Source organism: Psammomys obesus, unplaced genomic scaffold (genome assembly GCF_907164565.1).
Source record: "Psammomys obesus unplaced genomic scaffold, mPsaObe1.curated_primary_1811, whole genome shotgun sequence".
In the NCBI taxonomy this organism is placed as follows: Eukaryota; Metazoa; Chordata; class Mammalia; order Rodentia; family Muridae; genus Psammomys; species Psammomys obesus.
In genome coordinates, this window is record NW_026585698.1 from 10,802,488 (window position 1) to 10,874,576 (window position 72,089).

The window sequence follows — 72,089 nt, forward strand, 5'->3', positions numbered from 1 at the left end:
GGGACCTGTGGGTATAGTTTCTGGTGTTGCTAGGAGACACACTCTTATAGCAAACTCCCAGATCCTCTGGCTCTTATAGTCTTGCCATGCCCACTTCCTCACTTATCCCTGAGCCTTAGGTGTGGGAGTGTTTTGTAAATGTGTCCATTGGAACTGTGATTCACAACTCTGCCTTAGGGTTGTGTAGGCACTAGTTTTTAAACTCTACTTGATTTGGGGTTCCTAAAGCCTCTACTTCCCTTCCAACACCCCCAACCCTATGTAGGAGAGAAAGAAGGTTAGAAGGGGATGTAGACCTCTTTTATTTGGAGGGGGGTTCTTCTTCATTTTATTTAAAAAAAAATTTATTCACTTTATCTCCTTGTTGTAATCCCATTCCTCCTCCCCTTCCGGGCCTTCGCTCCCTAATCCCTCACCTTTTCCTCAGAAGAGGGGATCTCCTTTTCCCATCCAGCCCATGTCCTCTTCCCAGCCTGGCAAGGCAGTCCTAAAGGAAAGTGACCAAAAAGCTGGCAAGTAAGTCCATGTCTGATGCAGTCCCCACTTCCCTTGCTAGAGGACCCACATGAGGCCTAAGCTGCCCATTTGCTACATCTTTATAGGTAGTGACTGAAGAGAGGGAACAAGGTAGGAGGAGGAGGAGGCACAGAGAGTTAAGTGGGTAGAGAACAGACCTGGAGAGAGCAAGGGCGAGAGGACAGAGGACTGTGTAGAAAAGAGAAACTGAGGGTGGGGGCATCTCTGTGACAAGCTGGAGGCCTAAGTCGGGGTAGGCTCCTGGGAGGATATGAGGGGGACTCAAGCAGAGACTCCCGGTGGCAGAGGCCACAGAGATGGAAGAGGACAGCCTCTAACTAGACTAGTCTCCTAGCAGAGGGAAGAAAACACCAACCCACCCACAAAAACTTGGACCCAAAATTCATCTTGCCTACAAGATGTGCAGGGGTAAGGGGGGATAGAGCACTGGATTGAGGAAATGCCCAACCAAACACCCACCCTATCGGAGAGTGCCCACCCCTGACACTATGAACTATGCTCTGCTAAACTTGCAAACAGGATTCTGACAGAGTTGTCCTCTGAGAGGTGTTACCTAGCAGTACCTCAAAACAGATGCGAAGAGTCACAATCAAACATTGGGTGATGTGGAGAGAGTCTTGTGGGAAAGTGGGAGGGAAGAGAAAAGGACCTGGAGGTGACAGTTGCTCCACGAGAACAACAGAACCACCTAACCAGGGCACCAAGAGGCTTGCTGAGACTGAAGCATCAACCAAGGACCATGCGCGGCCCGGACCTCGGATGTAGACCTCGTTAGACTTTGTTCAGGCTAGCCATCAGGTTCTTTGGTAAAATACCAATTTCAGTCGTCAGGGTATCTGGCAGCCCAGCAACCGCAAAGGGCAAAAGGCAGCAGCAGAACAAACGTGCAGCCTCCTCCTCTGTCTGTTCTATTACCTCCTCTCTCTGGAGTCTCATATTTATACGCCCCCAGAATCTTCAGAATTCCACTAACTTGAGCTGGCAAAGACCACAGCCCTCCCTGAGCCTCACAAGGCAATTATCAGCTGTAGACCAACTAAAGGCAGTCCCACATCTGACACTTGGGAGTAAAACAAAAAACCTGCTTACAGACATAACTGAAGATTTAAAGAAACCAAAACTTCCATTACAGGATTGGTTATGGTTTTCTGCAGTAGGCTCTTATTGTAAGCGAAGTGTCCTTTTGATGATAGTTGAGGACCACCCTATTGATTTTTAAGGAGGCCTTTTTGATCCTTTGAAATTGGACTAATTTTGTAGTTTTATAAAAGCATTAATCAATACTCTAGAGGTTTTTTTTTTTTTAATTTGTGCATTGCCTAAGGGATCATCATCATCGTGAAGACAGGTTGGAAGCAGGCCCTACTGAGTGCACAGGCATCATAGCAGGGAAAGCACAGCAGTGACACAAAATTGCCTTTGGAAGAAGGTCCTAGCTTACGGCATTGCTGCCATATTTATTAAATTCAGTGCAAATTGAAGCCATTGGTTTCCAGGCATCACAACCTCCTTCCTCTCATCTCTGTGTACATGTGTGGGAGGCGACACTTCAAGAAACCTCAGAATCACCTGTTTCTATCTCTCCTCTTCCAGCCTTGTCTTCTCAAGTCTGTTGAACTCCTTCCCCTGTCTCATTACTACCTCAGTCCGCTTCTTCAACTCTCATGTTGGTGACTTGAGGAGTCTTCTGATACCTTAACCAGATGGATCTTTCTAATAAAATGCAAACACTGATCTTTACCACCTTGCTGAAAAGCATATATTACAGCTTCCTGCCCACTCACGTTTAAGTCCAAACTCCTGTTTATGTTCAGACACCACAGCTTAAGCTAGTTCTTGCATTTCTTCTCATATAAATACTTGACCTAGTCTGTCCTCCTCCTTTTCTATGAAGCCAGGCCACGATCTTTCAGATTCTGGAGTTCTTGCATTCACTTTGCCAACCCTTATCTCTTGCATTTATGTTATTAACCATTAAGTGATATCACTCCCAGGTCAAGGTCAGGCCCTCCTCTTGTATGTATTTGCCCTCTGTTCTAACTCAACATTCCATTTTAATTGCAAACTCTTTGTATCTCATTGCACTGTAAGATCATTACAGCTGAGGCCACATTTATCTTAATTAGTATGACACATGCTAGGCACTTAAACATTTAAACCAACAATCAGATAAAGGATTGGATAGAATCCGTAGATGCTGGTATGCTGGGATGTTTCATTTTATGCCTTGGAAGTTACATACTGTTCATAGTACTCAAATGTTTACTAATCATTTTAAAGCATTATGTTATCCTTCTCAGGTTGCCATATATAATAAAATGTCAGGGATCCATTGGGTGTCATACAGTACACATGTATTTTTCTGACAGCTCTGGGGGCTGGAAAATCAAATTCAAGATGCCAGCAAATTTCAGTTCTTGGTGTGTTTTATGTGGTATTGAACAGATTTCAACTCAAAATTGTCTCAAGTGATGCACAAAGACATTGTCCAAGATAAAGTGGTTCAATTCTTCATGAAGATACAATGATTAGGATTAGCTTCACCTGGTATGGTTATTAGTTGTTTGTTTTATTTACTCTGTGCATGAACACTGCCCCAATACAATTATTAAATATGAGAAACTAACGGGAAGAACATAACAGATAACAGAACACCTGGAGCATCTGTTTAGTTTATTTCAGAACAAAGTTTGTGGACATGCTTCCTTGGAGACCAAACAAACAGATTTCATTCTTCTCCTTGGGCATCTCTTACAAATAATAAACTACTGAGTGTTAGAGGGTGTTTCTTCAGGTTGACTTGAGACTCAGAGCACAATCTCATCTTGCTTCCAGATTGGTTCTTTAGTTGCCAGTGAGTAAGCTTTCTTTCCTATTTTTTTTTTCTATATTGAGACTTTAGATGCAGTAAGTAGTCAAATGAAGACTCTCCATAGCATCTGGGCAATGGTGGATTATGCCTGTAACCCAGCACTTGGGAGGCAGAGGCAGGCATATCTCTGTGGGTTCGAGGCCAGCCTGGTCTACAAACTGAGCTCTAGGACAGCCAAGACTACATAAAGAAACCATGTCTTGAAAAAACAAACAAATAAAAAAATAAAAAACAAACTGCCTCCTCAAAAAAACAAAAAACAAAAACAAAAAAATGAAAGAAAAAGACTCCATGGCTCCATGAAACCTTACTTGTTTACAGTTCCATAAGTTCATTCTTAGCTGTTAAAATACAAAGAAGTATTTTAAAATTTCATCTTTGATAGAGGTTTTTATTTTCCCAAAGTATATATGACGATAAAAATATTTGCTTTTAGTTATTTTCATAATTAATTTCTAACAAAATCTCAGGTTCCTTCGAAAGGAGGGCTCTGCTCCTAGCAGAGAGCTATGTTTGCCTCAGGTAGGCAGTAGCACTCAGAATCATTAGTTCATGAGAAGTGGCTTTGAAAAGCTGAGTGTTGATTTTTCACTCTCAGTTCTGTAGCTTTATCCTCCCCTGGACAGCTGCCATCTTCATAAAACCAGATCTGTCTGTTTCCACCTGATCATTCCAAGGTGGTTTTGTTGAGTGTTGACATTCACTCAGAGAAAGTTGGGGCCGGGAGGATCATGGAACTTCCTCAAGACTGTTCGGCCCCTTCTCCCAGTCAAGTTGTATAGAAGTCTGTGCTAATTACATAATGCCTTGTCATCTTGGGAAGGAGTAGAGTATATAGGCTGGGGAAGAGTAGGAGGAGGGAGAAGGGAGCTCTCTCTATATGGTTATGGGAGAGCCACCTTCCATGCTGGGTGGGGCTCTGCCCATTCCCCTGCCTGTGAGTCATCCTTCACCCATCCCGTTAAGGAACCCCAATAAATTCTAATGACAAATCTGTTTCTAACTATAATGAGATACTTAATGCAGCTTCTTTGCTTTGTCACCCATGCTTGGGTGGGCTTTCTGATGATGTAACTGTTTTTGTTTTTTGAACTAGGGTCTCTTTAGCACAGGCTGGCCTCAAGCTCACTATATATCATGGCTGTTCTTGAACTCCCGATCCTCTAATATATACTTCCAGAGTGCTGGGATGTGCCACCCTATACTTCATATTTATTTATTTATAATTTTAACCTAAATTGTTAATTTCAGTTCAGATGTCATGAGTAACTTCTATGCCATTAACAATTCTTTGGAAATATAATTTTGCCACTTGATTTCCTTTTGTGCATGGAAAGACAGATTTTTTTGAATCTAACTTTCTGCGATAATAAATATAATAGTGAAATAAATATCCATGTATGTAAAGGCTTCTCCCTAAACTGTGTTATATCCTCAGTGCAGAGCCTTATGTGTGCAATGACTAGGTTATAGGAATGCAATAAATAGAAGTTGTCATTTGAAGTGGGTTTAAAAGATGAGGTCATACCTCTGCCTGAGGAGGGAGCAGCCTTGCCAGGATACAGAGGAGGACAAAGCAGCCAGTTCTGATGAGACCTGATAAGCTAGGGTCAGACGGAAGGGGAGGAGAACCTCCCCCATCAGTGAACTTGGATAGGGGCATGGGAGGAGATGAGGGAGGTAAGGTGGGGTTGGGAGGGAATAAAGGAGAGGGCTACAGCTGGGATAGAAAGCAAATAAACTGTAATTAATATAAAAATATATTAAATAAATAAAAATAAAAGACAAAAATAATAATAAAACCATAAAAAAGCTGAGGTCACAAAGCAATTGGCACTAAGTATAAAAAGCTAAACATTAATTGGTCCAAAGCTGTATAGGAAGTGACTTTAGGGTTACTGATTGCACCTTAGATTTATCTTGTCTTAAATAAAGCCATGATGCTTCTTCTTCTACTTTTCCATTTCTTTCTCCCTGTCTTCCCTCTCCCTTTTGTTACCTTTTGTAAGCAGGGAGTTGTGTGTGCACACACACACAAACACACATGGTATCTAATAATAATAGGCACTCAAAGAGTTTAGGACATACCAAAGTATGTCCTAAAACTAGAAATCATGGCCCCATCTCTATCCTATTGCCACAGATTAATTGTTAAACATATCTAGATAATTGGATTACTTGGTTTGTTGGTGTTTAACTTCTTCAGTTCTTTATATATTCTAGATATTAGCCCTCTGTCACATGAAGGGTTGGTGAAGATCTTTTCCCAGTCTGTAGGCTGTCGTTTTGTTCTAATGACAGTGTCCTTTGCTTTCCATAAGCTTTTCAGTTTCATGAGGTCCATTTATTAATTGTTGATCTTAGAGCCTGGGATGTTGTTCTGTTCAGGAAGTTGTCCCCTGTGCCAAGGAGATCAAGGCTCTTCCCCACTTTTTCTTCTAATGGATTTAGTGGGTCTGGTTTTATGTAGAGGTCTTTGATCCACTTGGACTTTAACTTTGTGCAGGGTGTTAAATATGGGTCTGTTTTCATTTTTCTACATGTAGATATCCAGTTAGACCAGCAAACCAAGTAATCCAAGTACAGAGCTAAACAAAGAATTCTCAACAGAGGAATGTCAAATGGCAGAGAAACACTTAAAGAAATGCTCAACATCCTTAGTCATGGAGAAATGCAAATCAAAACGACCCTGAGATTTCACCTCACACAATCAAAATGGCTAAGATAAAAAACTCAAGGCATGATTCATGCTGGAGAGATTGTGGAGAAAGGGGAACCTTCCTCCATTGCTGGTGGGACTGTAACTTTGTACAACCATCCTGGAAATCAGTCTGGCACTTCCTCAGACAATTAGGAATAGTGCTACCTCAAGATCCAGCTATACCACTCCTAGGCAGATACCCAAAAGATGCCCAACCATTCAATCAAGACATTTGCCCATGTTCAGTGCAGCTTTATTTGTAAGAGTCAGAATCTGGAAACAACCTTGATGTCCTTCAACGGAGGAATGGATACAGAAATTGTGGTACATTTACACAATGGAAAACTACTCAGCAATTAAAAACAAGGAAATCATAAAATTTGCAGGCAAATAGTGGGAAATAGAAAAGATCTTCCTGAGAGAGGTAACCCAGAAGCAGAAAGACACAAATGATAGATATTCACTTATAAGAGGACTACTAAAATCAATAGCCCTAAGGAAGCTAAATAACAAAGAGGACCCTAGGGATGCTTAATCCTCATTCAGAATGGCAAACAGGATTGACATCAGAAGTAGGAGAAGACAAGGAACAGGACAGAAGCTGTCCACTGGGGGCCTCTGAAAGACTCTACCCACCAGGGTATGGAAGGAGATACTGAAACTCATAGCCAAACTTTGGGCAGAGTGTTGGAATTTTTATGGAAGAAGAGGGAGATAGAAAGACCTGGAGAGAACAGGACTCCACAAGGAGAACAACAGGGCCAACATACCTGGGACCAGGGTGATCTGCAGAGACCGATACTCCAACTAAGGACCATGTATGGAAAGGACCTAGACCCCCTAATTCAAAGGAAGCCCATTGGCTGCTCAGTTTCCAAGTGATTCCCTAGTAAGGGGTACAGGAGCTGTCTCTGTCATGAACTCAGTAGCAGGCTCTCTGATCACCCCCCTGGTGGGAAGAGCCTTGCAAGGCCACAGAGGAAGATGATGCAGCCAGCCTTGATGAGACCTGATAAGCTAGGGTCAGATAAAAGGGGAGGAGGTCCTCCCCTATCAGGGGACTAGGGAAAGGGCATAAATGGAGAAGAGGGAGGTTGCATGGGACTGGAAGGAGCCAAGGAGGTGGTTGCAGTGGATAAAAAGTGAAAAAATTGTAATAAATAAATATATAAATAAAATTAAAAAAGAAAAGAATAAAGCAAATGTTGCATTTAGAAAAAAAAACATATCTAGATAAACAATTGGCAACAAAATGAGGAGAAATGGGAATACTATGTGGTGGAATTAAAATACTGCCTTAAAAATAATAGATTGCTTTAACTAGAGAGGTGAGCCAATGGATTGTAAGAAAGTGAGACTTAAAAAAGAGAGAAAGAACCCGACAGTTATCTTGTATGAAGGACAAACTGTCAGAGAAAAGATGTCTCACTTGAGCATCTAAGCCAGGGGCCCATGTTTGCTCTGTCCTCCACACCTGCCTCTGCCTCTGTGCTGGGTGGATATGAACAGAAAGGACACCTTTGATGGACCAGTCCTTGCAGCCCTGTTGAATTGCAACTGTGCTCAATTCACTGAACACTGAAAATCCCATCTTTTGAGATGATGGAGTTTTGGAACCAGAGGGCTTTCATTATTCTTCTCCTCAGCCTGTCAGACAGCCCCGCTGACAATTAAATCATTTGCCACAAGGCAGCTTTGTTATATCAAATCATGAGTCAGTATGTTCATCCTTCCTTCAACTCTCTTTTCTGACAATCTACTTAATAGGAAAAGAGAATGTGATGTCTACTAAAAAAATTACTCTGAAGTTTTATTTTTCTCTTTCATTACTTATTTGAGAATTTTGTACAATACATATTGATCATATTCAGCCCTTACCCATTCTTCTTAGATCTTTTCCTTTCCCTACTGTACCAATCACTTGGAATGTAAAAAATCAATGCATTTTTGGTTGTATGTTTTAGTTATAGCACATTAGATATAATTATTATCTGGTTATTGGTTTTATTTGTTAATTAAGCATGACATAAAGAGATATGATTGTGTATGGAGACGACAGGGATGGGCTTGCCATGGCTAATCTTGGTTGTAGACTTGAGTACATCTAAATTAACTAGAGCCCAGGTAGGTGAACACATTTAGGAGAGACTATTCCTGATTGGATCGTTTGAGGTCAGAAGACCCACTCCAAAACGGGCCATATCTCTAGATTGCAACCTATGTATTATATATGTATTATATATATATTATATATACACACAGACAACAGACATTTTTGTAGTTGTAGAGAACCCTGACTCACCCAACTTGATGTCCTCTTTTCAACATTTTTTTAAAAAAATACATCAAATACAGTAGATATTGCCCAGATTCTTGCATGTGTGGCCTCCCCATGGAATACACTCCACCAACCTGTGGCTGTGCCTTTAAAAGAAAACTGACTCTCATTCCAGAAGCTAGCCACTGTCAGTAGCTCTTTAGCTAGGAGTGGGACTCTGTGCTAACGTGCAGTCTCTATGCTGTAATGTTTTCCTGGCTTGAGCCTCTGCAGTTCTTGTGAATGCTGTCTCAACAGCTATGAATTCATATTCAAGTCCTGCCATGTCCAGAAAATACCGTTTCCTTGTAGTCACCCACTGACTCTGGCTTTCTGTAACCTTTCCTTCCCATCTTCTACTGAGCCTTGGGTGTATGTCTGTGATATAGGTGTGCCATTTAGGGCAGAAAATCTTGTAGACTCTTATTCTTTGAACCTTTACCAGGTGTGAGCTTGGGTGTTAATTGACATCTACTGAGATAAAAGTTTTTTTTTTCTTTTCCCCTATTTAAAATTTATTTTTTAAATTTATTTTTAAATTAATTACATTTTATTCACTTTGTATCCCAGCTGTAGCCCCTTCCCTTGTCCCCTCCCAATTCCATCCTCCCTCCCTCCCTCATCGCCTCCCATGCCTCTCCCCAAGTCCACCGATAGGAGAGGTCCTCCTCCCCTTCCCTCTGACCCTAGGCTATCAGGTCTCATCAGGACTGGCTGCATTATCTTCCTCTGTGGTCTGGTAATGCTGCTTCCCCTCTGGGGTAGGTGACCAAAGAGACAGCCAGTGAGGTCATGTCAGAGACGGAAGTCCCTGTTTCCATTACTAGTGAACCCACTTGGACACTGAGCTGCCATGGGCAGGAGGGCATGCAGGGGTTCTATTTTATCTCCATTCATGGCCCTTGGTTGGAGTATCAGTCTCAGAAAAGATTCCTGTGCCCAGATCTATCTATCTATCTATCTATCTATCTATCTATCTATCTATCTATCTATCTATCTATCTATCTATCTATCACAATTTATTCACTTTGTATCCCACCTGTAGCCCTTTCACTTGTCTCCCCAACCTCTTCTCCCATGCCCCTCCTCCTTCAATCCACTGATAGGGGAGGTCCTCTTCCCCTTTCATCTGACCCTAGTCTATCAGGTCTCGTCAGGACTGGCTGCATTGTCTTCCTCTGTGGCCTGGTAAGGCTGCACCCCCTCAGGGGGAGGTGATCAAAGAGCCAACCACTGAGTTCATGTCAGAGACAGCACCTGTTCCCCTTAGTAGGGAACCCCACTTGGAGACTGAGCTGCCATGGCCTACATTTGTGTGGGGGTTCTAGGTTATCTCCATAAATGTTCCACGGATGGAACATCAGTCTAAGAAAAGACCCCTGTCCCCACTCTTTTGGTTCTGTTGCTCTCCTTGTGGAGCTCCTGTTCCCTCCAGGTCTTTCATTTTCATGATAGCCAGAGTCTAGAGGCAACCCAGGAATGGATACAGAAATTATGGTTCATTTTATACAATGGAATACTACTTAGCAATTAAAGGCAAGGAGATCATGAAATTTGCAGGCAAATGGAGCTGGAGGAGATCATCCTGAGTAAGGTATCCCAGAAACAGAGAAACACACATGGTATGTACTCACTTATAAGTGGCTATTAGACATATAATATAGGACAAACATACTAAAATCTGTACACCTGGAGAAGCTAGGCAGGAAGCAGGGCCCTGGGTAAGATGATCAGTCCTCACTCAGAAAGGCAAACAGGATGGACATTGGAAGAGGGAGAAAACAGGGAACAGGACAGGAGCCACCACAGAAGGCCTCTGAAAGACTCTACCCAGCAGTGTGTCAAAGTAGATGCTGAGACTCATTGCCAAACTTTGGGCAGAGTGCAGGGAGTCTTATGAAATAGTTTCTTTTTTATTAATTAATTTGATTTACATCTCAGTCATAGGCCCCTCCTTCCTCTCCTCTGAGTCCCACCCTCCCTCTTATATCCCCACTTCCCTGTTTTTCAGAATAGTGGAGTCCCCCTACCCAGACACCCCAGCTCACTTGTTTACATGAGGACTGAGTTCCTCTTTCTTCCCTGTGGCCTTGTAGAGGAGTCCCATCAGGGGGAAGTGATCAGAAAGCAGGCAACATAGTCTATGTCAGAGATATCTCCTACTTCTGTAACTAGTGGGTCTACATGAAATCTAAGATGCCCTTTGGACTTATCTTCTTGAGGTCTTTGCATTGTTGTATGTCTATCCTAAAATCTGTGTATCAGTGAGTATATATCATGTATGTTTTTCTGGGTCTGTGTTACCTTACTCAGGATGATCTTTTCTAATTCCATCAATTTGTCTGCAAATTTTATCATTTCCTTGTTTTTAATGGCTGAGTAGTATTCTATTTTTTAAATGTACCACAGTTTCTTTATCATTTTTTTGGTTGAGGGACATCTAAGTTGTTTCCAGTTTCTGGCTATTACAAATAAAGCTGTTATGAACATGGTTGAGCAAATGTCCTTGTTGTATGATTGAGCATCTTTTGGGTGTATGTATGCTCAGGAATGGTATAGCTGGGTCTTGAATGGCTATTTCCAGTTTTCAGAGAAAGCACCAGATTGGTTTCCAAAGTAGTTGTACAAGTATTCACTTTCACCAGCAGTGGAGAAGTGTTCCTCTTTCTCCACCTCTTCACCAGCATGTGGTGTCACTTGAGTTTTTGATCTTGGCCATTCTGACAGTTGTAAATGGGGTGTCAGAGTCATTTTGATTTACATTTCTCTGATGTCTAAGGACTTTCAACATTTCTTTTCATGATTCTCTAACATTCAAGATTCCTCTATTGACAATTCTGTGTTTAGCTCTGTACTCTATTTTTAAAATTGGCTTATTTGGTTTGATGATGTTTAATTTCCTGAGTTCTTTATATGTTCTGGATGTTTGCTCTTTATCAGAAGTAGAGTTGGTGAAGATCTTTCTCCAATCTGTAGACTGCCATTTCGTTCTATTGATAGTGTCCTTTGCTTTATAGACATTTTTCAGTTTCAAGAGGTTCTTTTCAAGAGATTCTATTTATTAATTGTAGATCTTAGGGCCTGAGCTGTTAGTGTTCTGTTCAGGAAGTTGTTTCCTGTGCCAATGAGTTCAAAGCTCTTGCCCACTTTTTCTCCCAGTAGATTTAGTTCATCTGGTTTTTTTTTTTTTTGTTTGTTTTTTTTTTTAGTTTCTTCTTGAAGGTACTTTTTTAAATTTTTTATTAATTACAGTTTATTCCTTTCTATCCCCCCATAAACCCCTCCCTCTGCCCCTCCCAGCCCCACCCTCCCTCCCCCTTCTTCTCGCCTGCCCCTCCCCAAGTCCACTGATAGGGGAGGTCCTCCTCTCCTTCCTTCTGATCTTAGTCTATCAGATCCCACCAGGAATGGCTGCATTGTCATCTTCTGTGGCCTGAAGGGCTGCTCTCCCCTCGGGGGAGGTGATCAAAGAGCAGGCCAATCAGATTATGTCAGAGGCAGTCCCTCTTCCCATTACTATGGAACCCACTTGTATACTATGCTGTCATGGACTACATCTGTGCAGGGGTTCTGGGTTATCTCCATGCATGTTCCTTGGTTGGAATATGAGTCCCTGGGGAGACCCCTGTGTTCAAATTTTCTGGTTCTATTGCTCTCCTTGTGTATCTGGTTTTATGTTGAGGTATTTGATCCACTTGAACTTTAGTTCTGTGTATGGTGATAAATATAAATAGAAAAATATTACATTTTTCTACATGTATACATTCAGTTAGACCAGCAACATTTGTTGAAGATGCTGTCTTTTTTTCACATTGAATGGTTTTGGCCCCATTTGTCAAAAAGCAGGTGTGCATAGGTGTGTGGGTTTATTTCTGGGTCATTAATTCAAATCCATTCATAAACCACCTGATATCTAAACCACAGAATGACTCAAAAAAAAGAAAGAAAATTTCAGACCAATCTCCTTTATGAAAAGTGATGCAAAAATACTCAATCAGATACTTGCAAGCCGAATTGAAGAACACATCAAACACATCATCCAGCATGATCAAGTAAGCTTCATCCCAGGGATGCAGGGATGGTTCAACATAAAAATCCATCAATATAATCCACCATATGAACAAACTGAATGAAAAAAAAAAACACATGATCGTCCTCTTAGATGCAGAAAGGCCTTTAAAAAATCCAACACCCTTTCACAATAAAGTCTTGGAGAGTTTTGCGATACAAGGCCCAACTCTAAACATAATAATGGCTATATATAGCGAGCAGATAGCCAGTATCAAACTAAATGGAGAGAAACTCAAATCAATCCCTCTAAAACCAGTAACAAGACGAGGTTGTCCACTTTCTCCATATATTTTTAATATAGTACTAGAATTTCTAGCTAGAACAGTAGGACAACTAACTGAGATCAAAGAGATACAAATTGGAAAGGAAGAAGTTAAAGTATTGCTATTTGCAGATGATATGATAGTATATATAAACTACTCCAAAAATTTCACCAGAGAGCTCCTGCAGCTGATAAACTCCTTCAGCAAAGTGGTTGCTGTAGATGTAGACTGGGGGAGGGTTATGGGAGGGTAGGACTGGGAAGGGATAAGGGAGGGACTACAGCTGGGATACAAAGTGAATAAATTGTAATAGAAATATAAATAAACAGAAAGATTAGTTTGAAAAAAGTCAGTAGCCCTCCTGTATGCAAATATCAAACAGCCTGAGAAAGAAATTAGTGAAACCACACCGTTCACAATAGCCACAAATAATATAAAGTACCTAGGAGTGACTCTAACCAAGAAAGTCCAAGACCTGTATGACAAGAACTTCAAGTCTCTGAAGGAAGAAGATACCAGAAGATGGAAAGATCTTTTGTGCTCACTGATAGGAAAGATTAACATAGTAAAAATGGCCATTTTGCCAAAGGCAATCTATAGATTAATTGCAATCCCCATCAAAATACCAACACATTTTTTTTTCACAGACCTAAAAGAACAATTCTTTTAATATGGAAAATCAAAAAACCCAGAATAGCTAAAGCAATCCTATTACAATATTAGAACTTCTGGATGTATTTCCATACCTGACATCAAGCTATACTATAGAGCAATACTAGTAAAAACTGCATGGTATTGACATAGAAATAGTCTGGGTGATTAATAAAATAATTTCTGTGATGAAGGTTGAGAGATGCACTGATCTATGAGTATAAGGATAAGTCATTAGACAACAGTTTAATATGTTCATTTAATAAGGCAATAGTAGTAGGCTCTTCCCTAGGGCCTATGACCTGGCTAGCCACAGGTTTCTGGTCTGGATAGTGGTGTCAGATGTGGCTTGCAACTTGTAAAAAAAAAATAACACGTTTATTAATTTCACAAATAAATGGATGGATCTGTAAACAATTATGAGTGAGATAGCCCAGACCTGGAAGGACAAACTTTGCATTTTTTTTTTAATGTGTGAACATTAGCTTTGAATCTGCATGTTCTTTTTGGAGTATCCACAGAGATCAGGAAATACTAAGGAGCCATAGGATTCGGGGGAAGAGGGATAGAGCATAGTCGTATGAAATGAAAGGTAAGAGGGGAATAAAGGTCCAGGAAGGATTTAATAGGAAGTGATATGAGAAGGCATACTGGATGGGAAAATACAAGAAGTGATAATTAACACAAAAGACATTTACAAAGAGCAATGGGGAAGCCTATTACTATAGTCTGTGGTTTTAATCAAGACTTCCACCTTACTGTTTGGTAGGAAGTAAGTATAATCTGTGGCCCCATTTAATAATAGACTTGTAGGTCCAGATGGGCTTTTGCATTTCAGAATCTCCACGAAAGGCAGAAGCGAGGTGACTTATCTCAGGACAAATAGCTAATTTGTGGTAAAGTCAGAATCTCTCCTTTCCCACAGTCTAGTGTCACCGTGTCCTTCCATAATGACATCTATTTAGTACACCTACTGAGAAGAGCCCAGCCACTGTAGCAGCAAAATCCAGCCCATCTATGTGATAGCAGGGACAGCCAGGCGATACTGACCAGGACTGAACAGCGCAGGCCAGCACTCAACCCGGGTACCTCATTTCCAATAATCAATGGGAAAGAAATGGAAGCAACTTTTCTATCATGAGCACCTGCATTTTCTATCTCTGACGGTGTGTGTTTTCTATATGTCTTAGGAGATCTATGCCCAGATTACATAATCATGCTCTCGCTTTCCTTTAAAAATCTCATTTTACCTAAAATGTGTTGCTTGAGACTCAGCGTCTCCGCTCTGCCTTCCTATGTCATAATCTCTCATTACCAAGGAAGACCCACAGGCCCAGTTTTCTTACCACTTATGGGGTTTGGGGGCTCCAGTTACTCTACATTCTCATGCCAAAGAGAGACCAAATTAGAAGACTATACTGAATTTCAAAAAAAAAAAAAAAAAAGCCATATCCATTTGAGCACTGTTCTTTTTCTGTCTTTTTCTGGATCAAATCCATTTCCTTCATCTATTCCCTGCAGCTTACAGCAAATAGTCATTGCCTCCCTTTCAATGTAATAATGGGGCTGGGGTGTGCACAGCAGTTCTGGCCTGAAAACTCTGAGCAAGAATTCAACAGTTTCTCCCATCTTTTCAGTTTCTTAAGTTATCTAAGTTCAAAGCTGTGTTAAATGTATTTTATGCATTGAATAGCCCTCAAATGCTTTTTATAACTTGTGCTTTTAAGTGAAGGTTTGAAGTGTTCTGTCAGGGAGGTTTGAGCTGAGCCATATTTTTCCGTTACAGATGATATGTTTTTATTTTTTTGCATGATTAAGTTATCTATTGTGACAAGCCTTAAAACCTCTCTCTCTCTCTCTCTCTCTTTTTTAAGAAAGTTAAACACTTGGCAAAATATGGTAAGAGTGTCAAGACTAATGAAGTTAGGACTTAATTTAGCAAATGAGCACTGTATTCATTAGACGTACAGTGATGTGTGAACTATGGAAACAAGCTCCTTAGCAGCTCTCACAGAATGACTTTGGGGGTAAGTGTTTTCATGTAAACTAGAAGTTGTGTAAATCTGAGCTGTTGAACCCATATGATGTATACCATATCTTCTCTTTCACTGAGGGACTGAGTTATCCCACTCACCCTTCATTTTATTTTTTCTTTCTTAATTAAATTTTTTATTTTTTATATTAATTACAGTTTATTCACTTTGTATCTCAGCTGTAGCCCCCTCTTTCATTCCCTCCCAATCCCACCCTCCCTCTTTTTTTCCCATGCCCCTCTCCATGTCCACTGATAGGGGAGGTCCTCCTACCTTTTCATCTGACCCTCACCTCTCAGGACTCATCAGGATTGGCTGCATTGTCCTCCTCTGTTCATCCTTCGTTTCCTACTGAAGCATGTTCAGCTTCTGAATCTTTGCTTTGCCTCCACATACTCACAGCTGCAATGTGAGTCTCAACTTCTGTTCTCTGCCTGTCATGATGCAGAGTAGACTTTTCTGTGTACTTCTAGTATTCAGATATCAAAGTTACCATGCCATTATTACCCTCCACCGACCCTTCAGTGGTCGGTGCTAGGATATATATCAAACAAATAAGCTTGATACCATTTGCCCCAACCCTTGTGTACCATAAATAGAGCAACCATGTAACGTACTCCCTCTTCTGTTCTTAATGCCAGCATCAATGGTTACCATGCAGTGAAAGTTCACATCCCACACCCGGAATATATGTCATACCATGTCTATCATTAAACATATTATCTTCACATGCATTCGTATATGTGTAGTTACAAACGTGTTTCTTGGAACTAACATTGACAAAATAGCAACTTTATGAAAATAAATCCATTGACTTCTAACTAAATTTATGATATTTGTTTAAATATTATCTGCCTGCATCTATCTATCTATCTATCTATCTATCTATCTATCTATCTATCTATCTATCTATCTATCTATCATCTCTCTCTCTCTCTCTCTCTCTCTCTCTCTCTCTCTCTCTGTGTATGTGTGTGGTCTGACTTTCTGTCTCTCTGAATGCACCTTTGGGGCTCTGGATATTAAACCAGAAGTTAGGTCTCAGGCCAGGTGGTAAGTAAATTTACCCATTAAGCCATCTTGCTAACTTCTTAAATAATCATTTTTCTAAAGGAAGTTGTCATGTTAGGCTGAAAATGTGTCAACCTTTTAATACAAAAAATAAATTGAATTTAAACCCTGTTATGCTGTTCATGTGTTACCTCAGATGTCTATAATTCTATGGCTTCTTACAAGGAGAGCTACAGAAACTAGGAGGACTATTGTAACTATGGTTCAAAGGAGATGGAATGCACTCAAAGACCACATACCTACCAAGACATTGCTACACCTCTGTGCTAGCATTTTTTATTTTTCATTGATTTACCATTTTAATTAATTAATTAATTAATCAATCAATCACAGTTTATTCACATTGTATCCCAGCTGTGGCCCCCTCCTTCATCTACTCCTAGTCCCACCCACCCTCTCTCTTCTTCCCCCATGCCCCTCCCCTATTCCATTGATAGGGAAGGACCTCCTTCTCTTCTTTCTGACCCTAGCCTATCAGGTCTCATAAGGGTTGGCTGCATAATCTTCCTCTGTGGTCTGGCAAGTCTCAATGCCCCAGGGGGAGTTGATCAAAGAGCCTGCCACTGAGTTCATGTCAGAGGTAGCCCCTGCTCCTCTTACTAGGGAACCCACTTGAAAACTGAGCAGCCTAAGGGCTTCCTCTGAGCAGAGGGCCTAGGTCCTCTCCATGCATAGTCCTCCGTTGGAGTATTGGTCTCTGCAGGCTCCCCTGGGCCCAGATTTTTTGGCTCTATTGCTCTCCTTATGGAGTTCCTGTTCCCTCCAGGTTTTTCTATCTCCCTCTTCTTCTGTAGGTTTCCTGTACTCTGCCCAAAGTTTAGCTATGAGTCTCAGTATCTCCTTCGATACCCTGATGGGTAGAGTTTTTCAGAGGCCCCCTGTGGAAGGCTCCTGACCTGTTCCTTGTCTTCTCCTACTTCCAATGTCAATCCTGCTTACTGTTCTGAATGAGGATTAAGTGTTTCTCTGTCATAGATATTCCTCTGTTGAGAATTCTCTGTTTAGCCCTGTACCCCATTTTTTAATTGGGTTACTTGATTTGTGGGTGTTTAACTTTGAGAGTTCTTTATGTTTTCTGGATATTAGGCCTCTGTAAGATGTAGGGGTTGTGAAGACCTTTTCACAGTCTGTAGGCTGTCATTTTGTTCTGATGACAGTGTCCTTTGCTATGCAAAAGCTTTTAAGTTTCATGAAGTCCCATTTATTAATTGTTGATCTTAGAGCCTGTGTTGTTGGTGTTCTGGCGAGGAAGTTGTCTCCTGTGCCAATGAGTTCATGGCTCTTCTCCACTTTTTATTCTAACAGAGTTAGTGTGTCCAATTTTATGTTGAGGTCTTTGATCCACTTGGACTTTACTTTTATGCAGGGCAATAAATATAGTCTATTGGCTTTTTTTGTACATGTAGATATCCAGTTAGACCAAAAATGTTTCTTGTTTTGTATCATTCATTTACTATTTATAGATTTCTGCCTGCATGTGTGCCTGCACGCCAGAAAAGGACACCAGACCTCACTATAGAGGTTGTGAGCCACCCTGTTATTTCTGGGAATTGAACTCAGAACTTCTGGAAGATCAGCCAGTGCTCTTAACCCCTGAGCCATCTCTCCAGCTTGTGTGAGCATTCTTTAAGGTGGTATTGACCTTTGTTTTACATTTAACTGGTATACAGATTAATTTACTATTTCCACAAAAAAAATATCAATTAGTAGAAATCTGGGAGTGTAGATGATCACCAGTTGTGACCAAAGGTCAAACTACACATGTCTAGTATCTATTAATTAGAATTCTGCTCATAGAATTAGAAACACCAGCTCATAGATCTGTTTTTTTTTAAATCTTATCTCAGTAACTTATTCAGTAAAAATGATTCCTGAACCTTGTCTAGAGCTAAGTTGCATGTGGATGTCACAGCCATACTCTGAGACATGCTTCCTTCCCTACACCAACAAGTTTTCACTGGAGTGAAGGAAAACATTGTCAGGTTGTCAGGGGCAAGGTCTTTTCAGATGGTGTCATGTGCTGTGACAGTCACATGGAAGGCAGTGTGAAAGTATGTGAAATGCTGGCGTTTCTTGCTATACCAGGAAAGTCACCTTTAGCAGTAAAGAGCCATCATGGGACATGGACCAGACAAAATCGAAGTTCTCCTTAGATATATGGATGACTGAGCAGAGCCAATTGTTTATACATCATAGCCTAGAAGAGCACGGTCAGATCAGGCATGTGGCTAGAAACTCTGTAAAATGTGGGTTTGTGTTGTAAGCCAAGAGTAACAAAAAGCCATTGGAGGACTTTTGGTGTGTTCTATTGCTTGTCCTGTTGAACTGGAAATGTCTACTTTTTCATACTTGGGTCTCAGACATTGACCTAGATTAACCATAATCTTCAAAAACCAAAATACGACCATTGGTGCAAAAGTGACATGAATTTTATGGGTAGTAACCCAGCTCTAGATGACTGGATTTTAAGACTCATCCCACAAGAGGAAACTTGTGTCTGGTATTATAAACCCTGCTAACGACCTGTGACTGGAGAGAGATCATTGCCCTTAGGGAGACCTTACTTCTATTATTTTGCTAAATGGAGATAGTATCTATCTTCCTTCTAAATACTTCTTCTTATTATCCATATATTAGTGTCACTTTCAGTTCTCATACAAGAAGCTTCTTTCTTCTTCTTCTTCTTCTTCTTCTTCTTCTTCTTCTTCTTCTTCTTCTTCTTCTTCTTCTTCTTCTTCTTCAATAGTTAGAGGCTAATATAGAGACTCACAACTGGTCGAAGAGCAGAAAAGAGGTGATTGTGGGGTGCTGAGCTCTAAATGGGCCAGCTACTGACATAGGAAATGAGGAGTGCTGTTCAGTGCTATCACACTCATGAACTCTATGGAAGTGGTGGCTGCTTGTATAAAACCTGCATAAGATCAGGCCAGCCAACACTCCAGCATGAACAGTGGAGTTGCTCACAAGGATCTGACCAAAACTGACGATCTATTGGCAGTTGATGGATGCTAGGAGAACAGGAGCCAGTTTTCTCAGGTGTGGATGATTCTGATAGATTGCCAGGACTCTAGAGTATTTCAAGATCCAGGCAACATTCAATGCCCTTCAACCCAAGACTATCATGGGCAGGCCTGTGGATGGATGAACAAGTCATACTGACTGTTCATTGAAGTCAGAGTTGGAAGATGTTCACTCTGAGGACCCTAAAGGTATCAGCAAAGAAGATCACAAACATCTTATGTAAATGTGGTCCTTGTTTGGATAATTTGAAAGGAGAGTCTATTGAAGCAGAGTTGGTGTAGCTGGAAGGTAGAAACAATTTTGTGACTGGATATCTCAATAAAACTTAAATATACATGGCTCACAATAAAATTAGTAAATGTTAGTTACTAATTTACTGAGACAGTAGAATTTGTAGGTATTATAGTCTGTGTAATATATTTAAACTCATTTTTTAATTATAGGAAAAGGGAGGAATGTTAGCATATATGTAGCCTGCCTTTAGGTTTCTTAGCAACCAGTGACATAATCAGCTGCTGCCCACCAGAGGCCCAGAATAAAAGACCTCCCTTCCCTCTCCCCTTTCTTGCCTTCTCTGTTTTGCTTTCTCTTCCCCTCTCTGAGACACCTCACCCCATCCCCCTTTCTCTCTTCTCCTAAGCTCTTCCACTGTCTCTCTCTCTATGCTTTTGTCTCACCACCCCTGTACAATAAATCTCTTCATTGCAGATCTGCTGAGTGCGAATGACATTTTTAAATATATCATTACAGTTTGCAGGAAGTAGCATTTTGGTGATTTTGCAATGCTATGGTTTAGCTCTAAAAACAAGTTTCATTGGCCTTAAGGAACAGCTGTGCACATTAGATTAGGGAAACCCTTCTCTTTTTCAAAATAATCAGACAAGCATCTGAAAACCAATGAAGACTTAGAAAGAAAATTGAACGAGCTATTGTTTTATGTGTTATAGACTGACATTGAAGAGTTTAAGTTAGCCTGGGTATAGTTACCCTGAGTATAAACTCAATTTTGAAATAAAGAGCCATCTTGACTTGGAGCTGAATTCAGGTACGAGGAAATATCACAAAATGTACGTCTGGCAGAAAACAAAGTTAACTCTCCTAGCAACAGCCTCCAGGAAATATCACAGAATAAATACTTCATAGAAAATAGAGACAATCTCCCTGGCAATAATCAATGAGAATCGGTTGAGGACTGGGTGGGAAAATTCTCCCCAAAATTTCAGATATAGTTTAGAAAACTAGCCATTGTGATTATATGCTTTACCAATTGTGATTATATGCTTTAGCCATTCTGATTGTTTGCCTCAGTAAAGGTCACTCCGCCCTGCTAAACTTCACCCAATTTTGTAATGCCAAGTCTTGTGCCCCCCATGCTTGCTGCCATGGAAACCCCCTGCTCAGAGACTTTCCATTTAAAAATCCTGTTCATTCAGAGCTCGGGGTTCCACTTATCTACTGCCGTGTCAGTGAGACTTGGGTCCCGAGTTCGATGGCTCTCTTAATAAAGCTCTCTTGCTATTGCATTGAGTCGTCTCTTGGTGGTCTTTGAGGGTCCCGTGAACCTGGCATTACAACATTTTTTTTCTGAGTATCTGCCAGTCTGACTCTGACAAGATTACCTATTGCCTAATACCATTTTTGAAAATACTGGGTTAGGAAACCGTAGACAGAAAAAGAGATGCTTGGCTTCCAGGGAGTTGAATGAGATGAGCAGTTGCTATGTGTCATGGGAAAAATTGGGAAGGGCGACAGGTCTTAGGTGGTTGATATGTGACTTTGAATATTTGTTAAAACTAACAAACCTGTCCAGGACAAACTATGAGTTTCACTAATTGGAAAAAGAGTGGAAGATAAAGCTAAGATATATGTGTAGAGGAAAGGCAAGGGAGAGGTCAGACTGTGACAAATGGACCTAATTTCACTATAGATTACTTGCATAGACTCATTTAAACAAACAGGAAGAAACTGACTGAACTGACTTTGGAGAGCAATGGACATTACAAGGCCAAAGACAGGAAAATGTATGTAATCGATGAACTATAGTTTTCAGCTTTATTTTTCTCGGGACTATAGATTAGGGAATATAAACGTTGTTTTCTACGTGCGGGTTGAAAAATAAATAAATATAGATGACAATAAGGACATTTTTACTGCCAAAGAAAGAAGTTACAGAAAGAGAACTAGACTGGACTTACAGAGATCCATATAATTCTTTTGAAGAAATCACAGGTAGTCAATAAAGAGGTATATAAAAACAGCATGGAAATAATTGTACATGTGTATTGATGTACCAACTTGGATGCACACATACATTTCTAGGTTACGTCTTCTGAGACAGGCTTAAACCAGTGACTCTCCTAAAGCAATATACATGCTAGATCCCAGAGTTTATTCTCTAATTTCCCTTTTTAATTTTATTTATTTATTCCCTTTACATTCTGGTGGTAGCCCCCTCCTCTTTTTCTAGTTCTCCTTCCACCTCTTCCCCCATTCCCTTTCCCTTTATTCTCAGAGAAGGGGAGCTTGCCTCCCCATTCCTCAGGGCTCTTGATGTACCACCCTGACATCATATTGCCAAGGCTAGACAAGGTAGTCCAGCTAGGGGAAAGGGAGCCAAAAGCAGGCAACACAGTCAGAGACAGCCCTGAAATAAAGAAAGCAGGAATATTTGGTGGACTAACCCATAGCTGGCATTGACAAAAAACAAGCATATCCTCGGAGCATCTTATAATACCAGAACATAAGGAAGTGCTTCAAACATGTAGACCTTTCTAAAGGGTAAAGTAGCCAACCTGAGTTTCCAGCAAGTCACAACTGAGGGGACTTTAGCAATAAAGCAACTAGAGTATTATAAATCAAAAATAAAATGAATGTACATAAGATCATAGTAATGTGAATGACTCAATATGTTGGAGAAATTAAAAACATAATCTTTCAATGAAACTCCAACTGTTCTACATATAAGTAGTGAGTAATACAAGAACACCCTTAAGTACTTTACATTGCCACAGGCATAATCTATAAAGAGATAAAAGTGGAAGACACAGGCTATAGGAAGAGTCTCATATTTATTTCCCTGAAATATTTAGTAATTAAAAGAGAAAAAGCAGAGTTCAGGCCAATGCCACCTTGACTAAATGCCGCAAGTCAGCATCCCCAATAATGACAATGTGAATCAGTGTGAGCATGCCTCCTGATAAGAGTCTGTTAGAAAAGGGATATCTTTTCCACTATCACACAATTTCATAAGAAATGGTCAGAAGTAATTAGATAAACTTCAAATTAAAAAAATGCATTCAAAGTAGTGAAAGACTCTACCAACTGAGCTACACCCCCAGATACCAAGATATTTTCTTAAAATTTGTTGATTATCTTATATTGCTGCAATTCTTTTGCTAATCTGGAGTCTCCTGTTTTACTGTTACTCCAGTGTAGTGTTTGAGGACTTATCTCTTTACTGAGGTGTGAAAATCAGAGTCACTGTCTCTGGAGACCCACTGATGAGCCAGTAGCTTGGCTGCTTTAGGAGGAAGGAAGCAGCAGCAGCAACAGCAGCAGAAATGGCAGCTAATACTTGAGAGCTTCCTTATATACTGGAAATTTTTATGCTTCCTCTCACTTAGTTCTTTGAATAAATATATGAAGTATGGTTAAGTTTCTCCCTTCATGAGATGGGAAACTAAACATGAGAACATTTTAATTACTTGTCTGAGATAACCTATATACAAACTGTTTGCTTTCATCTGTTTGCTTCATGGTTGCGAAGCATGATGGCTACGTCCCTGGTGGCAATGAAGAAAGCCGCAGACTTCCTTTTGTCAGAATTTATGAAGTGCTTTTGGTCTGTATATTTTCCAAAGTTTGTAGTTTAGCAGATTATCTGTATCATTCATCTGTTTTGTCTCCTGTTCCTACTATTGCCAGCCATTGCTCTTTGGCACTTTTGTAACACATACTAAGTAAAGATGCTTAGAGTCTTTATAAGATCTTGCAAAACAGTGTCTTTGCTTCACATTATATGATATTGTGTACACACACTATTGAATTAGATAATGAGATTTAGTCATCCAATTCTGAGAACAAGAATTGCTAAAGCACAGAATTTTCTGAGGGAAAGCATTGAAAACAGTTCTGTAATTGATCTTTGAAGAGTCACATGTGGTCTTTTGCCTTTTCTATGTAAAATTCAGTGTAAATGATATAAAATTGTCCTGAAATAAGCTTCTTTCACTAAGCTTATATTTTTATATGGATTTCTTAAAAATTTTTAGCACTTGTCTGTTGGGTCCTTTCTGTGGCTTTCTAAGCAGGTTGATGGGAAATGATACATCTGGACTTGCTCTGTGTCTTTATCGCCAAGACTTGTTCACATGAAAACTTGCCTAAGAGTACAGATTTTCATATTGATTATTTTACAGTTTATTTCTCTCAAAGGTTTTGTTTTGTTTTGTTTGCCTTTATTAAATATGTATGTCACCTGGCTATTTTAACTTGGGATATTACTTTTAATCATCAACTGTCTCTCAAATACACAAGGTTCCCTTGCTTTGTAAAATGTTTGCTGAAGCTTCTGAGAGCAGCTTTTCTTTTCAGTTCAGTCAGTGGTTCACATTAGGACATGTCTCCAAACTCTATTGGCTGAGGTAAAAATGTAGGGCCTATTTTTGATAATTAAGTGACTGTTTATATTCAATAACTATCACCTGTGTCTGAATACTTCACAACATGTAAGTGTGCTACTTGACTGTGTCCTTTGGTGCACATTTAGATTATTCTAGACTGGTAAGATACAGCAATGGGAGCTGAAGTTAATTCAAAGTAATTGTGTTTGTTACACACTATGTAATAGTATGTATTATATTATGTAATATATTATATCCAAGGCAATATATTTATGAATTAATGAAGTTATAGTTTCAGCACAAACTGGAACTTGAGATTCTCAATTTATTTCTACTTATAACACTATCATAGCTTTCAGAATATGTAAAAAAAAAAAAACTACAGAAAGTGCACACATGTAGCTTTAGCCCAGTAATACAAACATGTAGATTTAGCAGTAGGAAAACAAATTTAGAGACAGATTTTCTGCATCAAGATAGTACTCTTGATGACACCTGATAAGCTAGGGTCAGATGGGAGGGGAGGAGAACCTCCCTTATCAGTGGACTTGGAGAGGGGAATGGAAGGAGATGAGGGAGGGAGGGTGGGATAGGGAGAGAATGAAGGAGGGGGCTACAACTGGTATACAAAATGAATAACTTAATTAATATATAAAATTAACAACAATATCTAATTAATATATAATGTATAAATATAATATTTAAATTTTTGAATAACAATATCTAATTAATATATAAAAATAAAAAATTAATTTGAAAGAAGATAGTACTCATCTGCTTCAAAGGAATGTGAGTGTTCTTAATGTCATAGACGTCCACAACTTAAGCAATTAAATGACAAATATTGTTTATATTTTACCACTAAGAAAATAAAAAGACAGCTTCATGTTATTGCTAATTATTTCTTCCTTTTTGGAAATGTTTGCCCCAATGAACTAATCAGTATAAAGTTCCTGGGAGTTCTTGGGTGATACGTGGCATATGGCTCCATGGGAAATGACAATATTTCAATTTTGGAAGCAATTCAAAGAATGTTCATTCTTTCAATTATGATCAAATACTTATCAATGCTCAAATATTAAAGAATTATACAAGGCATGTGATTGTTTTTTCATCATTTTAAATATTTATTCACAATCATTGCACTCAAGCTTGAATTTAAATATAATCTAGAAGGTATGCCTTTTTGATTAACTTTAAAATTTACTTTAAAAAAGATAGATTTTCATGAAAGAAGTAGGAGATAATAAGACCTGGGAAGGACAGAAGCTCCACAAGGAGAGCAACAGAACCAAAAAATCTGGACAGAGGGGCCTTTTCTGAGACTGATACTCCAACCAAGGACCATTGATGGAGATAACCTAGAACCCCTGCACAGATGTTGCCCACGACAGTTCAGTGTCTTAGTGGGTTCCATAGTAATCGGAACAAGGACTGTCTCTGACATAACTGATCGGCCTGCTCTTTGATCACCTCCCCCTGAGAGGGGAGCAACCTTACCAGGCCACAGAGAAAGACAGTGCAGCTATTCCTGATGAGACCTGATAGACTAGGATCAGAAGGAAGGAGAGGAAGACTCCCCTATCAGTGGACTTGGGGAAGGGCATGTGTGGAGAAGAGGGAGGGAGGGTGGGATTTGGAGGGGAGGAAGGAGGAAGCCACAGGGGGATACAAAGTGAATACAGTGTAATTAATAAAAATTAAAATAAAAAACATGCAAAAATGATTTATTGCATTTTCATTGTGTGTGTGTGCATGTGCATTGATATCTGCATCAAAGTCAGAGAAGAACATTGGAACCCTTGCAACTGGAGTTACTTGTGAGTTGGCTGACATGGATGATAGGAATTGAATTTCGGTCCCCCACAAAGGCATAAATTGCAGTTAATTGCAAGCCATTTCTCTAGACATTAGTCTCTTTTATATGGTATTTGATAGGATCTAAAGAAATTATGGACTTATCGTAAGATCAAAATAATTGCTGGCAAATCACCAAGACTCCTGACTCACAAAGGGTGTTATTTTAATATTGTATCTCACTTTCTAGCTATATGGCTATGTGAGACAACAGGGGTACTTTCTCATTTGTGAAAGAGTCCTAATAGCCCCTTGTTGTATAGTATACTGTGCTCCATTAGAGTGAGCACAGTATACCAGGTCTCAGCTTTTCCGTGCATGTGTCTGTGTGTTTATCTTTGCTTCTCTCCCTCTTCACCCTAGTCAAGTTTCCCAGACCAAGCCATGTTGGATGCTGTGAGTACTGAAAAAAACGACAATGAAAACCAAACAAGCAAACAAACAAACAAAACACTATTGCAGTAAGGAGAGAAGGTTGCCTCTGTGCTCATGTGCCAAAGAAGGAAGTTTGATATGTGGGTGATCATGGGTCAACTGTGCTTATTAACTGTTGTTACCCAAAAAGAAATTAAAACTTCCCATTTGCTCATGATTGGAGGTACATGATCAATTTAGAGCAATGTCCCACCGAAGTTAAATTTCTAGTCTCCCAAACATTATGAGATGGAGGAACCATCTTTCATGATAATTATTTTAAATAACCACTCCTATTTCATGAAAATATAGACATTCGCTATATCTTAAGCTAGCAAGAACCTTTAATGTGATTATGCATCTCATAGAATCTCATGAAGAGTAGTAGTGCCTGAACCCCCTCAAGTCAATGTATATAAGAGTTTCTAACACCATGTAGCATGTATTTAACTATAAATTCATGCATAACCCCATGTCCTTTAAAGCACACATTGTTGTTTATAACATAACAGAGTGAATTGCTGTATACACAGTAATATTATCTTTTTAGGGAAGATGGCCTAATGGGCATTCACAAAACTGATACAATTATTTCATTCAGGTACTCTCGATCTGCAGTTGATTACATCAGTGGATGGGGAATTTCTTGACATGGGGGGGCACCAATGTCTTTCAAAGGGGCAGAGAAAGAGTATTCAGTGACATGATTCTTACAGAAAATTCCACTGAAGTAATTAAGCCAATAGCACCATGCCTGACTCCACTGTGGGTCTGCTGAGACACTCCCTAGCCTTCTATTCCCAATGGCCTCATGTGCCTTGGCAACACATTTGGGATTTCTATGACCCTGACTCTGGTCCAGATGTCTTAACCAAAATAATTAAATGTTTATACAAACTAAGCATAAGCTAAAATAATCTAAAAAGGTATAAATCAAAATTATCGTGTTAAGTCTGATTACCAAAAACAAATGTTGCAAGGTTACTCTGACTCTCATGTAACATTGCTGTAATTGTTTTTGCCTTAAAAAACAAAACAAAACAAAACAAAACATGTGTGTGAGTGTGTCTGTGTGTGCACATGTACACAAACATACATGATGACCAGAGGCTGACATCAGATGTTTCCTTCAGCTGCTGTCTATCTGTTTTTGAGACAGGATCTCTCACTGGCCCAATGCTCTTGGATTTGGGTAGAATGAGTGGCCATAGAGCTCCAAGAATCCACCTGTCTCCACCTACTCAGTGCTCAGATTACACGCTTATACTACTATGGCTGGCTTTTCTTTCATGGGTTGTAGCTTAGGTATTTATGCTGGCATGGCAGTCACTTTCCCACTGAACCATGTCCCCAGCCACTGAGTAGAATTCCTTATTATGGTTTTCCTTAGCCATTATGTGTCCCTGGTATTTTGTATCCATTTCCAGCCTTTCTATTGCTGCTGGTTTGGAACTGCAGGCTGAGTCCAGTTTGGCTTCTCACATCTCTGCTTTGGCTGGCCCCATAGTCTCTGGCTCAGATTCTCCATTCTGCCCTCTCAGAAATTGTTCTTCTATTGTTTAGTGTTTAGTACTGCATCTGTCTTCCTGAGTGTTGTGATCTTCCATACTGTGCATCCCAAGGAAAGGAGTTTATACAGATAACCCTCAATGGATTTATTTATTGTCATTTTTCTGCTTACTTTTTCTCTTCCAGGAACTCACGTGCTGACAGTGGGATGAAGCTGTATGACTCCCTTTATCTTTGAATCGTTCCAAGTAACTGACAGCATACACTGCAAGCAGCACCCACAGAAACATTTATGATTTTCTTAAATTGAATTGAATCACATAATTTGTGCATACTGGCATGGGGCAGAATAACGGAGGTATTGTAGAATTACAGTAATTATTGTGATTGAATTTTATAATTGTTTCCCAGTCTCATTTACAAGGATTAACAGATGGGCACCTAGGAAAAGCAATGGGCTAATTATCAAGAAATGATTTCAATTGCCGTTACACGCAGTCACCAGCCCACTGTGAGAGTAATAATAATCAAATGTCTTCTGTGTTTTGCATAGAGTCAGCGAAATGATTGTTTAATATAATGGAGAGATGATAATAACTTTATTTTTTTTTTGCTATTTCTTCTCCTTATGATGTCTTTAAGTGTATCACTATCAATTAGAAGACCATTTCATATATAGGAATGTTTTTCATACCTGCAACTTCTTTCAAAACATTTAATCTGAACATTTTATCAAAGAGAGAATACACTTATACATATGCATGTACACATTTGTGGGACAAAGTGAAAGAAAATTGCTTGCTCAAGTTCAGCTTTTGATTTTAAGACTTGTCTTAGTCACTGTTCTATTTTCTATTACTATGAAGAGATACCCTGACCAATTTTTTTTAAAGAGAACATTTAATTGAGGGCTTGTTTAAAGTTTCAGAGTCTTAGTCTATTATCATGTTGAGTAGCATGGTGTTAGGCAAGTGTGTTGCTGGAGAAGTACCTGATAATTGCATCCTGATCCATAAACAGAGAGATGTGGGGAGGGAGAGAGAAAAGAAGGAGGGGTAGAGGGAAGGAGAGAAAAGGAGAAAGAGAGCTAGAGAGAGGGAGAGAAACTGAGCCTAGTTTGGGTTTTGAAACCACAAAGCCCACCCACAGTGACATACTTCCTCTAAAAAGGCCATAGCTCCTGATCCTTCTCAAATAATAACATTTTCTAATGATTAAGCATTCAAGTACATGAGCTTGAGGGGGCCATTCTTACAAAAGTTCCCATAGTCTATCACAGATTCAACACTGTTTAAAAGCCCAAAGTTCTATATTATATATCCAATATCCACTTATGAGTGAGTATATACCCTGTGTGTCTTTCTGCTTCTGGGATGCCTCACTTAGGATGATCTTTTCCAGTTCCCACCATTTGCCTGCAAATTTCATGATTTCCTTGTTTTTAATTGCTGAGTAATATTCCATTGTGTTGGTATACCACAATTTCTGTATCCATTCCTCAACTGAGAGGCATCTGGGTTGTTTCCAGCTTCTGACTATTAGAAATAAAGCTGCTACAAACATGATTGAACAAATGTCCTTGTTGTATACTTGAGCCTCTTTTGGATATATGCCTAGGAGTGGTATAGCTGGATCTTGAGGAAGCGCTATTCCTAATTGTCGGAGAAAGCTCCAGAAAATCTGGGCACACAAGTCTTTTCTGAGACTGATATTCCAACCATGGACCATTCATGGAAATAACCTAGAACCCCTGCACAGATGTAGCCCATGGCAGTTCAGTGTCCAAGTGGGTTCCATAGTAATGGGAACAGGACTGTCTCTGAGATGAACTGATTGGCCTGTTCTTTGATCACCTCCCCCTGAGGGGGGAGCAGCCTTATCAGGCCACAGAGGAAGACAATGCAGCCAGTCCTGATGAGACCTGATAGATTAGGATCAGAAGGAAGGAGAGGAGGACCTCCCCTATCAGTGGACTTGGGGAGGGACATGGGTGGAGAAGGGGAGGATGGAGGGACCTACAGGGGGAGGGATACAAAGTGAATAAACTGTAATTAATAAAAATAAAAATAAATAATAAATAAAAAATAATAAAAAAAGAAAAAGAAAAAAAGTTCAAAGTTCAAAATTTCTTCTGAGACTCATGGAAATCTCTTAGCTGTAACCCTACACTGGTCATCTTCCATAACTAGGCAATGCCTCAAGTGGAGGTATTGGGACACTAATCAGCCACAGAACTTTGGCCTACAGTTTGTTCTGCCTCAGAGTGTTCTGGACCCGGAGCCCAGCAGAATTTTCATCAAAGAGACAGGAAAGATTTCATATAGCAACTGATGGGAGCAAATGAGGAATCCCACACCCACACATCACATAGAGTTCAGGGAGTCCTGTGGAGGAGCGGAAGGAAGCATCAGAGAAACCATAGGGGCCAGGGCGACACCACAGGAACACAGACCACAGAATCAAATGACTGGGACTCATGGGGACATACAGAGATAAGGGAGCCTATAATGGTTTGACCTCTGCATACGTGTCTGCATATGTGTTATGGCTGAGTAGCTTTACATTTGCTTAGGTTTCTGTTGTTGACGGTTGTCTTCATTACTTAAGCATTCTTTAAACATTTTTTCTTCAGGTAGAGGTTTAGGTGGGTGGGAATTTGTCCTAGGGTCATGATTCACTTTGTTCCACCTATCATCAAGCTTTTCCTTGAACATGTTTACTTCCTTGAACATAAGACTCAACTCCAACAAAACATCTCCTTGTGCCCCTTTTCTCCTCAAACTGTACATTGAATTTTCTTGTCCCGTTTGCTTCTTTTCATTATGGATCTGCATAACAGTGATTACTAATAACCACATGAAAGGGTCAATACTAGGCTTCTTGAAATCTCCTTTGCTAACACCATTAATCCCAAACTGTTTAATCCAAAACTCAGATTTTTAAGACAGAGGTAAAAAGTAGTCACTTTCTTTGCCAAAATATAAAAAAAGGTCTCTAGGCCATTCAATTACTAATATTCTTCCCATCTGAAACTGCTTGAGCAGTGAGGCCCCTACAGTTCAGCTTACCCTCAGCAACACTGTCTTCCGTCCTCCTAGGAGAAATTGCCCTACTTAATTTCTGCTTAAAATGTCTAACTTTTTTTTTCTAGTCCAAAGTCTGTAAGCCTTCCATAGTCCTTGAACAAACACCTGGTCAAGCCTCTCAGCAATACCCCAGTTTCTTGTACCAAGTCGTTTTATTCACTGTTCTATATCTGTGAAGAGATACTACGACCAAGGCAATTATTTTTTATTAATTACAGTTTATTCACTTTGTATCCCAACTGTAGCCCCTTCCCTCATTCCCTTTGAATCCCACCCTAGCCTATCAGGTCTCATCAGGAGTAGCTGCATTGTCTCCCTCTGTGGGCTGTTAAAGTTGCACCCCCCTAAAGAAATAATTTAATTGGGGGCTTGTTTACAGTTTCAGATTCTTAGTCCACTATCATCATGGTAGGGAACATGGTGGCAGGCAGTTAAGGTGTGGGAGAAGTAGCTGAGGGCTATATCCTGATATGGAGAGAGAGAGAGAGAGAGAGAGAGAGAGAGAGAGAGAGAGAGAGAGCACAGAGGCCAGAAGAGGGAAATGAAGGCCCTGGAGCCAGTCTGAGTTACAGGCAGTTGTGAGTTTCTGATGTGGGTGTTGGGAAGTGAACTTGGATCCTCAAGAAGAGGACTAAACAGTTTTAGCCACTGCTTCCTCTCTCCAGCCAGTGAACTGCTGAAGGTTTCTTTGCTCCAGCCAGTCTCCTGTCTTACAAGTATACTGTTATCTAATAAACCATCTCTGCTTCCACTTCTCTGTCTAATTTCTTGTTCCAGCCACAGAAGCTAGAGCCTCTCCTGAGGGGCCCACTAAACCCTGACAAGCCACATCAATACTCTAGCTATAAAAATACCTTAAAGTGCACTTATTCCTTGGTCATATATGCCTAGGAATGAAATGTAGTACGTTCTACAGCATTTTAATGCATACATTTAGGTTAAATACAGAGCTTAAAAATCATACTATTAGTGCCTCTTGTAGCACCACACGCAACCACCCCATTTCTGCAGATGAAGGATATTTGAGGGCCAATTTTGTTACTTTATGATTTTGTGGTGATGGAGGAGTAAGCCGACTGGAAAAAAATCAGAAAACACCTCTTTTTTTTTTTTTTTTGTTGCTCTTTTTCTCATCACTATTCCCTACTAGAGAGTGTTGTAGGGCATTTATGTAAACTGATGATGTGTTTAGCTTTGCCAAGGAGACCAAGGAGTTATTTTTCTCTTGGCTGACCACACAAAACTCATGTCTTATGCTCCATTGTCAATCTGTTCAAATGACAGAATTAGTTAATAATTTCCCTCCTTCAGTATGCTGTCTGGGAGAGATGTTTTCCTGAAAAACAAAAACAAACAAACAAAAAACCCCCCGTTCTTTACGTTGGAATTATTTTATTAAGTACACATAAAAACATATACAGTAATATATGGAAGAGCAGGCTCAGGCTTTTTGAAAACGTGTCTTAGAAGACTAAAGTAATACAGTTCTCACTTTTGAAAAATCTAGCTTAACTGATTTTCAGGTATACTTAGCTCCCTCTCTCCCTCTCTCTCTTTTACTATCTCCCTCTCTCTCTAAGCTTGGTCTTTTTAGAATACATGCTAACCCAAATTATTGTTTCTTGTCATGAATTGGCTGTTTTTCTTTTCTTTTTTTAATTAAATTTTTATTTTTTATTTTTGTTCTCTCTTTTTTTTAAGTGTTTGAATTTTTTTATTAATTACACTTTGTTCACTTTGTATTCCCCCATAAGGCCCTCCCTCCTCCCCTCCCGGTCCCACCCTCTCTCCCCCTTCTTCATGCATGCCTTCCCCAAGTCCACTGATAGGGGAGGTCCTCCTCTCCTTCCTTCTGATCTTAGTCTATGAGATCACATCAGGAGTGGCTGCATTGTCATATTCTGTGGCCTGGTAAGGCTGCTCCCCCCTCAGGGGGAGGTGATCAAAGAGCAGGCCAATCAGATTATGTCAGAGACAGTCCCTGTTCCCATTACTATGTAACCCACTTGGACACTAAACTGCCATGGGCTATATCTGTGCAGGGGTTCTAGGTTATCTCCATGCCTGGTACTTGGTTGGAGTATGAGTCTCTGGGAAGACCCCTGTGTTCAAATTTCTGGTTCGTTGCTCTCCTTGTGGAGTTTCTGTCCTCTCCAGATCTTACTATTTCCCACTTCTTTCGTAAGATTCCATGCACACTGCCCAACAGTTGGCCACAAGTCTCAGCATCTGTTTTGATAGTCTGCAGGGCAGAGCCTTTCAGAGGCCCTCTGTGGCAAGTTTTTAGCTTGTTTCCTGTTTTCTTCTTCTTCTGATGTCCTTCCTCTTTGCCTTTTGGGATGGGGATTGAGTATTTTAGTCAGAGTCTTCTCTCTTGATTAGTTTCTTTAGATATATAGATTTTAGTTGGTTTATCCTATATCTCAGGTCTATATGAGTGAGTACATACTGTGTGTCTTTCTCCTTCTGGAAAAGCTGACTCAGGATGATCCTTTCCAGATCCCACCATTTACCTGCAAATTTTATCATTTCCTTGTTTTTCATTGCTGAGTAATATTCCATTGTGTAGATGTACCACAATTTCTGCATCCATTCTTCAGTTGAGGGGCATCTAGCCTGTTTCCAACTCCTAGCTATTACAAGAAAAGCTGCTATAAACATGGTTGAGCAAATGTCCTTATTGTGTACTTGAGCCTCTTTTGGATATATGCCTAGGAGTGGCATGGCTGGATCTTGAGGAAGCACTATTCCTAGTTGTCTGAGAAAGCACCAGATTGCTTTCCAGAGTGGTTATACAAGTTTACATTCCCACCAGCAGTGGAGGAGGGTTCCCCTTTCTCCACAACCTCTCCAGCATGTGTTGTCCCTTGAGTTTTTCATCTTGGCCATTCTGATGGGTGTAAGGTGAAATCTCAGGGTTGTTTTGATTTGCATTTCCCTAATGGCTAATGAGGTTGAGCATTTCTTTAAGTGTTTCTCTGCCATTCGATGTTCCTCTTTCGAGAATTCTCTGTTTAGCTCTGTTCCCCATTTTTTAATTGGATTATTTGGTTTGCTGCTTTCAGCTTCTTTAGTTCTTTATATATACTGGATATGAGTCCTCTGTCAGATAAAGGGTTAGTGAAGATTCTTTCCCAATCTGTAGGCAGTCGTTTTGTTTTGATGACGGTGTCCTTTGCTTTACAGAAGCTTTTCAGTTTCATGAGGTCCCATTTATTGATTGTTGCTCTTAGAGCCTGTGCTGTTGGTGTTCTGTTCAGGAAGTTGTCTCCTGTACCAATGAGTTCTAGGGTCTTTGCCACTTTTTTCTTCTAACCAATTTAATGTGTCTGGTTTTATGTTGAGGTCTTTGATCCACTTGGACTTTAGTTTTGTGCAGGATGATAAATATGGGTCTATTTGCATTTTTCTACATGTAGACATCCAGTTAGACCAGCATCATTTGTTGAAGATGCTATCTTTTTTCCATTGTATGGTTTTGGCATCTTTGTCAAAAATCAGGTGTTCATAAGTTTGTGGGATTATTTCTGGGTCTTCTGTTTGATTCCATTGATTCGCCGTTCTCTTTTGATGCCAGTACCATGCAGTTTTTATTACTGTTGCTCTATAGTACAGCTTAAGATCAGGGATGGAGATACCTCCAGAAGATCTTTTATTTTAGAGGACTGTTTTAGCAATTCTGGGTTTCTTGTTATTCCCTATGAAGTTGAGAATTTTTCTTTCCAGGTCTGTAAAGAATTTTGTTGGCAATTTGATGGGAATTGCATTAAATCTGTAGATTGCTTTTGGTAAGATGGCCATTTTTACTATGTTAATACTGCCAAGCCATGAGCATGGGAGATCTTTCCATCTTCTGATATCTTCTTCTAATTCTTTCTTCTGAGACTGGAAATTTTTTTTCATACAAGTCTTTGACTTGCTTGGTTAGGTTCACACCAAGGTACTTTATGTCCTTTGTGGCTATTGTGAAGGGTGTTGTTTCCCTAATTTCTTTCTCAGTCCTTTTGTCTTTTGTATGCAGGAGGGCTACTGATTTTTTTGAGTTAATTTTGTATCTGGCCACTTTGATGAAGGTGTTAATCAGCTGTAGGAGTTCCCTGGTAGAGATTTTGGGATTACTCAGGTATACTATAATATCATCTGCAAATAGTGATAATTTGACTTCTTCCTTTTCAATTTGTATCCTCTTGATCTCCTTCAACTCTCTTATTGCTCTAGCAAGGACTTCCAGAACTATGTTTAAGAGATATGGAGAGAGTGGGTAGTCTTGCCCTATCCCTGATTTCAGTGGGATTTTTTTAAGTTTCTCTCCGTTTAGTTTGATCTTGGCTATAGGTTTGTTGTATATTGCCTTTACTATGTTTAGATATGTGCCTTGTATCCCTGATCTCTCCAAGACTTTAAACATGAATGAATGTTGGATTTTGCCAAATGCTTTTTCAGCATCTAAGGAGATTATCATGTGTTTTTTTTCTTTCAGTTTGTTAATATGGTGGATCACATTGATGTATTTCCTTATATTGAACCACCCCTGCATACCTGGGATGAAGCCTACTTGGTCATAGTGGATGATAATTTTGATGTGATCTTGTATTTGATTTGCAAGTATTTTGTTGAGTATTTTTGCATCAATGTTCATGAGGGAGATTGGCCTGAAATTCTCTTTCTTTGTTAGGTCTTTGTGAGATTTAGGTACCAAAGTGACTGTGGCTTCATAGAATGAGTTTGGTAGTGTTCCTTCTGTTTCTATTTTGTGGAATAGTTTGAAGAGAATTGGAGTTAGCACTTCTTTGAAGGTCTGGTAGAATTCTGCGCTGAAGCCATCTGGTCCTGGGCTTTTTTTGGATGGGAGACTTTCGACGACTGCTTCTATTTCCTTGGTGGATATAGGATTATTTAATTGATTTACCTTGTCTTGATTCAGTTTTGGTAAGTGGAATTGATCAAGAAAATTGTCCACTTCATTTAGATTATCGAATCTTTTGGCATATAGACTTTTGAAGTAAAATGATTGTTTGGATTTCCTCAGTGTCTGTTGTTATGTCCCCCTTTTCATTTCTGATTTTGTTGATTTGGATGGTATCTCTCTGCCCTTTAGTTAGCTTGGCTAAGGGTTTGTCTATCCTGTTGATTTTTCTCAAAGAACCAGCTTTTGGTTTCATTGATTCTTTGAATCGTTTTATTTATTTCTAATTGATTGATTTCAGCCCTGAGTTTGATTATTTCCAGCCATCTACTCCTTTTTGGTGTGTCTGCTTCTTCTTTTTCTAGGGTTTTCAGGTGAGCCATTAAGTTGCTTGAATGAGCTGTCTCGAATTTCTTCTTGAAGGCACTTAGTGCTATGAACTTTCCTCTTAGCACTGCTTTCATTGTGTCCCACAAGTTTGGGTATGTTGTGCCTTCATTTTAATCAAATTCTAGGAAGACTTTAATTTCTTTCTTTATTTCTTCTCTGACCCAGCTGTCATTTAGTAGCAAGTTGTTCAGTTTCCATGTGTGTGTAGGCCTTTTGCTATTTTTGTCATTGAGGTCCAGCTTTAGTCCATGGTGATCACAGAGGCTACAAGATATTGTTTCAATCTTCTTGTATGTGTTGAGTCTTGCTTTGTGACCAAGTATATGGTCTATTTTGGAGAAGGTTCCATGAGCTGCTGAGAAGAAGGTAAATTTTTGTGTTTGGGTATAAGATTCTGTAAATGTCTGTTAAGTCCATTTGATCCATGACCTCTGTTAGAGACATTGTTTCTTTGTTTAATTTCTGTTTTGTTGACCTGTCTTTTGTTGAGAGTGGGGTGTTGAAGTCTCCCACTATTAATGTGTGGGGATCTATATGTGGTTTAAGTTTTATCAATGTTTCTTTTACAAATGTGGGTGCCCTTGTATTTGGGGCAGAGATGTTCAGGATTGTGATGTCTTCCTGGTGGAATTTTCCTTTGATGATTATGAAATGTCCTTCCCCGCCTCTTTTGATTAATTTTGGTTGAAAGTCTATTTTATCAGATATTAGAATGGCTACTCCTGTTTGCTTCTTGGGTCCATTTGCTTGGAAAGCCATCTTCCAACCCTTTGTCCTCAGGTAATGTCTATCTTTGTGACTTAGGTGTGTTTCTTGTATGCAACAGATTGCTGGATCTTGTTTACACATCCATTCTGTTAGTCCATGTCTTTTCATTGGAGAATTGAGTCCATTGATGTTTAGAGAGATTAATGACCAGTGGCTGTTAGATCCTTTGTTTTTGATGTTGGCTGTGGTCATAAGGTTGTGTGCTTGGTTGCTTTTTGTTTTACTGTAGTGAGGTTATTTCCTGTGTTTTCTTGAAAGTAGCTAGTTTTCTTGAGTTGTATTTTCCCTTCTAGTGTCCTCTTTAATGCTGGATTTGTGTGTAGGTAACGTTGAAACTTGTTTTTCATTGAATATCTTGTTTTCTTTGTCTATTAGGATTGAGAGTTTTGCTGGGTATAGTTGCCTGGGGTGACATCTGTGTTCTTTTAGGGTCTGCATGATATCGGTCCAGGCCCTTCTGGCTTTCATATTCTCTGTTGAAAAGTCAGGTGTGATTCTAATGGGTTTGCCATTATATGTTACTTGGCCTTTTTCCCGTGCAGATTTTAGTATATTTTCTTTGTTCTGTATACTTACTGTTTGATTATTACATAGCGGGAGAATTTTATTTTCTGGTCTAATTTATTGGGTGTTCTGTCGGCCTCTTGTATTCTTATTGGCCTTCTTCAATGATTTTGTTGAAAATATTTTCTGGGCTTTGGAGCAGGGAATCTTCTTTTTCCTCTATTCCTATTATTCTTAGGATTAGTCTTTTTATGTTTTCTTGAATTTCTTGTATGGTCTGTGTCAGGAATTTTTTTGATTTAACATTTTCTTTGACAGATACATCTATTTCTTCCATTGTATCTTCCACACCTGAGATTCTTTCTTCCATCTCTTGTAGTCTATTAGTTATACTTACCTCTGTGGTTCCTGTTTTCTTCCCTAAGTTCTTTTTCTCCACAATTTCCTCCATTTGTATTTTCTTTAATTTTTCTAATTCTATCTTCAGGTCTTGAGCCATTTTGTTGGTTTCCTTCACCTGTCTTACTGCATTTTCATGTTTTTCCTTCAATTCCTTCAGCTGTTTGTCTGGACAATCCTCTGTTTTTTTTTTTTTTTTTTATTTCTTTCAGTGATTTAAGTATTTTCTCTCTAAAGTCCACAAACTGTTTGGCTGCAACTTCCTGTATTTTCGTGGATGGCCATAATTTGTTTTTCTTTATCTTCTTCTATTTCTTTATGGATTGCCATAATCTGTTTGTTTTTATCTTTCTCTATTTCTTTACAGATGACCATAATCTGTTTGAGTTTATCTTCCTCTAGTCTTTATGCATTTGTTTCCTCTGTTATCCTCTTCATGAGCATAGATGTTAGGTCATCTTCTTGAGTTTCAATTTTGCTGGTGTGTCCAGGGCTACTTGCCCCTGGATAACTGGGTTCTGGAGATGCCATATTGCTCTGTCTTTTCTTGGTTGAGCTTTTACACCGGCCTCTACACATTGGGTTATCTTAGATGTTTGGAGTTAGTTTCTGGTGATTCCTGGAATCCTGTGGTGGAGAGAATCCCCTTGCTGGGAAGATGGTTTTTCCCTGAAGGAAGCCTGTTATGCTTTTTGGGTATAGTCACTGTATGGCTGGCGTTTTTCAGGAGTTGCCACATTTCACCTCAGGCATAGAGACCTGAGTGGTAACTGTGGTCCTTGTTAGTCGAGAGGGCTCTTCTTTCACCTGGAGAAGTCCTGGAGACAGCTGCCCTGCTTTCTTGCTGTTGCCCTGGGGCGCATAGCTCTGTCTGTGCCAGAGAGCTGGGGGCCCAACAACTCTCTGTGCTGGCGGCTTGAGCCCAGTTCAGTGATGGCGGTGTGTACCAGCAGGTCTGTGAGACCTTTTCCAGGTAAAGACTCAGTGACCCATGGCCAGGCCCACTGCCTTCCTTCCCTGTGGATTTTTCTCATGACTGGGACTGCCAGTCTCTGGTGTTTTTGTGCCCACCGATCAGCCTGGGAAGGTGATTGGGACACGCAACCATGTGGCTCTGGTCTGGTGACCTACTTACTGCCTGCAGGACCCCGAATCTCTTCCGGGTTCTGGCTGCGTGACCTGAGTGTGGACCCGACTGTTTCCCACGCCGTGGGGGTTTCCTCTCACCTGGGAAACACAATCACTGTTGTTTTAGGGCCCAGAGTTCAGTCTCTTGGTCGCTGTACAGAAAATGTTGTCCTGCGCCTCAGATGCAGTGTTCTCCTGGTGCCGCCATCTTGTCCCCCCCAAATTTTCATTTTTTTTACATTAATTACATTTTATCTGCTTTGTATCCCAGCTTTAGCTCTCTCCCTAATTCCTTCCCAATCCCACCCTCTTCCCTCATCTCTTCACATGCCCTTCTCCAAATCCACTGATAGGGGAGGTCCTCCTCCCCTTCCATCTGATTCTAGTCTATCTGGTCTCATGAGGATTAGCTGCAAAGTCTTCGTCTTCCTCTGTGGCCTGATAAGGCTGCTCCTTCCTCAGGGGTGGCTGTTCTTTTTCTAACTAAGGAGGTGTTTGATGACACAGCTGGAATGTCTGAGGAGCAAAATGGAGCATTGCATTATGCCTAGTCAGTTGAATTAATTAAGGTGCCATAGTACTGAGAAAAAAAATGTGCTAAGAATAATGAAGAACAAATAAGGATTCTACAGGGACTTTATAACACAGCTTCCTTGGTTATGAAGGCAGCTTAGGGTAGCTTAATAGATTTGGCTTATGATATAGTAAGTGTGTGTGTGTGTGTGTGTGTGTCTATGTGCATATGTGTCTCTGTATATTAGTATGTGTGTATGTGTGTGTGAGTGTGTGTTTCTCATGGCCTGTGTATATGCATGTGTCTTTGTGTGTGTCTATGTCTGTCTGTGTGTCTGTGTGCATATGTGTGCATATGTGTTTGTGTGTGCATGTGCACTCCCATGTATGCATGTATGTCTATGGAGGAGAGTGATCAAGGTCCAGTGTCTTCAACTGATCTCTTCCTTGTTTTTTGAGGCAAGGTTCTCACTGATCCTGGATCTCACAGAGTTGTTTCCACTGAGTGGCCAATGAGCCCCATGAATTTGCTTGCCTCTGCCTCCCCAGTACTGGGATTTCAAACATGAGCCAGTGCACCTTGTTTTTTTTTTTTTTTACATGTATTCTGGGGATCAAACTGAATCTTCACTCTTCTTGCATGGCAAGTGCTTTACTGACTGAGCCAGTAAAGCTCTGTTATAAATTCATTCAATTGAAAGTGAAAGAAATTAACTTTTCTGTCAGTTTACAGAGAAAGCTTGTATAACAACAAACTTTTCTGAAGATACTGTTCCTTTAGAAGATGACTGTGTCCCTAAGGAAGCTGTTCTGCTCTGAGGTAATAGTGATAGGTCATAGTGGCAGGTCATTTCAGAACATTATCAAGGTGGGCATTATCAAGGTGTCCTGATATCACTGGTGACAGTTACACTGCGGTAAAATGCTGTGCCTGGAAGATAACACTCACTGCCCCTACAGTCACTGGGGCCTCGGTGGCATTGCTTTAGAATAAGTCAGGCTGCCAGTAAGGCTTGGGTACCAAGGATAACAATCAGAGAGTTGTGAAATAATATATACTCTACTTGAAGGCTGGCTTAATATCTGATGAATGAGTGAGTGAAACGAGCTGGTGGAGATGTGGTTATTATCTTCCAGTGACAAAGACTATAAAAAGGAACTCTGCAGCCTACTACTGAGCTTCCTGGAGAAACAACTGAAAGTACAGACAGACGTTGAGATACTTTGAGAATGTCCTTGGGAACGCCAGTATCCTAGTGTCTTCTCGGTAGTTCTATGGAGTAGAGACTGCTGGGTCCTGGGAGGTTAGAAGACCTTGGGTGACCTGTTTACCTGTGAACAAACACTGGTGTCCAGGTCGGAACCACATTTACCCTGTCCCCCGCTGCTGAGTCATTATCTCTCTCCTGAGATTTTCTTTGGTGAATTACAAATTAAAGCCACAGTGACAGTCCTTTTTCCCCAGAGGCCCCCCCCCAAAAAAAAAATGGTGTGAGAAGTGGTTTGCCCTCTAATAGGCAGGATGTAAAAAAGAAAATGAAAGACTTCTTGCTTTCATATATTTAATGTTGGCTGAACTTGGGACATCTGTACTAAAATGAAATGGGAAATGAGCAATAAGGGTCCTTGAGAAAACAGCATATACAAGCACTCAAATATAAGATTCAGAAAGCTCTCTGTAGCTGGTTCACACTGTTCCTAATATAGAAAATCCATTAACGAGAGAGATGCACCCATTTCAGAGATGTGAAATGTGACTATGAGGATTGTGAAGAGGCACTGCATTATTTTCTCTTCCCCAGATCAGACAGTTAGGGCATGGCAAGAAGGGAATCCAAAGACACCATTTTCATAGCAACCTGTCACCTCTTCCACATTATGTCTGGCTTTATAGAAAGTTGTTGGGTTTCCAAAGTACAAGTGTGCTTTTTCAAGGTGAGCCCAGTATTCTCTGCACTCTGCCAAGTGACCTGATTCATCTGGCCTTATTCTGCTCAATAATGTGACTGTTAATCAAAATGGGTATGAGTAAAAAATCGTATTTAACAGACTAGTGAAAGAACCAGACAGATGGTAAAGCTGACTCCAAGATATTCAATGATTTAAATCTTACAAGGTAAAATTTGGTAGAATAGATGGAGAACTGTTTTTGTCCTATGAGACTAATGACACAGTTTTTAGGGCTAAAGGTTGTGTCCACACACAGACTGAGAGAATGGGACTGTGAATCTAAACCTATGCTGACAAAGGGGCAGAGGCCTATGTTGATGTCTCTTTATATATGGTTGGGATAATATTTTTATGAAATTCATATTCTATCTCTGTTATTCATGGGTGTCTGTGATTCAATGAGACACTTAAAATGACCCTGGGAAAAAAGGCTGACCTGGCATTCCTAGCTTGAAAAACAGGCAATGGTGTGCTAATGGTCCAAGCTTAAAACTGCAACTGTCTTGATTGCTGACTTTAAAATGTCTTTCCACAAAGTTGTATTCAACTTGAACTCCTCTGTGCTCTTACCAATCTCAGATTAAAAAATAACAATCTCAGTTAAAAATAATCTAAGGAACATTCTTCATAATATTAGTATCTGTTGAAATGATGAATCTTTCTAGTGAAAGTTATCATTGGAGATTAATAGTAATAAATGGCAGCAGTATTTGAATATAGAGAATGGGACAAAGAAACAATAAAAGCCTTTTAAATCAAGACTACTTATATTTTGTTGGTTCATTTCAATTGCACTTTGTTTCCAGTGTTGAGTTTGCATTTTGTGTGGCATGGGCGAATGCCTGCATGACAATTTCGGTAAGCACCGATTCTCACACTAATTCTCAACTGACTTTGAGTCCAAAGTGTGCTCTTGAATTTGTAAAGCAACAATAATCTCTCCGTTGCCATATCTGCTTCCATTTTTAAACGAACCTCATGCTTATGCACCATGATGGCAATGAGCCAAGAAACGAGATTTCAGTTTCTCGTAGTACTTGGCAAAATTCAGCCTGAGGTTGCTGGGAAACCTAAGGAGTATCTCATGGGCTGTCCTCTAAGGACTGTCTTCCCATACAACACTGAGACCCTGCGGATCACACTAGATGGCTGTGCTTGTAAATGAGGCCATTACCTTTTGATTCTACAAGGAAGATCTCTAGTAACTAAAATTAACATTGTCCTTGTAACGGGGAGTTAAGAGAAAACCGCAACTGGGTCTAAGCTTGCCTAGCAACCTTTCCAGAATGGTAACTACTCTTCAAAATGCAAGGGGAGGCCATGCCCAGATATGAAGAGAATCCAAATGGAGAGCCGATAGGATAATTATTTGTAAAGGCCTAATGGCCCTTCTGGCTAGCATTCCTTCTAATCACAGCCTCTGAATGTGTTGTCAGGAATTTGGCACTATGAGTTATACCCTTTGTAATTCACCTGCTTATCAAAATTATCCATCAACCAACCACAATTAGTGTGAAAGAGTTCTCACCTTATAACAACAGGGTTCAGCTGATTCGGCAGGTAATCCAAAGCCACAGTGCAACGGGTAGGCCTAGTGACCTCTGGAGTCTGTGTTCTTTAGTATAACAATGCTCCTAAATGTTAGGAATATTAACTTGAGGGATTATACCCATGAACCTGCAGTATAAAATGTTATGTTACTTCGAATTAAAATATACAGTGACTAAAATTGGTGTCAGGTTGAGACCAAATCTCTGAGATGTGATTGAAATAACATTTATTTTGCTTTCTTTCCTATATATCCTGTTAAATTGCTGGGTTCACTTTGTTCATTTCAGAATATATGAAAAAAGAAAACCCAACTTCTCATTTTATCCTGTCTGCCATATCATTAAAGGAGAATGACAGTTGTTTCTGTTGCTTTGTTTACGGTTGGCATGGCCAAGCTTTTCACTCGTGGCCACACAGATAATTAAAGACACGGCCCCAGCCTAATCCTCATTTCCAGAAGTTACATGTTAACTTTGCCTAGATCTGAGGCATTCTCGTTGGAAGTAGCTTGTTCTCCAGGAAGGAGGTATATGTATACTATGCATGCATATTGAAGTGTGTTACATACACATGAAGACGATCCTCGAATTACTGTGCTTTCACTTGGCAGTGGTGTGAAATGACACTCAGTAGAAACCACACTGCACCTTTTAAACTGGCATATTTTCTGGATGAGGAACACATATTCTGGCACTGTTTTGAGATGCTGGTCAGTGGCTTGGCCATAACTCCCTGGCTCCCCAGAGTCTGGACTGACAGAACAGTTGTATTAGATGCATTTTTTTTCCCTTTTGAGGTGTTTTTCTGAATTTTAATTTTTTTCCTTATAACCTGACTTACACAACTACAATTGTACTGGAATTTCAAATCAGACCTGCACAATCAAACAACATCATTTAAATAATTCAGGTTCACTTAAGTGGATTTGGGGGGATATTTAAAAAAAAAAGACTGAAGTAACTAGAAGGTTGTATGAGCTAGGAATATAAACATTATATATTGAATATTTAAAATGCAGACAGATGAAGATCTAACATTTACTGCAATAAGGCATGTCCCAAACAAATCTAAGTGACCTAAAATTTGTCAGAGTTTATGCACAGAGAGACAACGCGTGGTGATATAGGCCTCCTGGAAAAATATAAGCACATCTTTATATAGCTAATGGTAATAACACCATACCATAGGAATTGTTATGCCAAAAACCAATGCTCCAAGGTACTGATTGCCACAGTAGCACTGTACTGCAGCAAAGATGAGCCACAGTGACGTAGTCATATAGCAGGCAATAGTCACACTATACCATGGTAATTATTAGCCATTATAACATTGTACCACAGTAATAATTGGCCCTAATGACACTGTCCCATAGCAATGATTGCGATATTATACTTTACCATTGCAATGGTTACTGTGGTGACACTGTACCATAGTAATAACAACAGCAGTAAAGACGCCCTGTAGTAATCATTGCCAGAGTGAAACCAAGCCACAGTAATGATTACCACGATGACAATGTGCCTTAATAATGATTATTCACAGTCCCACTGTGCTATAGTAATGATTACCATAAGGATACTCTACCGTAGTAATGATTACTGTAGTGACACTAAATCATAGTAATAGTTGCCATAGCAACAGTGTATCATAGTAATTATTCATAGTGACACCAAATGATAGTAAGAATTGCCATAGTGACACTGTACCTTAGGAATGATTATCAACAATTGAACTGTACAGTGGTAATGATCAGCCATGCTGATACTGCGCCATAGTATTATTTTACCATAGTAGCACTGTGCCACGGTAATGATTAGCCATAGGAACACTGTATGATGGTAATGAGTAGCCATAGCAACCGCATACCTCATGATGGCTAGCCACAGTAACATTGCATCGTGGTAGTTATCAGCATAGTGATGATCTTGATTACCCACTAACTCTGAACCATTTTAATAATTTTAGTCACTTCTTGCTGCTGAAGCAATAAGCTCATGTACTTTCCTGTTCTGTTTGGAAAGCTGTGTGACACTAATTTTCTCCCAGCGAACAGCTTGTGTCTCTGGGTTTGTGTTTACACAGAGGACAGATAATATGCACAGCATTCATTAATGAAGGTTTTCAGTCAACAGTGGTTTGGTCAGATTTGGCGGAGGTCATAAGTTCTATGTGATTTTCCATACGAGGACGGTGAGTGGAGTCTTCTGACTGTGATGTGCAGGATTACTGACGTGTTTATTTAGGGCTTAGTACTGAAAGTAGGTCAAATACTTTGTATGTCTGTACTTATGCACTCCTTGATTCTTTTTTAAACTCTGCATGCCAGCTATTTAAATTTTATGAACGAATGTCTCATTTCCAATTTGTTTCTAAGAATTAACTTTATGTAACATTAAAAATAGTATCCTTTATGCTTATCAAAGTTTCTTGGCCTCTTTCTTTTTTAAACTTTTTATTGATTCTTTGTGAATTTGACATCATGCACCCCAGTCCCACTCATCCCCTGTTCCTCCATATCTTCCATCTGTCCTTGAAGCACCTCCTCCAAATAAAAGAAAAGAAGATAGAAAACAAAACAAAACAAAATCTTGCTGTGGAAGCTGTAGTGTATCAAACTTTGTCACACAGTATTCCGTTTTGTCCACACATCTTTGCTTGCAAATGTTCATTGCAATGAGTCATTGATCTGTTTCAGAACTCTGGTTTCTCCTACACTACCTATGCTGGATCTTCATGGGGGCTCTTCTCAGATATCCTGTTGCTGCCCTGTGTCATGGAGGTCCTACAGCTTTGGAGCTATAGGACCTGCCCTTTCCTTCACTCCACCAATTCATACATGAAGTAGATGTTGGGGTGGGCCAACCCAAAGCCCAGGATCTGGGCCTGGGTGGTGGTTGAGTTGAGCATACTGCCAGCTTTCTCACATCCATACTGTCAGAGCAAACTCTCCAACATGGCCCTGGCTAGCTCACCAAGAGACAGGATCAACTCTCCTACTGTCATGTCCTCAGGGCTGGCCCACCTGATCCTTTGCCACCAAGGCCAGCTCTACTGTGCTACCTAGGTAAGGGGTGGAGTCAGCTCTCCAACTTGCTGCATCCATTTCAAAGCAGGGCCAGCTCGGCACAGTGTCTCAGGTGGTCCAGGCCAGGGACATCTGCTTGGCTTTTTGTGGTAACACTGGCCTGGGACATCAACACAGACCCAGCTGCCAGAGAACCAGGGATCTGGACATGGCCCTCCAGCAGCAGCCTTGGCCCCGGTATGCTATGGCCTCAGGTGGCAGTGTGGGTCACACAGATCAGCATGTGCCCCCTCCTCAGATATCACGGACATATGCTTGGCCTTTGTTATAACTCAGGCCCTATGGCGTCAACACAGACTCCAGCTGCAGCAGGACCATTGACCCAGGCATGGCCCTTGCCAGCAGCTCCAGCAAGGACCTCACCATAGCCTCTTTATATCTGCCTATTCCTCACTGCCTTAGAGTCTACAGTTCCACCATCTCCCACAGTGTACAAACCCCTTGTCTTGGTTTTCTCTTCCAACTCTCCACTGCGTACACCATCTTTCCAGTTTCTCTATCCCATATTTGTCCTTTGTAGTTACTCCCACAGCAGGCGCTTGGGTGTCTTTCTTCTGGCCTGCTGGTGGGACTTTGGCAGGTGCTTGAGTGTCTTTCTCGCCCCGGGTCAGTGTGGCCAAGTCCTTAGCCTCTGAATATAAAGCAAATATTAAAAAAATCACTACATAAATTATTGCTTATTTATGCAAGAGATATTGGGAATTATCAAGAGCAGTGATGTTGGGAGTGTGGTCAAGCGGCACAACCTATGAGCTGTTTGTTTCCAGTCTGCAAGATGAAATGCAGAAGATGACTGGTAGTATTTGAATATTGCATTATTCAAGAGCAATATTTATATGATGCATAATTTTGTCACTCAGTAATTTATTTTTATATTTCCAACACATAAGAGAGTCATAAGTAGGGTGACTATCGATAACAAGATAGTATTTTGTTTATATTTCAAAGTAGCTATACATGAGAATCTGTAATATTCTTAACCAAAAAGAAGTGATAAATATTTGAAGTTGTGGGTAGACTACTCACCCTAATTTGGTCATTGTATAAAACATGCATGTTTTAGGATAGGATACTGTGAGTTATGAATATACACACTTATGTGCTAATTGAGAAAAACATATTAAGAAGCAAACAGAACTAAATTGATCCCTCATTGAGCTTTGTAAAGTACAGACTATGCTACAGAGGATTCTATGGAAAATGAGGCTAGGTTTGAGACAGCCACATGCTGGAATTTTATAAATTTTATTTTTAGTGTTTAAATTTCCTGAACAAGTGCATTGTTTTCATTTTCCCGAGAAACGGTTTTATGTACACACAAAAGATTCACACTTTCAGCCTGTCTAATTTCCCTGGCCTCTTCTCAGTGCAGTCATCTGAGAACGATCAATTCTTATGTCAATATTCAAAAGGAGTCATGGTTGCCCATGCTCTATGGCCCCCTCTGAAACTCGTTCCAAGTCTGTCAAGAGCTTGGAGAGCTACTTCTTGTCTGTTTCACGAGCTCCTTTGCAATTTAGAACTTCAGAAGCATCAAGGACACGGGGTTCACTGAGAAAATTAACCGGTGTCTTGTGAATACCGCATTGACACAAAGCACCGAACAGTACCAAATGGAGTCAGACAACTTGTGAAGATGCAGCGATCAATAGCGTGTGATGGAAAGAAACGCTGACTGATTTGTGTGGACATCATTCTTAGCCTCAGGGCCAATCATTACATTAAAAACTTTGGCAAACACAATAGCTTGTAAATATACTCATTTATTATTATAATACATGTGTGGTGTGTTGTTGTAGATACCATGCCACACTTGCAAATTTAGAGGGAAACTTTGTGGAGTTGGTTCTCCCCTCCTACATTTGCATGGATTCCCAGGGATCAAACTCATCTCACAAGGCTCGAATGCCAAACACGTTTACCTGCTGACCCATCTTAGACCCCTCTCTTCCTTATCCTAAAAGCGTTACTTGATCATCATAAAAACAAAATTAAGTTATGTGGAGACTTCAATATTAAAATGAGTCCTGCCTGTATTTCTACCATCCTGCCTGTAGCTTGTTTTAATGCGTGGTTCTTCTCTGTCGGTTGGGATCGTTCCTATATGCAAATTATAACAACGACCTTTCTTCTCCATTGTCAGTTGACCATTTCTCATCACAGTTTTGCATTCTTCAGCAACATGAACATGATTCTAAAGATCCACAGTCTCCTCTATACTATAGCCATGTGATAAGGTGAGTACCCACTGAGAGACAGCGTTGCTGGCTCCGTATCATTACCATTCAAAGCAGCGATCACTAGAGATACATCACAGTATGCCATAAAATTGGCAATAGGAGTTTTTAAAAGGATTTGAATATAACTCAGGATGACAGAGAAAGAACTGTGAATCATCAAATATCTAAAGTAGATGCTTTATGAAAGAGAGGCCTGGCCATAAGTAAGGGAATGCTGTCAAGTTAGCTCAGCGTAGGGCAAGGCTATCTGTCTTGCCAAACTTAAAGAGCCCTTCCTTGCAATTTAAAAGTTTTGGGTTTTTTTTTTTTTTTTTTTGGCATGGAATATTTCAATAAAAATGGCATATAGGTGAAAACACGTATTCATGTGGCAAGCTCATGGAAGTGTTGCTGGTAGTGGACAGGTGCTGAAGTTTAGTTTGTTTGTTTGTTTTAATTGTCATTATAACATGTTATTTACAGAATAACAGATACAATAGTAGTCTGGATATGTTCAGTTCGCAGTTCGTATTCAATTTTTTCCTTACAATTTTCAATTCACAGTTAATTGCATCCACAGAGGACTTGGATTTTGAGAGCTGAATCTTTCTGCTAATATCTATTATGATGATCAAAATAAACCTTTTCACCTTATAAAGTGTTTCCCTGTGGACAGTCCCTTCCAATTTTTTTTTAATTTTTGCATTGTTCTCTCTTTTTTAAAAAATTCTTTATTAATTACACTTTATTCACTTTGTATCTCCCCTGTGGTTCCCTCCCTCCCTCCCTCCTCCAGTCCCAATCCCTCCCTTTCTCCACCCTCTGTATGCATGCCTCTCCCCAAGTCCACTGATATGGGAGGTCTTCTTTTCCTTCCTTCTGATCCTAGTCAATTAGGTCTCATCAGGAGTGAAATTTGCAGGGAAATGGTGGGATCTGGAAAAGATCATCCTGAGTGAGCTATCCCAGAGGGTACCCAGAGGGTAGCAGAGGGATGCACACTGTATACACTCACTCATATAGACATTTAATAAAGGATAAATCTACTAAAATCTGTACACCTAAAGAAACTAATCAAGGGGGAGGACTCTTGCTAAAATGCTCAATCCCTATCCAGAAAGGCAAAGAGGATGGACATCAGAAGAAAGAGAAAAGAGGGAACAAGTCAGGAGCCTGACACAAAGGACCTCTGAAAGGCTCTGCCCTGCAGACTATCAATGCAGATGCTGAGACTTATGGCCAACCTTTGGGCAGAGTGCAGGGAATCTTATGAAAAAGAAGGGGGAAACAGTAAGATCTGGAGAGGACAGGAACTCCACAAGGAGAGCAACAGAACCAGAAAATCTGAGCACAGGGGTCTTTCCTAAGACTGATACTCCAACCAAGGACCATGCATGGAGATAACCTAAGACCCCTGCACAGATGTAGCCCATGGCAGTTCAGTATACAAGTGGGTTCCATTGTGATAGGAACAGGGACTGTCTCTGACATGAACTGATTGGCCTTCTGCTTAATTACCTCCCCATGAGGGGGAAGCAGCATTACCAGGCCACAGTAGAAGACAATGCAGCCACTCCTGGTGCTTAATGCTTAGTCAAGGCAATTTGGTGTCTGAATAAATGTGGGTTGTGAAGAACAGGGTAAGTGATGATGACAAATCTTTTCTTAAAAATCTTATCAATGAGAAAGTAGAATTTCATTAATTTAGCTTTGATGGAGTCAGTCATTTGATTAGCAACTAAATTTTATCTTGCCTCAAACTGCATGTAAATACTTCCCGGCTGCCTGGCATGTTTACTCCTATATCAAAGCTAATACTTAGCTCTTTCTAGGGGGCTCGCTCTTATGTCACCTTTTAAATTAAATCACCCTTTGCACGGTTAAGTGGGTATGGTGATAACAGAATATCAATGCTGTTGTGGTAGCATTTTTTTGGCTAGTCTTCCCTGTGCTTGGGTTTCTTCTGAAACTTGGATACTAATTGCCTAAAACAAGCTTGATAGCAATGCAATGATTTATTATTATGATTTATTTTTACTGTCTAAAAAAACCTGGGCTTAGAACGTTATTGCTATTGGAAACAGGCGCAAAATTAGAAGTGATGGCACCCATCTATAAATATAGTTCTGCCTGGCTCCAGAGGGCCAATCTCTTAAACTTCTGGAATGATTAATTAAATGAAATTATTGATGAATGACTGTTTGTTCTTTTGCAGTCTTAGTTCCCCCCTAAGGCAGTTGCATTAGTAATTTAATTAATCCTGTGCATCTATCCCTTCTTTCTCTCAATTTCCCCTGTGGCTACTATCGTACTCTCTGTTTCTTTTTGTTTTATGTTCTCTACTGAATCATATTTAAAAGAGGGGTTGTTTCTTTGTTCCAAATAATGTAACAAGAACCCCTGACAGATGACTAATACAAAGCCAAGTTGGTTTTATTAAAGGTCACACTTCCTTAATTGCATTTTTCCCTATTCACCCACATTGCTCATTATTTAAGTATTTATTGACTTATGCTCATACATTTTTTTTTCATAATGAGAATGATATTCTTGGGATTAGGGAATTAGCTCCAGGTGAAACTAGAGCATCGTTTGGTTCAACCTTTTACCCAAAGGAAACTCTCCGGCATAGCTTCACTGACAAAAATGGGTTTTCTGATTAATTGTGGCAGTGATGGGAATGGTTACATCAGTGCAGTCGGTTTTCTTATTGAATGGATGTGTATCTCCAAACGTTATACATGGAAGTATCCCTCTCTCTAGCTTTCCAACCATTGTTTCTAGTTCTAACTTCCTAAACACTAAAAGTAAATTGGAAATAATCTCTTTGATCATGTCACACACTCAAATAATTTTAGATACTCACCCCCTATCTCCCAAGATTCTGTTGAACTAAATCTACTCAGTTTACTGGCTGATGTCCATCTTTTCCTTCTCAGTGGTCTGTACATGTTTCTCTTCTGAGCAACATGAAGAAAAGCACAGTGTTGTATGTCACCAAACAAACTTAAGTAAATGAGTCACACAATTCAGTGGGCAATTGAGTCTCGATTATTAATTTTTATATAATTTCACTGGGAACCACCACAATTTCAGTCACTAAATTGCAAGCCCTTCAGGGTATGGTTAGTAGACTGAGCTCCTCAACACCTGGCATTTCACCACCCAAACAGCTGGACAAGGTTCCTGTCATGGGCACTTTGCTTTCTTTGATAGACAAGTTCTGTCTTTCCATACCCAATTCTTCCTTCCTTCTTTCCTCCTTCCCTACTACCTTCTGTAGAGAAATTTTATTCTATAACATGGCTGCTCTGGCAAGGGATCACATCCGTAGATGTTTTAGGTCTGTGTGATCTGGCTAGAATAACACACTTTTAATTTCTCTGGCTGCAATACAGATACAGATATGCCCTTAATATACATCTTTAATCCCAAACAATAAAGGTAAAGTTAGTTTGTAGAAGAAAGCTGCCATGTTTGAAAACAATGTCTAATCTGGGGAGGGGCAGACAAAGTGATGGATCAGAGAAAGATCTGACAGGACAAGTCAGAGATAGGATATCCCCAACTCTCACCAGATAGCATAGGATGGAAAGGCAATTTAAGAGAGTGCAGGGAGTTGAGTTCAGTCAGTTGGCAGCAGTCAGTCCAGTTGAGAGGCAGAGAAGTGGCAATTCAGTTCATGGCAGTTCAGATCAGTTCAGTCAGTGCAGGTGAGTGAAGTTGACTTTGATGCTCTTCATTTGAGTGAGTGCTGTGCAGCGCAGTTTAGTGGAGTTGAATTCTACAAAGGCATTTGAAGCCAGAGAATAAGAAGAAGCCAGAAGTTTAAAACAAGTTGTCAGAGTTAGTTTGAGACCAAGCAGAGCAATTTAGTGAGAATCAAAAAGAAGCCAGATTGAATTTGTCAGCTTGGAGAGGAGTTTGGGTAGGAACAGCTGAGTTGAACCAGCCAGCTAGAGTTTAGAAAGAACTAGGAAGGGTAAACTTATTCAGTGGTAAGCCTCTGAGATTACAATTACATGTGACAATGAAAGTTACTTATAAACCCTTTTTTCTCCCTCTCTCTCTCTCTCTCTCTCTCTTTCCCTTCCTTCTATTCATTCTTTTATTGTTTTGTTTTGTTAAACACAATGAAAATTCTTCCAAACTTTGTTGGATGTGAAACCTACAAAGAACATTTCCTTGCACATTTTAAGGGGGGTTTTAATTTCCTTTATGCTTTTTCCACTAATTAATAGCGTTAGTGTAAGTTGGTCTCTTAATGTAGTTAACTTTGAAGTAGCGCTATAAAATTCAGTTAGCTGAGCCTTATAACACAAACACAGTTTCCATCATGATCTATAGTTATATTCTAGAAAGTTAGCTTAGACATGGAGTTAGAGGATTCTGAATGTCCTTTTAGGGGACATCCAGATGCTACCCAAACTCTATCAGCTGATGTGCCATATTATACCAGACAGGCTCAGATGCCAACAGTTTCCTTGTAAACCAAGCCAGACTCTTCATCACTGACAGCCTAATTCTCCAGGAGTCCTTCTCTTGGGTAACCTTTAGCAGGAATTTTAAAGCTTTTCCCAGTTTTTCAAAATGTAGAATCTACTCTACTTAAAATTTAATATTTGTATATATCATGTCACATTTTGAAATATGAATGCCACATGCACTACCCTAAGATGAGTTTATATTTTTATTACCATGAACAGGGTGGACACAAACTTATTTCATTTTTAGCTTCACCTCAATGTTGCCCATGTTCTAAAATAGGCCATTTATCTCTCACACTACTCTGTGACTGTGCATAGTACTATAGTTCCCCAGCACAAATATTAACATCATCAAGTTAAGTAGGAAACAGACGAACTATAACATATTCTATGTGTAAATACTAGAGGTACTTTATGCTACACACTCAGATGAGAAGGATCTCTGAGTAAGTGGAAGGGTCATGTCGTTCACTCAAGACTGGCTTAAATGAAGACAAACACCGACATGTTTTTCTCTCCATTGTGTCATTATATTCCCATCAAGAAAAATTATAAACCAAGCTTTCTCCTTTGTCAAGTAGCCATGTGAATGGCGAAGAGGTGGAGTAACCCAAAGACTGGGAAGATGCAGTGATTCACGGTCATAAGGAAGTCTGTGAAAAGCTTGTACTTAATTTATATGTAAGGGATTTGAAAGCCATAGGGTATTTTAAATAAAATTAATGACCATGACATTTCTAATAGGAGGAAAAGATACCAACATGGTTAAAAGCAAACAATTCACAGCAATTCTTCTTCTTTTGGTTTGTCAGAATAAATGACGTACTGGACACAGTTAACTGTAAGGGGTGTTTTTGTATCTTTTGATGAAAGTCCAACATCATGTTTTGTAAAGTCTCATGACGTTTTTCAAAAGCAGATTATTTTCTAGAAGTAAGCACCTTGAGTAAGCCCAAGTATTATTTTGTTGAATGACCAAGGAGACTTTCCTAAAATGCTTTCTAAACCCAGTTAGCATTATCAATAGTCGCCTGGCCACTACTGTTTACATGCTGTCATCTTACTCAGTGACTCAAAGCACAGTATAGCCATCTCCAAACTTCAAACAGACACTGACTGTAGGATATTTATGGACAGGTGTCATAGGATTCATGACTATAGAGACAGTTGTGAGGCAAGAGCAGGGGGGCTGTTATTGTTGTTGCTGGGAAATAATCTGATTAATACATTTAGGCAAGAAAAAATCAAATAAGAAAGATCAACATTTAAGCAAAGAAACTATAAACATTTCTGTAAAAAAAAAAACAAGACTCTTAAGAACTTCAAAGAAAGTGGAAAGTGAGTAAATAAAGAAAAATATTTTGTTATATATATATATCATAATATATGGAAATATTAGAAAAGTAATGTCTTGGTTGACTGAGGGACAACATTTTGTAAAAGATAAAGTATACACTGAATGAAAAACATGTATACTTTGCTAATGTCTCAGCATCTTTCTGGGTCTGGGTTACCTTACTCAGGCTGATCTTTTCTAGTTCTATCCATTTGTCTGCAAATTTCATGATTTCCTTATTTTTAATAGCTGAGTAGTATTTCATTGTGTAATTGTACCACAATTTCTGTATCCATTCTTCAGTTGAGGGACATCTAGGTTGTTTCCAGATTCTGGCTATTATGAATAAAGCAGCTATGAATATAGTTGAGTAAATGTCCTTGTTTTATGGTGGAACATCTTTTGGGCATATGCTTAAGTGTGGAATAGCTGGGTCTTGAGGTTGGACACAAGGTTTTTATCTTAAGGAAAAGAGTAGCCTTTATTTATTGTTTGGCTTCAAAAAAAACTTGAAAAAAATCTTTCTGGCCTTGGTTTTATTGACTATCTTTTGCTTCTGACGTACTCATAGGACTGATATACACTGGCATAGCCCCAAACTACAAGCTATGTATATCGTATATATTTGTATGCGTGTATATGTATGTATATAGCATGAAACACAGAATGTCCAGCAGTAGCCCTGAAAGGCTTGATGCAGAATTCTAATAGGAAAAGAGGACAGATTTACACTCCTTATCTGTTACCATCTGTGGGGTCAGCACTCACCTTTTTGGATTTTAGACTCAGCTTTTCATTTCACATTCATATGCAAGCATGGAAAACCCACCCATGAAAGAATGTAAATGTACACTCTAAAGCTACAGCTCTTTAAGTCTGTAATGCCCAAAATTAATCTGTAAGTCCCTCTTGCCCAGGAAACAAGTAATTTCCTAGGAATTGTAGTTTTTGCAAAATAACAAAGCCTCATGGGAAAGTTAGGTGGCCTGTAGGTTTGTCCCTATAAGCCCTTGCAACATGTGGCTCAAGGCATTTCAGCTGGGAAATTCTGTGGAAAGGTCCTCATGAAAGCCCAGCTCTTGGTCAGTTATTTAATATTCAATAAATGCTTGCTTTAAATTTTGCCCAAAATGGTGGACTTGATTTTTCTGGCAAGTGATAGGATTAACAAGTCCAAGCAGGTGGCTACCAACAAAGTGTTCTACATTTAATTAGATTCATTCATGGATCTGTAAAGTTCTTTAATGAACATGTGCACAAAAACGCCAAAGCAGAGCAGATTGTTAACTGGGCGTGTATGACCGGGGCCAAGAACTTACAAGTGCATACAGAAAACATGGCCGTGGGATTAATCATGAGCTTGTAAAGGTTTTTAAGGTCTCCTACACAAAAATCTTCCAGGCACACTTGGCAGAATGTGGAGAGCAGCAGTCCAACTAGAAAAAACAAAACTGCTCTCCCAAGCCACAGATTATTTAGATTCACAAAAAGCAATGAAGTCCCCTGTCAGTCACACAGCCATGGGAGCAATGTGAGTGTTGAAAGATAGGAACAAACGAGTGTCTGGAATCAAATGTATACAGCTAAAGAGGAAGGCTGGATATAGACCTTGATTTCTAAGAGAGACATGATGGCTCAGGGAGTGGACACAGAGTTCAGTGAAAAGGCACTGCCACAGGGGTGGTTGGTTTTGAATATTCTAACGTTATGGTCAGGAAGGTATTTATAGTCTAATGGAGGCAATTCTGTCTGGGAAAGACAGGAGTTTTAACCTGGTTATTCATTTGAGGTTTTTTTTTTTTAATGTCTATAACCACTATGAAATTCTAGACCTAAGAAAAGGAGAATTCAATTCAAAAAAATGATGTGAAGTTAAGAGAGAGAGACAGAATGGGAACATTGGAAGGATTTAGAGAGAAGTACGGTGGGTAGATATGATCAAAATACATTGTACGTGTGTATAGGCATTTCAAAAAACAAGAAAACATTACTAAATTTAAAAAGGGTTCTAATTGCTCAGGAACAATAGCAAGTGATAGGATTATATCACACTGAAGCCTCTGCTCTGCCAGATAAGCTATGAACAGAAACAGGCCATGGCAGGAGAGAAAGCCTTTGCCAGTTGCTCATTTGACAGGAATACATTAAGAAACTCAAGAAAATAACTGCAAAGGAGCAATTTTAGTGCAATGGGTATTTGAATAGGAGCATGGATGAAGGGTTCCATGGAATGTACCTTCATACTACTGTCTTTCAAGATGCTCCAAGTGAGGATTTATCTTCCTTAAAAGAAAAATGAAGATATGGCTCTCTTAATAGTAGTTATTGAAAGGTTCAGTGTTTTGTCCAGGTCTTAAGAAAAAGGATAGCTTTTCTCTATAATGACTCTAATGTTCTTGAATTCATTACACATTGTTAAGAAAGAGGAACATCCATACTTTCGCAGTAAAGTCAGGTTGTTGTAAGGGACATGAATGAGGCTTGGTTACCTGTGGTTTTGAGCCTGCCCCAGGAGCCCACACTGCTTGTAATGCAAAATGGCATTTGCCTTAGGAGATATTGCAAGACTTCAGAAAGCGTGGAATTTGCACATGTCTCTCCAGAGGAGAGGGTGAATTACAGAGAGAATTTGACATTTTCTTCATTTGTCTCCCAAGTCACCATTCCCTATTTCTACACGTTTTGAGAAGCCACTTAATAAGTGAGGGAGCTCTAAAAACCCACTTGCACATAATGAGAAGCCTTTAATTATCAGTTTAGTTTGATTATAACATGGCATGCACGTGGAAATAGTCAGTGACATGTTAAATTACATATTGCTTTTGAAAAACAAGTCAATGAAAATATTGTATGGTATATATCAGCACTGATTTCATTTCATGTAGGTCATATTTAATAAAACCATAATCAAGGCATTTTTTTCTGAACTCTTTTAAAAGTTCAAACACAAAAGTCCTTATAATTAGATTCATAATTCATTTAAAGCATTTAAAACAATATTTTTTAACTCTTAAAATATATTTCTGTTGGAAAAAAGCTAATCTTAAATATTGGCAAAATATTGGCAGGCCTATTATAACCAAAGAATATCTATTGGTTATTACCATTACAAAGATTCAAAGCTGAAACCTGCGTGGCAACAGGCCATCAGACTGAGACTGATTTTGATTGACATGTTTCTTAAAATAGCTTCCTTTATTTTTTGTGGAGTTTTAAGTTAAAGTGCTTGTCCATGTTTAAATATTTTTCAACACATATTTATTACAGTACTAGGACATTGATTCCTAAGGGTTCTCTGGTGGCTAGTTTTTAATTGCTAGCAATTCCCTATAATGAATCCAAAAGCATGGCTTGAGTAAGTTATAAGAAAACCCCTCTTTCCTTAATAGAAAGATTTAATATTCAAGCGAGACATAACCCTCTGTTTACATTGGTGGTGTTTCAGTGAATCATACCTAGCATCTCAAATATGCCATGTCCAGATCCTCAGAAACTAATCATGGGACAAAGGAGACATTTTTGTGTAATTACCTTACAGGCCTTGGGAAGAAGAGATGTGCTGGTGATGCCTAGCAGATTCCTCTGAGGTTAGAACATTCCATCCTTCCAGGGAAGCTCTTTAAGACAGGAAGTGATGAATTCAAGAGATTTCAGGAAGTCCCTAAAACTGACCAGATTTACTTCCCAATAGTATACGAGTAATAAAGACTACTGAATGTCACTCTCAGTTAATCCCAGCCACTTGGATAAAGTAAGGATGATCCGAGCAGCCTGAAAGAAGGGAATACCAGCAGAACTGTTCAGAAGAAACAAAGACCGGGAAGGTGCTCAATCAACTGAACCACTTGGAAAGGACACTCATGCTGCTTGTGCTACCTGCAGGCCATTCATTTGTAATTGCTTCCATATTTCAATTTCATGGACTATAACCATGGTAGGGTGGGTTTTTATGGCACAATTGCCTTTGAGCCATTTCTGCTTCTGTAAATAACTCCTTACCAACATTCCTGCAATAAACCTTAATAAAACTCTTTGGTTCACCTAGTTGGAACTTGGTGGTGTCTTAGTGTTTTCTATTGCTGTGATGAAACACTGCAACCAAAAATTAAGTTGGGGAGGAAAGGGTTTATTTGGCTTGCACTTCTACATCACAGTTCACCATCAAAGGAAGTCAGGATAAGAACTCAAGCAGGGCAAGAACCTGGAGACAGGGTCAGGTGCAGAGGCGAAGAAGGAGTGTGCTTATTGGCTTGCTTCTCAAGACTTACCAAGCTTGCTTTCTTTTATAACCCAAGACCATCAATCAGCCCAGGGATGCCCCACCCCCCGACACACAATGGACTTGGCCCTCCCACATCAATTGCCAATTTAAAAAATGCCATACAGACTTACCTACAGCCTGAACTTATGGAGGCATTTTCTTAATTGAAGATCCCTCCTCTCAGATGACCTCAACTTGTGTCAGGTTGACATAAAATTAGCCATCACAGGTGGTATTCCTCTTTTGGTTGGACATGGGCTCCCTTTCTGGAGTCAGTATGTATAAATATGTGTGTGTTGCGTTACTCAGGAAAAATCTGTCACACAATAGGTGTGAGGAACATCAGATTTGGAGAATCTGCAACAATTCAGAGATCTAAGAATGGAAGAGGAGATCAGAGAGGTGAAAGATCAGAAGTGGGAATGGAGGAGGAGGAAGAGAGAGAGAGAGAGGATGATGCTTTGTGGTCTGAAGATAAAGGATGGAATCTCAGCTATAAAGGACAACAACCTCTGAACATTAGAAAAGGCATAGTAATGAATGTTCCCTTGGATCCCGTTTTCTGTATTTTAGACTCTGAATTTTGGGTCTTTGAGGTAGTAAATCTGTGTGTTTTTTTAGAAATCTAATTAGCTTGCATCAATTTGTTACAGCACCATTCACAAGCAAATGCAGCAGTTAGTTATTTTGTTTCTTCTCTGCGATGCATCTTTGGAGTTTGCAATTGTGGGTCTGAAAAGGAATGTTCAGCTCACTCAATATTTCTGTGCCTGAACTTAGACTATAAAATTTCTGGGCCTCCTTTGGTTTATGGGGCTATTTAGGAGATAAAGTTAGCAAGAGAATGGATGAGAGCACAAGACAGAATGGACTCCAGATCCTTGACAGAACAATAAAACACCACAAGAATTTAAAGTCTGGAAACTGCTTAAAGTTTTTTTTTTTTTTTTAATTTTTATTTTCTTTTTAATGTTAGTAGTGAGATGAGGTCAGTCTATGTATGTTAATAGAGGCAGAGCAAAGGACAGTCTCAGTTTGCACTATCTTCATCCTGGAGCTCTATACAGATAAGGTTGATGGGTCTTGCTTTACTACAACAAACACATGCAAAGACGTTCTTTGTTCTAAACTATGTGCCGCATGTATCCCCAATGCTAAAAATGATAAAATAATTTGAGCATATTTATTACTACAGACAATATCCAGTCAATAATCATCGTCTTTAAAACGAGAATGTGTTAGACAACATTGCTAGATGAATTCGATATCATAAACATATCAAGAAGCAGATTTTTCAGTTGTTCAATCTTCTTCCTTAGCATAATGTCTGAGACATTAAATATCAGATTATTCGAGAGGAACAATACATAGCAATATATTCTAAGGCAAAACAAAGTAATCTTAAGAGGCATGGCAATTTTTTTGAAATATGTAATAAGTCTTTGCATCATTATATATACTTTGAAGATTCATGTAACTATTGTCTAAGTTGTGAGAATTTTTTCTTTAAAATGGCAAACTATTTTAAAGACTGTTATATCTTAAGGATGTCCTGGGTCCTTACCATGCACAGTCTTGTTCTGATGATCTTTGTGTGTTGGCAGCATCTGAGTGGCATCTCATTCTTACACCCACTTGTCATCCCCAGCTGGTCTCTTTCTCTTTATCATTGTGTTTCTACTCAGATAGCTGCATCGTCACATGATAACAACAGCCAGAGATAGCACCGATTTCTCTTTCACCTCCTTCTGATTAGATTAGTTGCCTTTCTGAGAACCATACTTGTTGGATAAAAACACACTGATACCAAATTTTACATGTGATTTGAACAGCTGATTTTTTTTTTCTCTGAAGAGTGCAAGCATTGAAGACATACATGTTCTCTACAGGATAAAGGCAAATGTTCACATTTCTAAAGCCTAGCCATAGCAATTCTCCTAGGATCACGTCTTTTCTGTTTACAGCTAATAGTAGGAGACCTTGGTTTAAGCTTTTTAAGAGTAACCCAGGAGTGCACAAAGTAACCAACCTGCTGGTTCTAAACTCCACAAATTCGTTGCTTATTGAGAAGAGATTTGTTACTGTGTTAGTAGTGAGTGTCTTCTTCCTATTTAAATATTATTATTCAAATACCACATTCTAGGTAGTACAAAAATCATGGTTAAGGTAGTGTATTTTTTCAGGCATACCCCATCATTACATCCCAATGTCAAGGTGGAGATGGGTGAGATTTTTTGGACTTTCCTTATTGAGATTTAGAATATGTATAAGTATAGGTATTTAAAATGTGGAAAGACTTAACCTGAAAGTGGGCAACACTTGTTGCTGGTTTTTGGCTCTGATCTTTACAAACTAGAGAAAGCAAGCTGAGCAAGGAGCACGTGAATGTTCCTTCTTCCCGAGGAGGCAATGTACCAGGTACTTTCAAGGTCCTGCTGTAGTTGACTTCCTTGTAGTGGTGGGTTATAATCCAGAACTATAAGGTAAAGTGAACCTTTTCTCTCCTAAGCTGATTTTTCATTTATCAGCATGTTTAATCACAGCCAAAAAAAAATAAAATAAAATTAGGAGAGAGAGCAATTCTTGGATCATTTTAAAACTATCGGAGCTTGTAGCTCTGTCAGCACTGTGATTGGGTCCAACCTTTTCTTTCACCATCACAAAATCCTTGTCTTCACGCCCCACACTTGCCTATGATTTTATGGTGCAACAGGTAATATGGGTCTATGTCTTGTTACAACTGTAGACCATTAGACATTTTTGTACCTGATATGGGGCTCTTTTTGGATTTTTTTTTTTTTTTGTCTCATTACAGTTTGTGAAGCAGTTGATTTCATGGTATCGGTCACATGGTTGTGGTTCTTCAGGATGGTAGTTATGAGTAAGAGAGTTTTGATCATGTTTGACCATGAAGCAATGACCAGTAATTCAGCCACTAGCTCACCTTCACAGTTTCTATCACATGTGACTTCCTAGACCATCAGGCCATGTGATCGAAAACTGGCAAAAATTTTCAGGCAATTTCACATACTCAGGCATAACGATGGACGAAATAAAATGTAAAAGCGACAGAATTTAGCCGGAGGAGATAGTTATTATAAAATCTTTTCTTTTGTGGATTAAGTAGTTATTTTCTTGAAAAGAGTAGTTTCTGAAGTATACACTGTGTGCTTTTAGGCAGTAAATGGGAGAGAGAGTTTCAGTCTGACTCACGAAAAATGCTTCCAAGACATTAATGAGAGGCACTTTCTTTACTTTTAACCCATCATGCAACAAAATTGCAAGTGGCTTCGTGTAGGATGGCTTACAGATGTCTTGAGTGTAGCAGGATAAGAACTGCATCGTTGCAGCTCTCAGGAACTTCCTGATCTCTCCCTACCTCATCCAGCAGATTCCCGACCACAATAAAAATCATTCTGCAGTTTTCTCTACTAGTGAGCTATGACCAATATCAGAGGAACGTCCAGGTAAGAGCTGAAAATTGTATTTCAAACATTTCCTGCTTCTATTTGGAATTCCCCTGTTTGAAATAAATGATAGAATATCTACTCTCTACTCTTTGATGTGGAAATGAAAGTCTGTTTCAACAGGATAATTTTAATTACATAAGCTTCTTTTAAGCATGCAGCTGATGCTAAGGTTTGCTGCTGTGGAACTCCAGTAGAGTAATAGTGCATTTGTAGAAGCTGCTCTGAGCCTGTTTCTAAAAATGCACCTGAGATCTTGGCCACCTCTGTGGTAGGAGAACTTCATGTCCAAAGCCTAGGATGAGAGTAAAGCTGTATTCATTTCATCCATTGGAATTCCTGGATAATCCACCATCAAAGAAAAAGATACCTTTTAGCATCAGCACCTCGCAAGCCCTATGATACTTCAACAGCTTCATTTTTTAAATTTTATCAATAAATGTAGCCAACTTGAAAAACTCTTTCCTGTTTCCATGGTGTCTAGGAATTTCCAAATTTAACTTCAGTGTAATCCTGTGTGAAACCAGAGAAAAATTTCTTCTTCCATTTTTTTTTTTTTTTTCGATTCAGAAGCTCAGAGGCATGGAGTAGCCTGCTCGGTCGTGAACACCTAATAACAGGGCTTAAGGTACACTGGTAACATGGTATAAATGTAGTGAACAGCAGGATGAAGTACAAAGACCTTTCTGGAGAAGTCACTTCCTGGCAGAGGCCAGGGCTAACTCACTGGAGGCTGTCATAAAGTGACAGCGCTGGCCCTCTGGGCTGCAATTCCATGATGACCCTGCAAGAATCACGGGGAGCTTAAGGAGGAAGGAGGAGCCAGAATAGTCAGGGGCAAGGTGGAGAGACACACAGAGGGCCAAGGAAGCCGCTGCTCAGGAAGCAAGTCTTCAAGCTGGGGAAACCGAGGAAATAGAACCCTGCACTGAGATTCTAGACAGCGTACATCCCAGCCCAAGCCACACCTTGATGTTAGCACAGTAAGAATGATGGCATGGTGTGTGTGTATGTTTGTTTGTGTGTGTGTGAGAGAGAGAGTGAGAGAGAATGAGAGAGAGAGAGAGAGAGAGAGAGAGAGCAAGCTTCAAGTCACTAGGTTTTAACGAATCTGAAAAATATTATGGAGCTTGGAATCTTTAATGCAGATATGACGTTTTTTTTTCCTGTAAATTTCTGTTCCCCAAAGCACACCTTTCATGAGCTAATGGGATATGTCCAAGAAGGCTTTACCTATTAATACTCCTATAACAACTCAATAGGGATATAACTGGCAACCAAGCCTTATGTAACAAAAGGGCATCTGAGATTCAAACTGCAGTCCTGCTGTAGCAGGACTTCCTAGCAATTCCTGTGGCATAAAGCATTGGTTGAAAGTCACTTCTTTTCTTAGAATGACATCTAGTTAGCTCAGCATTGTTTCTGTATTGACTGGCTTGATACCTTTGTTAAAAATCAGCCAACAGGAGCCCCACAAGGAGAATAACAAAGCTAAAAATCTACTCACTCATATAAACTTACAACATAGGATAAACCCACTAAAATCTGTACATCTAAACAAACTAAGCAAAAGAGAGGACCCTAACTAAAACACTCAATCCCCATCCTGAAAGGCAAAAAGGATGGATATCAGAAGAAGAAGAAAACAGGAAACAACCTAGGAACCTGCTACAGAGGGCCTCTGAAAGCCAGAAGAAAAAAACAGGAAACAACCTAGGAACCTGCCACAGAGGGCATCTGAAAGCCTCTGCCCTGCAGACTATCAAAACAGATGCTGAGCCTGATGGCCAACTGGTGGGCAGAGTGAATGGAATTTTATGTAAGAAGTGGGAAATAGCAAGAGCTGGAGAGGACAGGAACTCCACAAGGAGAGCAACAGAACAAGAAAATTTGAACACAGGGAACTTCCCAGAGACTCATACTCCAACCAAGGACCATTCATGGAGATAACCTAGAACCCCTGCACAGATGTAGCCCATGGCAGTTCAGTGTCCAAGTGGGTTACATAGTGATGGGAAGAGGGACTGCCTCTGACGTAATCTGATTGCCCTGCTCTTTGATCACCTCCCCCTGAGGGGGGAGCAGCCTTACCAGGCCACAGAAGAAGACAATGCAGCCATTCCTGATGTGATCTGATAGACTAAGATCAGAAGGAAGGAGAGGAGGACCTCCCCTATCAGTGGATGTGGGGAGGAGCATGCATGAAAAAAGGGGAGGTAGGGAGAGATCGGGAGGGGAGGAGGGAGGGGCTTATGGGGGGATACAAAATGAATAAAGTGTATTTAATAATAATAATAATAAAAAGAAAAAAAATCTGAGCCCAGAGGGTCCTGCAGAGACTGATACACCAACCAAGGACCATGCGCGGAGTGGACCTAGACCCTCTGTTTAGATGTAGCTCAGTCTCCATGTGGGTTCCCAAGTAAAAGGAGCAGGGGCTGCTTCTGTGATGAAGTCAGTTGACTGCTCTTTGATCACTTGCTCCTGGAGATGTGGCCTTGTTAGGGCACAGAAGAAGAGGATTCAGGCAGTCCTGATGAGACTTGATGAGCTATGGGCAGATGGCAAAGGAGGGGAACTCCCCGTTTCGTGGACTAGGGTAGGGGGTGGAGGGAAGAAGGAAGTAGGGTGAGACTGAGAGGAATTGAGAGAGGAGTTGATTGAAGGATCTGGATATATTATGAATAGATTATGAAAAATAAAATAAAAAGTTAAAAAAAGAATCGGCCAACAAAAGGCTAATTTCTGTGGATTGTATTGAAACCCATAAACCTATACATGGCTCTTAGGATGATATTGTACATATATATGTGTGTGTGTGTGTGTGTGTGTGTGTGTATGTGAGTGTGTGTGTGTGTGTGTGTGTGTGTGTGTATGTTACTGTGACTGCATAAGACAGTGGCTTATTTCCTCCAATTTTATTCTTCAAAATAAAATTCTTCACTAGTGTTTTCAGTTAATCTCCACCTTATTCCTTGAGGCAGGGTCTCTCAACAGAGTCCAGAGCTCAGCAACCTGGCTAATCTCAATAGCCAGCTGTTTGGGAATTCCCTGACTCTGCTCTGAAAGTCTGGAGTTTCAGGTGGGCGTGCACGATCCGCTGGCATTGCGTGGAATCTAGAAATCTGAAATCACAGTCCTCTGCTTGCACACAATGCATGCCAGGTGCTTAACTCCCGAACCACCTCCCCAGCTCCACAATCTGCACATTTTTAGCTCACAATTCCACACACACTTGTTCATTATAAACAGTCCATTTATCCTATTTTGGTGATTTATTTTGAGATTATTGATTCTTCATATGGAAAATGCAGCACACATTTGACCTTACGTTTGGCAACCTTGTACAACTCACTTTGTGTAGTGCGGTTATTTTTTTTAAACCCAATCTTACATTATTTAACTCATCTTCGTCTTTGAATTCCAAGTGCATGTTTTTCATTTTTATAAATGACATGCCTTAGATCACTCTTCCTATTTCGTCTAATCCATCAATATCAACTATTTTCAGATTTTTAATCCATTAAACAAATTTAATTATGATAGATGTAAAGGTATACTCTCTTAGCTCAGATAAAATCTGGCCTTTAGTTTCTTCTCTCGATTTCACTTTTAGTTTCATAAGGGACAGGAAGCGGGCTTGACAAAGGGTCCCGGCGTTACTCCATTTGGGCTACAGTACGAGGAATAGTAAGTGAGAGGTGGCCGATGTGTGGTTATGATTACAGAAGAACTGAATCAACAGAGAAATTCAAAGATGGTGCTTAGGGTGTCTTTGGTTTCCAGCCCTAAGCAAGACACTTCTGTTACACACTTCTTTGCAGCACACTTCCTTTGGCACACACTTCCTTTGCCACATGCTTTTCCTGCCACATGCTTTCTCCAGGGTTTGTTGTTTTTTCCTGGGCTAAAATAACCATAGACTGAAAGAATAATAAAATAAAATAAATTAATTAAAAAAACCCTTAAACCCTGAGCCACAGTGACCTTTCTCTTGTGATAAGCTGGATAGTTTGCATTTTGTCACAAGGATGGGACTCTGGCTCACGGACTGAGGCTGAAGTGCATATTGAGGCTGCAGCACACATTGAGGCTGCAGCCTGGAGGTCAACTGGAGTGTTTGAAACACAAGGTTCATTACATTGTTGTAAGGAGTCTACACCTCCAGGGAGAAACTGTAAAAACCTTGCCACGAAAAGAAAACAATGATCCCAGTGTAAATGCTGACTATGCCAAATTTGTAGGTGAAGAAGCAATTCAAAAGATAATGAAACATCATTGTTCAAGTTTAGAGTACCCAGCGAACTTCAGAGCAGCTGACACCATACCATAAAAGTAATGTCAGTCACCTTTTTTTGGCCAGACACGGAGATACTGCATAACTTTGTACATCGTCTTTCCTGTAGGAACACCTCATCAAATGAAGTGGAACTTTAAAAGATCATCTTGGTAGTTCATTTTCATTTGACAAGCCGTTACCCTCTCTCAGAACTGAGATTTGAGAAACACTTTATTCAGGACACATCCCCTGGTTTGACATCACTAGTAATCTAGGGACAAGGGTGATTTCTTATGACAAGTGCATTTTGCATTTCATTTCTTGTAAATATATTAACATTTTGGGGTTTTGCAGTAATGACTCATGTATGGAAAATGATTTTTAACATTTTTGCTTTACCCTGCTTCAAAAAGGGTCAACAGGCTGCATTTCAAGTGTTGCTAAGCTTAAAATATTAAGAATAAAATTGTGTCCTGAGCAGTAGTCAGCCTTCCTCCAAATAACATTTGCTTCTCACACATCTACAGACAATGAAATCTAGAAATATAGCCAACCGCTCCCCACATAGAAGCCAAGAACAAAATAGTCTCTTCAGAAACATAATCTTTAATCTTTGTGATTAGCAATGTAAACATTGGCACAGATTTCCCAGAGTCTGAGCACTTTAGGAGCAGAAAAAAAAAAAAAAAAAAAAAAAAGACATCAGAGAAAGAATTAGAATCTACCAGATAGTTTGTTTTTGTCATTATCTATTTGATTGGGAAGGAGAGAAAACAGGCCTCCCATTAAAAGACAACCAACCTGCAGAGGTTGCAGGATGGAAGATTGTGTCTTTATTATTTTTGAAAAATTCTCATTTGCTTCAAAGAACTCTAGCGCCAATAGGTCATTTTCATGGTTCTTGTTGCTGACAATTTCTTTTTAAAAGGATGATTGATGTTTATGGTATTAATTGAAGTAAGATAATTTTGTTTATTACCTGGGCTTTGAAACAATTTTAGGGGATCAGTATTTGTTAAGTTGAAAGAACTCAAAAGCTTTTGTAACAAGGCAGTCCACTCTAATGAAGCTGGTGATACTTGGGTATGAGAACCACACTGCTGAGAGGGTCAGCTCATTAGCTCACAACTTTGGCCTCAGTGGAAGATATTTCCACAGCAACTCCACAGCTGGTCCAAACCTGCTTTCTGTTGCATTCTCAGTGTAGCATTCTGAACTCACCAATGGGAAACTGTCACCAGGAGAGATAGAGATAGAAGAAAAATAGAATCATAAGTTCTGAGAACCTGAGGTTCTTCTCAAGGTCATCCTAAGGGTCCATTTCCAGGTCATTGGGGTTTCTTCTCTCACTTTGCACTGGAGGAAACTCGGAATGCCCTGGTGAAGAGGGTAAAATGGATCCTATGATCAGGTGTTGCTTCTGTGTGTAGATGTGCATATATATGTTTACAAATGTATGTAAACATCCAAGTATCCAAGTGGGCTCCCCAGTAGGGGAACAGGGACTGTCTCTGACATGAACTCAGTGGCTAGCTCTTTGATCTCCCCAACCCCCGTGGGAAGAACAAGATAGCTAGGCCACACAGGAGGACATTGCATACAGTCCTGGTAAGACCTGATAAGTTAGGGTCAGATGTAAGGAGTACAAGTGGAGGTCAGAGGTTGACATCCGATGTCTTTCTCAATCATAATTCATAGTGTTTGCTGAAGCTGGGTTCCTCACTGAGCCTGGACTTTTCTGATTCAGCTAGATCTGCTGCTCCTGAACCCCAGGAATTCTATTGGCTCTGTCTCAACCATGCTGGTGTTACAACCATGTGCCATCATGCCTGGCTCTTTCTTTATATTTTAACATGTGTTCTGGGATAGAACACAAGTGCTTACGCTTGCAAATCAAGGCCTTTACTGAAAGAGCCATCTCCAGAGCCTACAAAGTACAAGATTTTACAATTGTCTTGGTATTCTCAGAATATGAACTGATACACTATATATAAAAACATTCTATTTCTTATATCTGTTCTATGTCTGTATATTACCATTATCCCAGAAAAGTAGATATTTTAAGAGTATGTAGTGAAAAAGAGGAAGGGGAGAGATGGTTAAAGAGGGAGAGAGAGAAGATAGAGAGAGAGAAAGGGAGAGAAAGAGAAAAAAAGAAAGAGGGAGAGAGAAAGAAAGAAAGAGAGAGAGAGAGAGAAAGGGAGACTTCTTTTGAGAAATTACCTTACAGGAGTACATGGGAATTTTCCAGTGTCTTTTCTACAAATTACCAGGCCCAGGATGGCCAGTGATGTAATCTATCTTGATTTAAAAGGTCTGAGAGTGATGAGATTCTGAAGCATAAATCCTAGGCTGAGCCCCAAACAAGAGATGAAGTGACATGACCCAACTCAAATAAGGAGGAAAAAAAAAGTGAATTCTTTCTTCCTTAGTCCTTTGCTTGGGTCTAGGCCTCCACAAATTAGAAAGTGTCTGTTAATGCAGTAGAAACAATCTTCTTCCTTGAGTTTACAGAATCCAGTTACTCTCCACCACACCGAGAACATCTCCAGTTATAGCCAGAGTTTTGAAAACTGATTTAGTTGGCCAATTCTCAATACTAGGCCCGTATGACTAAGGAATCTGTAGGATTCATCCCATATGCTTACTTCATGAAGGTTTTGGAGAAGATTTGAAGTCAGGATGAATCAGAGATTTGAATTGAAGAGATACTAAAGGAAGAACATGAGCAGAAAGGAAATGGAGGAAGGCTGATCAATCAGAGGCCAAGGGCAGGGATTTGTATGGATGTGGCTTCAGGTAGACACAGGAAGAAATGACTTGTATGTATGATCCAAATGAGCCAACTCACAGGGGACCAAGGAAAACAGTATATCGAAAGACCATTCATGGATATAACCTAGATCCCCTGCACAGATGTAGCCCATGACAGCTCAGTATCCAAGCGGGTTCCCTAGCATGGGACATGACATGAACACAGAGGCTGGCTCTTTGAATACCCCCCCCCCCACGAAGGGAGGAGCAGCCTTGCCAGGCCACAAAGGTGGACAATGCAGCCTGTCCTGATGAGACCTGATAAGCTAGGGTCAAATGGAAGGGGAAAAGGACCTCCCATATCAGTGGACTTGGAAAGGGGCATGGGAGGAAATGAGAGTGGGATTGGGAAGAAATGAAAGAGCGGGCTACAGCTGGGATACAAAGTGGATAAACTGTAATTAATGTAAAAAATAAGAATTTAATTAATAAAAAGATATTCAAGTTGACCCTTTTGGATTTGTTTTGGGAATTTCAAGTTACAGTCTGGGGCTATCAAACCCAGACAAAGAAGAACAGTTACTTCAAAGGAGAACAAGGCTGTATGATCCAGGATGAGGATACAGCCAGGTCATAGTACCTCAGGGTATCATCTTCCTACTGTGACTAGCATAGATGATCCAGCCAGGACATTGTGCCTGGGATATCTACCTCAGACAAATATGATGCTTTCATGTCATGTGGTCTGAGGGCCTCATCTTCCTACTCTGAGTAAGATGCAGAATACAGCAAGGTTACCATATTTGTCGATAGTGCCTTCTTACTGTGAACATGATGAAGGATACATTTAGGTCATAGTGGTATCTGAGGGCATCCTCCTCATCTTGTATGAACTCATCTCTGAATTTGTACTGTGTCAAAATGTTTCTAAAAAGTTAGTTTCATCCTGCCTTCCTTCATTCTCCAAATAACTGTTCTACTGGGATTGAGGGGAACTGTGATAGATGGTGAATTTATCTTGGGACTTGGTTAGGCTTTGGCACTATTTAAGGAAAGAGAATGGGGAACGGTGAAGAATCTTACTAGAGGGCTGACCATTTACTCTGTTCTGGTTCCCAAACATACTCACCACTCTTTTCTGTAAATAACCAGACTTTTGAACATTTGAGGGCAACTGATGTAATTGTCATCTTGAAGGGTTACTTGGTCTTTCATCCTAAGCCTAGTCCTGGAAGTATCTAGCCTCTGCACAATCTAATCTAGGCCTAGACTGTTTTTGGTCTCTGAGGCTTACTGCTAAATAAGTTCACCCTTTCTAACTCTTTCTGAACTCTTTTTTTTTTTTTTTTTTTTTTTTTTTGCTGGTGGGCGGTTACTTATTTACTGATATTTTATAGATAGCATTCAAGACACAGAGCAATTGAAGCAAAACTGCATTCAGATTAAGAGATTAAGGTACTCTCCAGGTCTTTCTATCTCCCTCTTCTTCCATAAGGATTCCTGTACTCTCCTGAAAGTTTGGCTATGAGTCTCAGTATCTCCTTTGATACCCTGATGGATAGAGTCTTTCTTTCTTTTTTTAATTTTATTTTTTTCTTATCAGTTACATTTTATTAACTTTTCTGAACTCTTACTGCTTGATTCAACTCAGCTGATCTGACTCAAATTCTTCTGAAATCTGACTCATTCAAGCTGGCTTTTCTCAGCTTCTGACTGAACTGCTATGCTTGGCCTCATACTAAGCTGTGGCAATATGCTTTAATCCTCTGGCTCCCTCTCATTCTCTGGTGTAAACTGTGTTCACTATGTATACATTGTTCTTTCTTCAATCTCTTCCTGTAAAATTCTCCTGGTAAAACTGTATCTGAATTCCACAAGCTGAACTGCCACAAACTCAGCTCCATTGCACTGCCTCTCAACTCACTGACTCAACCAAACTGACTGACAGAACTGTCTGCAACTCATAGATCTGCATGCTTCTGTCTCTCGGGATTAAAGGTGTGTCTGTATTCCAGCCTGACTACACAAACCTGAAGGTCTTTGGATGTGATCTCTTTCCAGAGCAGCCATGTTCTGAACTGAAACTCCTCTACATAACAGAACAGTTGAATATTGGAAAGTTAATCAAAATTATGGCCCCCTGCGTTAACATAAATATCTAGGTGGTTTAAATATATATTTATTTATTTAACATGCTTGTCTGCCTGTCTGTATGCATATGTGAACATTTACTTACAGTGTCTGGAGGCTGGAAGAGGGTGTTAGTTTTCTTGGGACAGGAGTTATAGCCTGATGTGGTTGTGAGAGGCCATATGGGCACTGGATACTGAACCTGCGTCTTCTTGATGTAGTGCTTTTAACTGTGGAATCAGCTCTCTAGTCCCCAAAGAATATGAGATACATATATTCTTTTGTGTTTCACCTGTCCGGGCAGGAATATGGCAAAATATTCTACCCATTTTAAAGGAAAAACTAAATCATATCCCCTAATACAGGACAAAGTGACAAAATAGTAGTTGTAGAGGAATAAAAATTAAGAAAAAGAAATTATTTTTATAGGAATGTTTGTTTAAATCGTCATTGCTCTTACTGACACCTGAGGAAAATCACCTGAATTTGTAGGGATTTATCCTAGTTCAGTCCCTGGCCACATGTCCCCATTTCTGTGGGTCAGCAGGGAGGCAGAACACTGTGGCAAGAAGATACAGCAGGGCAGAGGTGCTGACCGCATGCTGGCTGGAAAGCAGAGTAACAGGGAAGGAGCCAGGGTTTCAAGATCCACCCTCCAAATTGTGCTCCAGCTTCTGCCATTCCAGCAGCTCCTGGTCTAGTCAAAGTTTTACCATTCATCACATTCAATCATTTTTTAGAAACATACTCATGAATACACCTAAAGTGAGCTCATCAAACTTAAAGGTGTCTCTCAACCCAATCAAGTTGACTGTATTTACCACCCCAGGTAGATTATTAGATACTAAATTATCAAAAAAAAATAAAATACAAACTTAATATAAAGTGAATAAACTGTGATTAATAAAAATAAAACTAAAATAAAAAAACACAAATG